The sequence below is a fragment of the Suncus etruscus genome, chromosome 8 (assembly GCF_024139225.1).
Source record: "Suncus etruscus isolate mSunEtr1 chromosome 8, mSunEtr1.pri.cur, whole genome shotgun sequence".
NCBI classification, from domain to species: domain Eukaryota; kingdom Metazoa; phylum Chordata; class Mammalia; order Eulipotyphla; family Soricidae; genus Suncus; species Suncus etruscus.
The window spans coordinates 87,387,415-87,459,503 of record NC_064855.1 but is presented as its reverse complement, the minus strand read 5'-3'; the positions used below and the strand labels follow the sequence as shown (position 1 = coordinate 87,459,503).

Below are 72,089 nucleotides of genomic sequence, written 5' to 3'. Positions count from 1 at the left end.
ACTTATGTACATAAATAACTATAACCTGGTATTATTAACAATTATATTTTTCACGATCAGTGAGATAGAAACATGTTTAAGACACTTGCATGAGATCAACAACAATTTAGTCAAATGCTACATATGTTCCTCCAAGCATAGCCAGAGATGATCCCTGTTTTTAGACTAAGGAATAAGCCCTGAATACCATTGGCATGTCACAAAAGTAAAATATATATTCTTTAATTATTTCTATTTTAATATTATTTACCTAAATATTAAGCATTTGGAAATGCAAAAATAAATATTAAAGAATATGTGATATTCATTAAATAAAATATATAATTTTGTCAAGTACTTGCATGTGTATTTACTTTTTGTTACTTTAACTTTTTACTTATTCAAAAAATATTAAAAAAATCTTATTATTTGTCAGAAATTCAAACAGCCTAGAGAATAGTGGAAAAAAGTGTATTAATTTCATAGGGAACTTTGCATTTTTAGTATGTAAGTAATTAAAAATGCATAATTAAAAAACTACACATACATTTACATTATCTATTTAGAAAATAATAATTGGTTAGGTATGCTATTTTCAATAGAGTACTCAGATATCTACCACAACTGTGATTTTATAGAGAAAAGAGAAACAAAGAGTATTATAGTTGAATTAAGAATGGTATCTATGGGCCCGGAGAGATAGCACAGCGGCATTTGCCTTGCAAACAGCAGATCCAGGACCAAAGGTGGTTGGTTCGAATCCCGGTGTCCCATATGGTCCCCTGTGCCTGCCAGGAGCTATTTCTGAGCAGACAGCCAGGAGTAACCCTTGAGCAGCGCCGGGTGTGACCCAAAAAAAAAAAAAAAAAAAAAAAGAATGGGGCCGGAGAGGTGGCGCTAGAGGTAAGGTGTCTGCCTTTCAAGCGCTAGCATAGGACGGACCGAGGTTCGATCCCCTGGCGTCCCATATGGTCCCCCAAGCCAGGAGAGATTTTTGAGCACATTGCCAGGAGTAACGCCTCAGTGCTAAATGGGTGTGGCCCAAAAACCAAAAAAAAAAAAAAATTAAAAGGAAAAACAAAAAATGGTATCTATGTGGACTGTTGCTTGCTACTGGATTCAGCTCCAGAAGGACCCCAGTGCAACAACTCTACCCGAGCCCTTTCTGCCGCAAATCATTTCTCAAACTCAACAAGACCCGGGTGTATGATGAAAATGTGCCCTGGATTCCACCCACACCACACACACACACACACACACACACACACACACACACACACACACACACACACACACACACACAAGAATACCTCAAAAGACAATGGAGAAGCCTATATTTATATGTTTAGTACTGGAGCAGTGACACAGCGGTAGCCTTGCGTATGCTAACCTAGGACAGACCGCAGTTTGATCCCCTCATGTCCCAAATGGTTCCCCAAGCCAGGAGCGATTTCTGAGCATATAGCCAGAAATAACCCCTGAGAATCACCGGGTATGGCCCAAAAAACAAAAACAAAACAAACAAAAAATTATTGTGATTTACCAAGTTTTTCACAGTTTTCAGACAAAAAATGTATCAGGGTTATTCTCACCACTAGTCTAAAGTTTTGTCTTCCATTGGAAGATGATTAGTGCATCCTAAGCTACTAACACTGCCATCACAACAGGCCTATTTTAAGTTTTTTGATTTTTTTTATTTGTTTTTTGGGTTACACCCGACAGCGCTCAGGGGTTACTCCTGGCTCTGCACTCAGATATCACCCCTGGCAAGCACTGGGGACCATATGGCATGCCAGGGTTCGAACCACTGTCCTTCTGCATGCAAGGCAAATGCCCTTCCTTCATGCCTTCTCTCCAGACCTTATTTTCAGTTTTGATTGTTAAGTATTGGATCTCATAATTTCATTGTTGTTGACTTTGGCTTGGCTATTTAGGTTTTTAATCTTATCAAAATGAACAACAACCAATGTTGCTGTGGATGTGGGTGATAAAGGATCTTCATTCCCTGATGGTTGGAATGTGTACTGGTTCAAATTTTTTTGAAAACAATATGGACTTATCTACTGAAACTAGGAATTGAGCTTCAATATCATCCAGCAATTCTACTTTTTGGAACATTCCACATGGCACCAATGCACAATGCATCAAAAAAATAGCTACACTCGTGTTCATTTCAGCACTATGGCCAATAGCACAAAGCTGGAAACTTTCAAGTACTTAAGAACAGATAACTAGATAAAGAAAAGTACACATGCCCATGTTTATGGTATGTAAACACAATAAAATACTACTCAACTATAAGAAAAAATGAAGTCATGCAAATCACTGATGTATAATATGATGTTGAGTAAAGTTATTAAGAGGGAGAGAGACACCAAATAATTTCTCTCATCCATAGCATATAAAGAAACATTACAGAATAACAAATGCTCAAATACTATAGAATCAAAAGCATAAAACTAGCCTTCGGTAGCAAGTAAGAAGCTTAATACTTGGGTGGAGATGGGAAGGATAGGTCAGGGACAAAAGACAGAGTCCACAGACAGTGAACAAAGTGAACATTGCATGTCTAGGAGGCTGGTTGGAGATCAGGGAGAAAATTGGGGACACTGGTAAGGGAAGAGGAAAACTGGTCAAGAGATTGGTGTTGGAACATTGGAAGCTTGATTCTTTTTTTTTTTTTTTTGGTTTTTGGGCCACACCCGGTAATGCACAGGGGTTACTCCTGGCTATGTGCTCAGAAGTTGCTCCTGGCTTGGGGGACCATATGGGATGCCGGGGGATCGAACCGCGGTCCGTCCAAGGCTAGCGCAGGCAAGGCAGGCACCTTACCTTTAGCGCCACCGCCCGGACCCGGAAGCTTGATTCTTAAACATGACTACCTTTGTAACATTGTTCTTCATGATGATTCAATGATGATTATAAACAAACGAATGAATGAATGAATGAATGAAAGGGTTAGTGGTTGGTCCAGCAAGATGTTGCTGGTTAATTCTAGAAGATTTGAGAATCACCAGGGAAACACCTGGCAGACCTTGTGGTTAGTTTGAAAATACTAAAATATGTATATTTCAGATGTAAAGTGTGCATGCACTTCAACACTCCAAATATCTTTCCATAAATTATTCATGCATATTGTAATGAATATAAAAGTTATTAATTCAAATCCATTAATAATTGAGACTATATCTTTTCTAATAAAGGAAAAGAAACTTCAAATATGTGATAAATATTTTGTGAATCAATATGTTTAAGTATCAAAGTTGAACAGACATGGAATATAGGTGAACCATTTAGATAGAAAATATGTAAAATTAGAAGAAAAGACTGGAAGAGGAAGATGAGAGAGAAGGAAATAACGTGAATCATTTATTGGGTAATCCAATGTTTCAATATAATTTTATTCAATACAGATAATAATCTCCTTTCTTTATAGGATATTTATGGGAGTTTAAAATTTAAACAGAAATAAAATAGAGAGGTAACTTTAAAAATAGCTGTATAATTAGTTTAAAACTCTTAACTTTCTTTATTATAAAAATTCAATATTTTAAGTGGAAATAGAAACTAGTGTTATGATTAAATGAATTAAAATTAATTAAACATTCTTATTAAAATGTAAAAATTATTTTCTTCTCAACATTATACATATGTGTCTGTATAAACTACATTACAATGTTTGTTTTATTATGCCCTTGGATTTTTATCTACTATTAATTAAAAGCTAAATATGTTTTATGTAATTTGGGCTAGATTAATTTATATAATGTTTGCTTATATAGATGACACTTATTCTTTAAATAGCATGTTCAAGCTCATAGAAATAACCAGATTAAAAATTAAATCTAATATATAAAACAGGAAAGCTACAATATATTTTGTGTCCTTATTCTTTGATATTTAGCTCTTCAAAATAATGTATTTCTGTATTCTTATTTCCTATGCTTCTTCCTATATTTATCATAAAACTATGTAACTATCTTTTATGGATATGAGTTTATCTTACTAGAATGAAAACTTTTGTTTCAGTCTTTCCCTTCAAAAATGTTTCTTTGTGCAGGACAATAAAGTCCATTTTCTAATAATGCTGATAGGAGCTCAGCCTGTAAGGTTTTTATTTTTTTTTGTCTTTGGATGTGTCAATTCAGACAATTAAGATGAAAAGCACATTTACATGAAAGTAGAAAATTGAGATTACAGAAAGCTGTGTTAGCTTTTGTTATCTTAGTAATATTCTAAATTTTATTTGCTCTGGTTGTCAAGAATAGACTGAATGTAAAGGATTTTTTTCACAAAAGTAGTTCATCTAAAAGTGAGGTCAATTTATTTAAGAGAGAGGAAGAGTGTAATTGATGGAGCCTATGGGTCTGCTATCTATTTTGTGTATGTGCATGACTTTGCAAGGATATACCATACATGTGGCTGTTATTTAGTGTGTTTAAAATGGTTAGGGTCATGGAAACTTCAAAAGAGAAAGGAGAAAAGGAAGAAATCATTGAAAAATTGCATAATTTCCACAGTTATTAACCCTGAATTATTGTTAAACATCTTCTCTCTTTTATTTGTTGAACAAACTCTGTTTTATCATTGTGAAGTGACTCTAGACATATTGAACATGTAGGCATATATATGCATTTACCTAACTTCTTTCTGTCTGTCTATCTCTCACTTAGCTTACAAGCCATATGCATATATCAATTCAGGTACATTTGTATCTGGAACTTTTCCAAAGTTTGCATAAAAGTATTTCAATTTTATGAAAGATTTGCTAATGTATAAGTTTTCTCCATTTGGTTAAGGTAATATATTCTCTTTTATTACAATTTTGGTAGTGTGTGTGTGATTGAAAGCACAAATTGTCATCAATTTATAAGGGACTTTAAAAACTATTTACAGACCTTCAAACTATGCTAAATATAGTATAAGTGTAAAAAACCTATGTTTGGATACAGGGGAAAGCCTAAATCTGTTTTTTTTTTTTTTTTACTGAAAGTGAAAGCCAAAGGATGGAATACCCTTTACTGTGACTGAGACATTACATTTTGTAATTGGTGATCTCTTTCATAAAGATGGTCTGAATAAGCTCACAGTCCTTGAGGAGAAAAGGAGTTTGCATAAAATTGTGTCCTAAAACGATCAATGACTTTAAAGTTTAATACCAAGAGTGATAGTTGCAGAGACTGGTTGGGAAGTTGAAAATGCTGAAGAAATTTTGGCATTCACTGAACAGGAACTGACAGAAGAGATAATATAACTCCAAGGGAAAGGGTACATATTTGAACTGACTAAAGGTATGAATGACAACTGACATGAAGGTAAAGTTGTTCAGGAACTGAACATGAAATATCTGGGTGATTTTGTTATTGAATTAATTCCTATGGTTCAAACACCAGAATACTGGAAAGATGTGGGTCTGGAAGCAAACAGTAAAAAGGTACAGAACAGGTGCAGAAAATCCAGCACTCAAGCAAGGAATCCAACTGCACAAGATTTACAGTATGCTCCTAATAAGGAATGCAGTTTAGTGGAGGGAGACCAAAGAATGAGGGCCTGCCTACATCAGGCCCTTGCTTTTATTGACAGGATACACCTTAGGGTGGGAGAGGAATACCAAGCAGGGAATAATCCAATAATCCCAACACCAGAGCACACCCTAGGGTGGAGTATAAATATTGATTAGGGTAGGACAAGTAATCCAAAAATTTTGTCTTGATTGATAGTGGTACTAGGACTACAGAAAAGTAAAACTTTAATCTCGAACACATACATTGAGAGCAGGTTTACAAAGTGTCTTCAAGAACTATGAAGAGTTAGTTGGGAGAAAAATGCAAGATGCTAAAAAGAAACTGACTTGCATTTCAACATGCATATAAGCCAACGTTTAATGACTCAGTCTAGTATACTCTTAGTCTTTTTAGTTTATCTTATATTCTTATCTTATATTCATAGTTTATATTTAATTAATAATTTTATTTAATAATTAATTGTTAATGTTAATATTAATTATATGTATCAATAATATGATACTGTCCATGCTTTATTGTACCTTTATATTATTTGAATTATATAATATATATTTGTGTATTTATTTAGTATGATTTAATTGATTATTTGAAGGATATGGGAATGCTTAAATCTTTATATAAAGTAATGTCACTTGCTTTTCATATATGGAAACTTTCATATAAGGATATATGTACATGCATTATGCAAAATTTGTATGTTTATTCAAATATGTGCATATGTACATAAATCTGTCCATGAAAACAAATACACTATTAAATTTTTTAAGATAAATTTAAACAATATAACTTGATTTTTGTTGTTTTAAAATTGATTTATCAAAGACTTAGGATGCCAAACTAGTTTAAAATCTTATTTTACTCTAAATCATTGTTGGTAGTTCTCTAAAACATTAAATTTAAAATGTTTAAGGATTCATTTGCTTGAATAATGTAGAATAAAACTGTGAATAGTGCTAAATATTTGAGACATGTATAAACCTGAACTATATGCTTTTCATCTCTCTAGAAATTCATTTTTTCCTGATAATATCCATTTATTTGTATTTTTTTTTGTTATTGTTGTTTTTGGGTCAAACCCAGCAATGCCCAGGGGTTACTCCTGACTCTATGCTCAGAAATTGCTCCTAGAAGGCTCAGGGTACCATATGGGATGCCGAGATTCGAACCACCGACCTTCTGCATGCAAGGGAAAGGCATTACCTCCATGCTATCTCTCTGGCCCCATTATTTGTATTTTTGTTTGTTTGTTTGTTTATGGGCCACACCCGGCTGTGCTCAGGGGTTACTCCTGGCTGTCTTCTCAGAAATAGCTCCTGGCAGGCTCAGGGGACCATACGGGGCACCGGAATTCGAACCAACCACCTTTGGTCCTGGATCGGCTGCTTGCAAGGCAAATGCCGCTGTGCTATCTCTCTGGGCCCCATTATTTGTATTTTTAAGAAGTAATTTTTATTGACACAGCATGTAAACTAATTTTCTATGGTCATCCATCTATTTACAGACTACTAATATTAATGGCCTTCAAATATGGGATCATTATCACTTCTTAGTAGTTTTATTCTATTTTTTTTCCAGAATGGAAAACTGTGTAGTAACAATGCAATTCATGAACCAGGTTCATCATATTTGACTTCCCAATTTGTGTTTTTTTCCCCTTCATATTGAGATATCAACCTCTAAATCTAGGTTCAAAGAACAATTTACATCTCTTAAAAACTTGGCTTACTAGTCAAGCACCAATTTTGACCAATGTATGTCAGTATCTCCTTGACTTAAATTTGTCAGTTTCTTCTATATATTTATTAACAATAGCTCTCCACATATATTTATGCTCCTAGTTTCTTATTTTAAAACATTTATGCCAGGATTGTGGTAACATATTGTTTTTGAGATCTGAACTCCACTCTCACTGTCCTTTTACATAATCTTCCACTTACTAGCTAGACTATATCAAGAAAAGTACGAAATGGCATGTCATCCTGATAGGCTTCTCCCCATTGCCTAAAACAAATTTCTTTGATATACTCACAATAATACTATGTAGTTATTCCTTTGTTTTCTCATATAAATCTTTGGTTTTGCATTTATTGTCACCTTAGGTACTCTGTTAGTTGTCTAACTCTGATATTTGTTTGTCTATTTTTCTATAAATTGTGATTTACTCAATAAATTATATATATTAAAGATATGTCCTGTTTTAGGTATAAAATGAAATAATAGAATGTTACGAGTTAATTTTTTCTCAGAAATGCTTATTTTGTTACCATTATTTAACTGAGAAGGCTTTTTATAATTTTTTCTAATTTAATTTAATATGAATATTTCATTTGTGATTTTGGTATAATAAAATATTTTTGTTTGAGTACTTGGTATTTTATATCACATGATTCTGGGCATGTTATGAATAGAATATATTAAAATATACAGTATATTTTAAGTTTTATGAAATTGTAATTTCTAATATATATACATCAATTATTAGTTTAAATATTGTCAATTATTAAAAAAATAATATTCTGATAATTGAATATAAATCTGTCTTTACTTATCACCTTAAAATATTGAGCAACTCAAAGACAACCCATTTCTAAGACCCCATTAGATCATGGTGTGAAATGAAAATGGGCCCTCTCTTATCCCCTACCCTCAGACTATCTCAAAAGTCTTAATGGGGATATCAGTATTTTCTTTGTATGTTTATTTCCTTATTAGTTATAACTCTTAGTGTGTTTATTTTCATAAGTAGAGTTAGCCTCCTCCATCCCCCCCCACCTTTTTTCCCTTTTTTTGCTTGTTTTGATTCTGCTTAGTAAGAAATTCTAGTAGAAATGTCTTGCTTGAAATAAGAGCTCAGGACAACATAAGGGCGCAGAGTTTTTATAGCTTGTCATTTTTACCCCCAAAAGCACTAATAATATAACATGATATTGTTTTTTATTTGCATGGGCACACTAAAATGAAGAAATCTTATGTATGTATAGAACGAATTCCTTACCGAACAGGGATAAGAACCCATATATTTTATAAGACAGGGATGCCTTCGAACCTTAACATTTGTTATGAGGACTTGACTTAGACCTCAAGTGGTTGGACATAGACTATCCAATCCCAAATCCTGTATCCCAACCTTAGAACTGGCACAGTTCCTGCAATAGCACCAGGAATCAAACTCCCTCCTAGGGAGCCTTAATACTGCTCTGGCACCAATTTGAGCCAGAGTAAGTTCATATGACACCTGATGGCAAGGAAATAGCAACAATCTTTATCTAAGGGCAGGTTGCCCTACCTCATCACCTAATAGTCAGAGGAAATCAGAAGACCCTCCATTCTAGGATCTGTGCAAAAACCAAGATCAGTAATTACAGAAGACTAACTACCACAACCGCAATTGAGCAGAACTTTTCCTGGGACCATAAAAAGAGTCTATCCTAGGCTTCATCCTAGGAACTGTGCAAAAACCAAGATCTCTAATTATAGAGGACTGACACAGCTGACAACCACGACTGAGCAGAATGTTTCCTGGCAAATAAAGAAAGACCTTTGGTGGGCCAGAAAGATAGCACAGGGTTAGGGCATTTGCTTTGCACGCGACCAACCCAGTACAGAAATGGCTACAATTCCCGGAATTCCATTTACCCTGAGCCTGCCAGAAGTGATTTCTGAGTGGAAATCCAGGAATAATGCTTGAGCACCACCAGATGTGGCCCCTCCAAAAAGACCCAACCCCTCCAAAAAAAAAAAAAAAAAAAAAAGAAAGACCTGGGGGTTTGACAACCAATATGTCAGGAGCCGTAGTGGGTCTCATTACAGCCTGCTTAAAGGGTAGGTAGAGACACCTTGAATCTCTTAGGCCAAGAAGATTTCCTTTCTAATTTTCCCAATATTTACTACACTCATGCAAAAAAATGATAAGAAAAAATTACCATATCTACACCCCATTATTTTTAGTTTTTATTTACTTTTTAATTTATTTTTTATTTTATTTTTCTTCTTTCTTTTTCTGTCTTTTTTATCTTTATATTTATAGCTTCTAGACAGTGAAGGGGTTCTATTTTATAATAGAACCATAGAACATGAATCATCTTGTTCTTCCTCACATTTCTATGTCTTCCTACAAAATGGGGGGGGGGGGGAGTAGATGGGGCCCAAAGTCAAAGCAGTCTCAGGATCATTGAGTAGAAATAAAAATTGGTGAAACCTAAATACCCAAACCAATGTCAACGACAATAGAATCAAGAGACCCAAACAAAAACAAGCTATAAACAAAATGGACCTGTTAACACTAACAGTCCAGGGGTTGAAGGGAAGGAATATGGGAAGCATACTGGGAACTATGGTACAGGGAGGTCATCACTGGTGGTGGTAATGGCCTCAATTCAGTGTCACTATGTACCTTAAATACAACTGTGAAAAACTTGTAATTCACATTGGTTTGAATAAAAGTGATAAAGAATATTGAGCAATGTATTTGAAGTTAAACTATTTTAATCCTAAAAGTCAATGAACGATATCACTGTGCCAAACACTATAGCCATAAACAATTGTTACAGATGTTTGAGTGTTATTTCAAATTTAATGGTATCTAAACTTTAAGTGTATCATAATCATATGTCAACTAGGTGACTGTACTTATAGCAAACATAGTATCTAATAACATAATGAACATAAAATATATTTCCAATTATAAATCATTGCAGGAAAATGTCATATGTTTTAATAGTGCAGCAGTAAACATAGTTTTGTTGCTGGTGTTCTACTCATGTGCTCAGTTGACAGTGTACCAAAACCCTGCAGTTTAGTATTTGCTGTTAATGCCATCTTTCCCCCATCCCCTCAACACTGCCCTGCAGCTTAACAAGAATGGCTCCTCCTGAGAGTTAAACCAGTGCAATAACTGTTGGACAGGGGGCACAGATAACAGGTTCTCCTTGCCTCCAAATAAAAATATCAAGAGAGTTTCTAACTTTTCTTTTTTCATCTGTTATATTCTGATTTTCCTTTTTTTAATCCGATATTCTGAAAATATAACGGATACTTAATACTTCAGGGTCCATCTCTGGGGATCCTATGTTATTGAAATGGTTCATTTAAATTAAAATACCTCATCTATTATCTTCTTAACAACTTAGTCTAATTGTATACAGAAAAGTTGTATTTTCTATTTAGAAATAATAAATTCATTTTAGTTTTGTAACTTTGAAGAATTGTATTGCTAAAACTTTATAGGGTTTAAAACTGAATGAAAGCTTTATTTTTCTTATACCTCTGTTATATTGATAATTCTTTGAATTCAAATAATTTTGTGACATCTCAAAAGAAAAAAAAACTCAAAGTCTTCTAGAATCAATTTCTCAATATACTTGTATTAATTTCTATTTTTTAAGGAAATCCTTATGTAAGAATTAATGCAGATAACATCAACTTACTATAAAATGTTTTAATTTTATACTTCCCAGAACATCTAAAGAACAATAATAATAAAAGTTATGAGAGATAAAATTTAAAAATATGAAAGTATTTTTATAAGTTAATTCAAATTATTTAAATGATTTTCAGCATTAGCAAACTACTAATCCCATTATCATAATTTATTAACCAGCTCTTTTGTTCTATGTGGTAATACATTGTGTTTCCATGCTGTGTGTTTTTTTATCCAGTGACCTAATTTGCTTAAAAGGAAACTCTTAAAACTCCCTTGTTGTAATGAATAAAATGTTAATGAAGAACTACAGTGAAATCCCCTTTGTATTAGTTCCATATTCCCAGGAACATCATCATAAATTTGTTTGCCTGGTTCTGACAATGGTAGTGATGTTCAAGCTGTACAGAGCATAGTAATGCTAAATGGTTCTGATGGAAAAGTTAAAGATGTTCAAGGCACTGTCATCTGGGATGGACTATGGGAAGTTTTTTATTTAGAAGGAGTATTTGATGGATTTGGCTCTTATTCAATTTTTAACATTTATTATTTGCATTGAAAACAACATTACTTGAAGGCTTTTCAGAAAATTTCAAGTAGAAACCATTCAATTAGGTACATTTTTAACAGAAAAGTTGAAATTTTGTGTTAGTTCCTCAAATAATAACACTAACTTCCTAATCATGTGGCTATAAAAACATAATTTAATGAATCAATGCCTTTAGTATACTTTATCACATTTTAGATAATGCAGTTTTATACAAGAATAACAAAGCCTATGGAGCTGGAGCAATGGTGCAGTGGTAGGGTGTTTGCCTTGCAGGCAACTGACTCAAGACAGACCTTGGTTCGACTCCCAACTTCTCTTATGGTTCCCCAAGTCAGGAGAGATTTCTAAGCGAATAGCCAGGAGTAACCCCTGAGCATCACCAAATGTGGCCGAAAATAAAAATAAATTAAAAAGAATAACAAAGCCTAAATGTCATGTATTTGCCGTATCTCATCTTATCACAATGTTAATGAAATGAGGATGCATCAGCATATTTCAAATTTTGTGTTTTATAAACATTATCAAACATTTTAATCAGTCACCTATGTTTTCTGGCTATGTGACAGTGGTAAGTTACAATATCTTTGTTCAAAAATCTTTGAATATTTCAAAAATTGTAAAGTCAAATTATTTCATTCTTTTCAGGTTTTAAACTATGAAAAATCCAATATAGAATATATGTCAGCTCTTTCTATTTATAGGTAAAAACATAATAATGATACAAAAAAGTACATATGTGTGTATTTTCTTGATTTCTTCATATATAATAAAATATCTATGACTATTGAAGCTCTCCTAAAATTTGTGCATCTTTATATACTTAACTTTTGGAATCATGCATATGTATTTATATGTCATATACATTTATTTAATTAGGTATATAGACACATATGTTTACATGCACTGAGCTGGTGGGGAGTCTGTAAGGTATTATGACACAATGATATCTGCCTTTCTGTAGGTTTGAGAGTTAAGTTTGTAACTGGATTAAATAGTACTAGCTTAATGGAGCTTTGGAAACAAATGAGGATCTAGTATCAAAGTAGAGGGTTTCACAAATAGCAGGCATATACTCCACCACTTAGCCATATCTCTGATCACTACTTTAATTTTTTAAAAGCTAATAGTTGCATACGAATAAAAATAAGCAAAGTTGAGAAAATAATAAAGCTCTTATTTCTCAATTGTTCAATTAAATTTTAAATGTGTATTATTTATTCTCTCTTATTTAGATTTTATTAATTATTATTATTTTTGGGTTTGGGGCCACACTGGTGACACTCAGGGGTTTATTCTGGTTATTAGTTCAAAAATCGGTCCTGGCTAGGGGGAAACCATATGGGATGCAGGGGTTCAAATTAGGTCCATCCTGGGTTGGCCAGGTACAAGGAAAATGCCTACCTCTGTGCTATCATAGCTCTGGCCCCTAGATCTGATTATTTTTATTGCCATTGTTTCTGCTTAATATGTATGAATGCATAAAGGAGAGTGAGTTACAATCTAACCTCTAAAGAAATATGTGTACTATTTGATGTGTTTGAAGAATGTGGTTGTCTTCTTTTGTGTATTTGAATTTGTTTATGGAATGGAACCAAGTGGTGAGAATGAGAAAATAGCTTCATTTATAGTATTATTATTTGTTTTCTTGTTGTTGTTTATTTTTGGGCCACACCTGGCGGTGCTCAGGGTTTACTTCTGTGTCCAGAAATCGCTCCTGGAAAATTCAAGGGACCATATGGGATGCCTGGAATCAAAGCCAGTTCTGTCCTGGGTTGACCACGTACAAGGCAAATTCCCAATGGCTGACAATCTCTCTGACCCCTGAATAGGTATTTTTGACCCAAAGAATTTGGCTAAATCTTACTAAAACAGGCCATATAAATAAAGAAAACAAAACATTCAAGAAAAATATTCATGAGGCACGCTTCCTTTCCTTTCTCAACATCTCATATCCTCTTTCATAGCTGAAGAAGATCATGCTTGGTGACCTCAATGATTAAAATGGTATTTTTAGATTTTGTTCCATAATTAGCTTGTTTGTTGTTTGGTTTGTTTGTATATTGAATAGTTTCTAAATTGTAAATTAGGTACCTCAACTAGTGCTTAATTAAGAAAACTACCTATCAAACACTTATACTAAGGAATAAATTAGGCTTTAAAGCAAAAGCATTAGAATACGATGACTTTTAAATATTAGAGTGCTATTTTATAAAATAATATAAAATACTTGACAAGGAATTCTCTAGACATGGAAAACGTGTATAGCATTTATGAATTTAAAATATCTAATGAACATCAAAAAAATTTAGACATGCAGAACAAATGTGTGATAACATCAAATAATTTTTAGAAATTTTAGAAATAGAATTACAAAAGAAAATAAAAATGACTTTTGATAGAAAAATCTAGTGCAATAATGCAGTATGCTGAAAGTACCTAAATGTATAATAAATGCATAATAATAAAATAAATGTGTAATAAATGTACATGGTGAATGAACATTGTGTACATACAAATCATGTGGATAAAACACTTTAATTAGAGAATACTAAAATTGCCATTATATAGGGAATGCTATTATTAAAGCACAAAAATTCTTAGATTTCTTTAGAAAGTTGAAAAACTTATGGATAAAATACTTTGGATTCAATTGAGTTAATTAAGTTAATAATTAACTTAAGTTAAATGTCTTTAAATTTTAAAGATGAAAATACTTGGTTTTATAAAGAATAAATGTTCAACCATGACTGGGCAGACCTTATCCTGGGACCAATAAGAAAGACCCTATTCTAGGCTTTGGTCTATGATCTGTACAACAACCAAGATCTCTAATCCCAGAGGTCTGACTGAGACAACTGCAACTGAGGAGAACTATTTTATTATGGAAACATAAAAAAAGACTCTGTCCTAAGCTTCGTCCTAGGATCTGTGCAAAAACCAAGATCACCAACTACAAAAGACTGATTAAAACAACAGTGATGGAACAGAACTTTTTGAACCATAAAGACTCTATCCTATGACCTGTGCAAATACCAAGATCTCTAGTTACAGAGGCCTGATTTTATCAACCATGACTGAGCTGAAAGTTTCCAGACACCAACAATAGGACCTAGAGGAGAGTGAAAGAGCCTGTATGGAGCCTGTAGTTATTCCCATGACAGTATGCTTCAAGGGCGGAGAAACCCTTTATCTCTGAGGCCAAGGAAATTCCCTTTCTAATCTCCCCAAGATTTACTGTTCTATGCAAAAAAAAAAAAAAAAAGCACCACTGAAACATGGAGAGGAGTGCCTCTGACTTTCCAAAAACAAGTGGAAAAATAAAGGTAACTTAAATACTGTCAGTGCATATATGTTTAGGAGAGTGGTTTCTTCCTGCTGTATGTATCCCTTGATTAATACAAAATGTCCATATTTGTCCCTTAAAACTTTCCTAAGTATAAAGTTTGCATCATCTGATATTAGTATGGCCACTCCAGCTTTTTTATGCGTGTTCTTTGCTTGAATGATTTTCTTCCAGCCTTTTATTTTGAGTCTATGTTTGTTCTGTCTATTCAGGTGCGTTTCTTGTAGGCAGCAGAAGATTGGATTGAGTTTTTTGATCCATTTAGCCACTCTGTGTCTCTTAACTGGTGCATTTAGTCCATTGACATTGAGAGAAAGAATAGTCCTGGGAATTAGTGCCATCTTTATATCGAGTTTGGTGTGTCTGGTGGTCAGTCTTGTCTTAAAGTAGGCCATTCAGTTTTTCTTTTAAGAATGGTTTTGAGTCTGTAAATTTTCTGAGCTGTTGTTTGCCTGTGAAACCATGTATTGTTCCTTCAAACCTGAAAGTGAGTTTTGCTGGGTGCAGTATTCTAGGCAAAGCATTTATTTCATTGAGTTTTGTCACTATGTCCCACCACTGCCTTCTGGCCTTGAGTGTTTCTGGTGACAGGTCTGCAGTAAATCTCAAGGATGATCTCTTGAATGTAATTTCTCTTTTCGATCTTGCTGCTTTCAGAATTCTGTCTCTATCTGTGGGATTCATCATTGTAACTATGTTGTGTCTGGGGGTGTTTTTTCTGGGGTCTCTTTTAGTTGTTACTCTTTGGGCATGCAGGATTTGATCACATGTATTCATTAGCTCTGGTAGTTTCTCTTTAATGATGTTCTTGACTGTTGATTCTTCCTGGAGATTTTCTTCCTGGGTCTCTGGGACTCCAATTAATCTTAAATTGTTTTTGTTGAGCTTATCATAGACTTCTATTTTCATCTGTTCAAAATTTTTGAGTAATTTTTCCATTGTTTGATCATTTGCTTTAAGGCTTTTTTCCAATTTCTTCTGCTGTATGGAATTGCTATTCATCTCATCTTCTAGTGTCCTAATTCTATCCTCAGCTGCTGTTAACCCATGGGAAAGCTCAACCATGTTTTTCTTTAATTCATCTACTGAGTTTTTCAGACCTAATATTTGACCTGAAATTTCAGTTTTGAGTTTTCTGATTTCTATGTTCATCTTCTCTTGATTCTTATTAGTGTTCTCTTTTATACTTTCTTTGAGTTCTTTTAACATCTTCCATATTTAGACTCTAAACTCCTTATCTGAGAGACTGACTAGTTGGTTGGTCATGTTCAAGTCATCAGAGTTGCCATCATTATTCTCTAAACATATATGCACTGAATGAGGGTCCAGCAAAATATTTAACAAAATTTTTGACAAATCTGAAAAATAATATCAGTAACAGCACAATAATTGTGGGAGACCTCAACACAGCATTGTCAACACTTGACAGGTTAACCAGACTGAAACCTAACAAAAATATACTAGACCTGAACAGAGAAATGGAAGAAAGAGACCTAGTAGATATATACTGGACACTCCACCCCCAGAAGCCTGGATACACATTCTTCTCTAATGTACATGGAACATTCTCCAGGACAGACTACATGCTACCACATAAAACATACCTCCATAATATCAAGTGGATAGAGATTTTGCAGGCTAACTTCGCTGACCACAAGGCCCTGAATTTATATGTGAACTACAAAGGGACACAGAAGAAAAACTTTAATACCTGGAAGTTAAATAGCCTAACACTGAATAACCAGTGGGTCTGAGATGAAATCAAAGAGGAAATCAAAACCTTCCTAAAAACAAATAATCAGAACCTATGGGACACAGCAAAAGTGGTACTGAGAGGAAAATTTATAGCTTTGCAAGCACACATCAGGAAAGAAGAAGGGGCATACCTGAATAAATTAATAACACAGCTCATAGAATTAGAAAGTACTCAACAAAAGAACTCCAAAATAGGGATACAGAAGGAAATAACAAAGCTAAGAGCAGAAATCAATGAAGTGGAAACCCAAAAAACAATCCAAAAGATCAATGAAAGCAGAAGTTGGTTCTTTGAAAAAAAAACAAGATTGATAGACCACTGGCAAAACTAACAAAGAGAGAGAAACTTAATAACTCGTATTAGGAATGAAAAAAGAGAGATCACTACTGATATGGTGGAGATTCAAAGGGTAATCAGAAACTACTTTGAGAAACTTTATGCCACTAAAAATGAAAACCTGGAAGAAATGGATAAATTTTTGGACTCTTATAATTTTCCACGATTGAATGAAGAGGATGTAGCATATCTAAACACAAACATCACTATTGAGGAAATCAAGACACTAATCAAATGTCAGCCCAAAAACAAAAGTCCAGGATCAGATGGATTTACTAATGAATTCTTTCAAACCTTTCAAGAGAAACTACTACCAATCCTGGCAAGACTCTTTCATGAAATTGAAAAAAACAGGAACACTTCCAAATAGCTTTTATGAAGGCAAAATCACCTTGAAAGAGATGCTACGAAAAAAGAAAATTATAAACCAATATTGCTGATGAATACAGATGCAAAGATCCTCAACAAAATCTTGGCAAATAGGATTCAATGCCTCATTAAGAAGATCATCCACTACGATCAAGTAGATTTCATCCCAGGAATGCAAGGCTGATTTAACATTCATAAATCTATCAACATAATACACATCATCAACAAGAAAAATAAAAATCACATGATCATATCAATAGACACAGAGAAAGCAATTGATAAGGTCCAACACCCATTCTTGATCAAAACTCTTAGCAAGATGGGAATGGAAGGAACCTTTCTCAATATAGTTAAGGCCATCTACCACAAGCCAGAGGCAAATATTGTCCTCAATGGAGAAAAACTGAAAGCCTTTTCTCTAAATTCTGGTAAAAGACAAGGCTGTCATCTCTCACCACTCCTATTCAACATAGCACTGGAAGTACTCTCTAACGAGATTAGGCAAGAAAAAGATATCAAGGGAATTCAGATAGGATAGGATGAAGTCAAGCTCTCACTGTTTGCAGATGACATGATACTCTACTTAGAAAACCCTAAAGTCTCTAAGAAAAAGCTTCTAGAAACAATAGACTCATATAGCAAGGTTGCAGGCTACAAATTTAACACACAAATATCAATGGCCTTTCTAAACACCAATAGCAATAAGGAAGAAATGGACATTAAGAAAACAACCCCATTCACAATAGTGCCACACAAACTCAAATAACTTGGGATCAACTTGACTAAAAATGTGAAGGACCTATGCAAAGAAAACACACAAAAATGGAAGCACATACCCTGCTCATGGGTTGGCAGGATTAACATCATTAAAATGGCAATAGTCCCCAAAGCATTGTATAGATTTAATGTGATCCCTCTAAAAATACCCGTGACATTCTTCAAAGAAATGGATCAGGCACTTTTGAAATTTATTTGGAACAATAAACACCCTAGAATATCTAAAGCAATCATTGAATAAAAGAATATGGGAGGAATTACTTTCCCCAACTTTAAACTGTACTACAAAGCAATAATTATCAAAAACAACATGTTATTAAAATAAATACAGGCCCTCAGATCAGTGGAATAGGCTTGAATACTCAGAGAATATTACCCAGACATACAATCACCTAATTTTTGATAAAGGAGCAAGAAGTCCAAAATGGAGCAAAGAAAGCCTCTTCAACAAGTGGTGTTGGCACAACTGGCTAGCCACTTGCAAAAAATTGAACTTAGACCCCCCCAGCTAACATCATGTACAAAGTTTAAATCCAAATGGATGAAAGACCTCGATATCAGACCCGAAACCATAAGATATATAAAACAACACGTAGGTAAAACACTCCAGGACATTGAGACTAAAGGCATCTTCAAGGAGGAAACTGCACTCTCCAAGCAAGTGAAAGCAGAGATTAACAAATGGGAATATATTAAGCTGAGAAGCTTCTGCACCTCAAAGGAAATAGTGCCCAGGATACAAGAGCCATCCACTGAGTGGGAGAAACTATTCACCCAATACCCATCAGATAAGGGGCTAATCTCCAAAATATACAAGGCACTGACAGAACTTCACAAGAAAAAAACATCTAATCCCATCAAAAAATGGGGAGAAGAAATGAACAGACACTTTGACAAAGAAGAAATACAAATGGTCAAAAGACACATGAGAAAATGCTCCACATCACTAATCATCAAGGAGATGCAAATCAAAACAACTATGAGGTACCACCTCGCACCACAGAGATTGGCACACATCACAAAGAATGAGAACAAGCAGTGTTGCTGGGGATGTGGAGAGAAAGGAACTCTTAGGTGGGAATGCCGTCTAGTTCAACCTTTATGGAAAGCAATATGGAGATTCCTCCACAAAGTGGAAATCGAGCTCCAATACGACCCAGCTATACCACTCCTAGGAATATACCCTAGGAACACAAAAATACAACACAAAAATCCCTTCCTTACACCTATATTCACTGCAGCACTATTTACTAGAGCAAGACTCTGGAAACAGCTAAGATGCCCTTCAACAGAGGAATGGCTAAAGAAACTGTGGTACATATACACAATGGAATATTATGCAGCTCTCAGGAGAGATGGTCATGAAATTTTCCTATACATGGATGTACATGGAATCTATTATGCTGAGTGAAATAAGTCAGAGAGAGAGAGAGAGAAAGATACAGAATGGTCTCACTAATCTATGGTTTTTAAGAATAATAACTTTCAGACACAAAAGACAAAGGAGATGGAAGTTACAGCTCACCTCAAGAAGCTCACCACAAACAGGGATGAGTTTAGAGAAATAACTACGTTTTGAACTTTCCTAATAAAGAGAATGTACGAGGGAAATAGAAAGCCTATCTAGAGTACAGGCGGGGGTCGGGTGGGGAGGAGGGAGATTTGGGACATTGGTGATGTGAATGTTGCACTGGTGATGGGTGGTGTTCTTTACATGACTGAATCCCAAACACAATCATGTATGTAATAAATTTGTTTAAATAAAAAATATTGAAGATAGATGCAAATAAAAAAGAAGTAATTTTAATAAAAAAAATTAAATACTGTCCATATTTATTTTCTTTCTTTTTTTGGGGGGGGGTGAGGGGTCACATCCAGCAGCATCTGGGGTGACTCCTAGTTCTACGCTCAGTAATCGCTCCTGGCAGGCTTAGGGGACCATATGGGATGTGGCGATTCGAACCATATCCTGCATGCAAGGCAAACACCCTATGGCTATGCTATCTCTGTTTCCCATATAAATTTTCTAAAAGTAAATCTATATACTTAGTACTGAAGATAGTTTTCAACAACTATTTAAATTAAGCATGCATATAGTTCAATTAGAGAAGAGGAGTATATTTTTATTGAGGAGTTAATGGAAATGGTTTAACTATTGGTATTGGTACCACCAAAAATATCCCCCCAAATATTTGCATTTTGTATATATATTATGTACCAGATCTCATTGTAGTTTTTTCTTATATATGTAAATACTTTGCTATTTTCCAATATTTTACATATATTTCTGAATGTGAATCTATATGAGACATTACATGTATAAGTGTGGTTTCTACAACAATGTCCTTATATTTGTGGTAATGAAAGTTTTCTCATAAAAGAAGCAGGACTATGAGAATATATACTAAGAACATCAAAGTCTTGTTTTTAAATAAGCCTTTGACAATTTTACAGAAGCTGGACATTTTTGTCAGGACATAATTTTCAGCATGAAGAAAATAATGAAGTATATCTACTAAATAGGACAGTAAATCTGCTATATTTAGAAACTCAATAAAATATTATTACCTACTATAAATAATACATTATAATTTCAGGTATGTTTTCATGAAAATACAACTATTCAAGATATTAAAATGTAGCTTCTGGTTTTAATAGTTTTGAAATCTAGTGGAATAGAAATATATAAATATGCTGATGAGGATGATGAGCAAGAGAGGTGTGTCATGAAGGCATGTCATGAAAAAGATTTCAGTGGTAAAAATATTGTTGACACATACAAATTTATGAAGTCTTTTAGCATACCTCTAAATATTTATAATAAATACTGATATGAACTCTTATATTAGCCTAAAGATGTGTTTAAATAATTTTTTCTACTGAAGCAATATGACTTTCTAAAAAGCATGAATAAAATATTTTTATTATTGTTTTTGTAATTTAAGGTTTAATATTAATTGATTATGTTCATATGACATACAGGTCATACAGGTTAATCCTTTTATTTGTAAACTCGGGTTTTTAGACTTAAACACTATTGTTTTAGAATGTAGTATTATGTTTAAATGAAACAGGCAAATATAAAAGATTATCTTCAGTACCAAACTTCACAGAAATTATTTGTTAGCTGATAAATGTTATTATAAATATGAAATGGCTTTAAACCATTTATTCTAAATTATGTCAAATTTAGAAATATTTTTAATCACCAATTTGTTCCTATTTGTAAAGTGAAGAACTTGAAAACTAATATGTGCCTATTTATTTACTTATTTATTTATTTAATTATTTATTTATTTTTGGCTAACCCAGGAATGGTCAGGAATAGCACATGGCTCTGTATTAAGGAATTATTTCTGAAGGTGTGGCTAGCACTATATGAGATACCAAAGTTTGTATCCAGGTCAGCCATGTGCAAGGCAAGATTACAACGGACAGTACAATTGCTCTCGCCCCCAATTTGTCCACTTCCTTCCTAAAAAATGTAATTCTTTACATAATAAATATTTGTCACTGTGTTCCTATATCTAAAACATTATTGTTTTGATCAATAGTGGGTAAGTTAAATTTGGTTTGTTTTCTCTTACTTAAAGTTGTTTAGTTCAATGTGAAATTAAAAAGTGATGCTTTCTAACTGAAAATAGTTGTGGACTTTTTTTCTTAAAAGTAAATTAAAATATCTATATAACCTTGATTCTAAGTTGCAGTCACAGGCTAGCAAAAGAAGAAAATCAGTGAGTAACTCTTAATAATCTATTCTTACAGTGGATGAATAATATGTTACAACCTCTCTGACATATGGTGAGGTTTGCAGCAAGTTTGGCATAATCGTTTCACTTAATAAACACCTGATTAGCATTGTTTAACAGGTTTGGAGGCTTAAAAACAGTCAAATAGTAACGTTCTGTCTAGTTAATTCCTCATTAGCAGACTCATAGTCACTGCATTTGACAGATTGTGTACCAGTCTTGACACAAGGTGACCTCTTACTTGGACCTGTTCATCACCTTCAGTCTATCATAAATGAAGTAGGTATAAATGTCAGAGAGAATGCAACATCACCTGATACCTTGAAGGTTATTATTTCCCCAACATTACTATTATAGTAGACAGAGTGAAATTCTATGTAGCAATAAACAAACTAATGATTAACCAGCATATATATATATGAATGACTTAGATTAATATACTATTGTCATCATAATATGTCACCCATAAGCAAGGACCATTCATGTCATTATATCAATTCCTTTCCATCAAATAATTTTTTTGTTTGGTCTGAAGGCCATATCCATGTCTGATCAGGAACTACTCCCTGCTCAGTGCTCTGTTGTTGCTGGGGGAGGTGATCAAAGGGCCAAAGGGTGGCAGGGATCAAACTCAGAATCCAAGTACACAAAACATGTTCCAACACATTGAGTTATAGCTTAACAAATATTAGAGAAAATATTATTTTTCTAAGTAATGTTTGAACTATAAACAAAATACTTTATATAGGATTCAGAATATCAATAAGTATATTTATTAATATAATGATAAATATATTTCTATTTAATATATTCATACCAATGCCATTTCTTGCATGATTCATTTTTTTTTTTTGGTTTTTGGGCCACACACATTTGACGCTCAGGGGTACTCCTGGCTATGTGCTCAGAAATCGCCCCTGGCTTGGGGGGACCATATGGGACGCCGGGGGATCGAACCGTGGTCCTTCCTTGGCTAGCGCTTGCAAGGCAGACACCTTACCTCCAGCGCCACCTACCCGGTCCCACATGATTCATTTTTGATCAAATAAATGAAGAACAAAAGCCTGATATATAAGTGGATGAATTGAATTAAAATACATTTTTTGAATATGAAAAATTACTTAATATATTTGTTTGGGGGAACAAGTCTCTGACAATCATACTAGGAACAATTCAAAATTATTCACATAAGTGACTGAAAAACTGCAAATTCAAGGGAAGACCTATTTGTCACTTTATACAACCTTGATAAATTATTTTTACTTAGAGGTTTTGTTTGAAACATAAAATCAAAGAACAAAGTTTATAATATTCTCTTTGACAAAAGAAAATTGAGGAATTTTTGATTCATTTAAGTGAAGTATAACTTAATAAATATTATAAACAAAAACAAATAGATATGCATTTACTGATTTTTCCATCTTTATATTTTTTGCAATGAATTAAAATATAAATTCCTAAAACTTAAAAACCTAAACCAAATCACAAGTTACATAATAAAGAGGGGAAAAGTCTTTTGATAAAGATCAATTTTAGTTCCTGGAAGTGATTGAGTTAAGTCTGTAATACCATAGAAACAGTATAGGGTTAATGTACTTTCCTTACATCTGGCCAAGTTGATCTCAAATACCATATTTTGTCCCTTAAGCATGACCAGAAATGATTCTTGAGCACAGAAGTAAGCCATGAGCACTACTGTGTCAAAATAATAATAATAATAGTCAATAAAAGTCAAAATAATAAGTAATTACAATAATAAATGTAAAATAAAAACTGGTATTATCAATTGAAATGGATTATTTTAATGTCTAGAAAAATATAAATTATTATTATAATATTAATAAATACATTTTAAGGAAATGGAGCAATAGTACAGCAGGTAGGACATTTACCTGGCATGCTGCTGAGCTGGGTTTCATCCCTGATATCCCATGTGATTCCAGGACCTTCTAGGGAGTGATTTTTTAGTGCAGAGCCAGGAGTGACCTATGAGTGCTTCCTGGTGTGGCCCAAGAAAAAAAATAGTTCAAGATAAAGGTATCTATAATATTTTAAAGAAATTATTTTATATTATCTATAAAATATCCTCATATTTTTACCTTCCATCATTAGTTTCCATTTAAATTAATTATAATATAATAGCTATAGTTATTTTACTAATATATCAAAAATTACTGAGTTGTATACAACCTTTTATTATGAATTCATTATTTAATCGAAGATGCTTTATTTTAAAAAACACTACTTTTGAAGAAATAAAAATTGCTAGTCATAACTAGAATAGATAATTCTAAGAATGCAGAATCTATTTCACATAGATTCTACTTCATATCGTTTATCACTTATTCTATGTTGATACTTCCTTAAGTTAGGATATTTTTAGAATTTACTGTTTCAACTCTGATGCCAAACTTAATGTGATGAATAAGAGAATGAAAGAAAAACTCAGAGTAGTTAAGCAGTGTGACCAAAGTCCTAAGAGCTAGTAATTAACAAGTAGATTCTCAATTCAACTTTTTTATTCAAAAGATGATACTACCTAACTTGTTACAATTCTACTGATTACTGCACTTAAAGCATATTCATATCTAATTTTATGCAGTATATCTTTTTCTCTTTGTGATTTGTATTTCTCTTTCTCTTTCCTTAATTACCTCCTGTTACAGAGCACTTGTTTATATGCCTCATAAATGGACTTGTTTTTGTATTTTATATATTTATCTCATTTATAATGTATAAATATCTTCCATGGAATAAACATCTTTCATTGTCATCATTAATTAGGTATGGTCCATTTTCCTTTTGCCCCCAAACTAATTGCAACTGATTCAATATACTTGGGTACAATTTTCTTAATAAACTATGATATATCACATCAGGGGCAGCTGATCTATAAATGCCCATTTTTTCAAGTACAATATTCCCTTATCTGCCTTTGTCAAATGTCATTCTTGAATGCTTTTCATTATTTTCTAATTGTCCAAATGTATTTTATTCATTTTTATTGTCAAAGGTTTACCTGAAGAAAGGAGTTAAAGATATGAAGCAATTCAGATTCATTAATTTTATGCACCAGCTTCATTAATTTTATTGTCATCATGCAGCTATTTTATATAACAAAAAAGAAATTGATCAATACAATGTAATTTCAAGTATTTCTCTAACTCTTTGCAATATTTAATAAAATTAAGCATAAGCTTCATATAAAATTAGCTCACTTTCCCAATAGTATTTAGGAATATAACAGAAAATGTATCAAATAAACTGTCTTATTTCTATTGAATGTATTTTTCTAAAATTAATTTTTAGTATTTGTTTCTTACAATCTATATATTTATTGTCATTTAATTTCATTTAGATATAAATTTTTATAAAATAAGGGTAACATTTTAATGCAAAAATTACTCCTTATTTTTTCTTAGATATAGGGAAAATGAGTCTTACTTTCTGACCTAGAGAAAATGGCCAATCCAATCCTCTACCAGTAAGCAAATCATAAGATTTTTATTTATTATGTACTTTTCAAGTTCTGAATGCTTCCAGAATAACGTTTTTTAAAAAACCCTAAATTACACTTTAATTTACATATTTACCTTTATGTTTAATCCCACTGATCAATAATTCTTGTATACTGAACAAACAGATGCGATTTTTCAGATATCTTAGTATATTCACAGATTCCCTTCCCACTCTCTTTTTCATCTTTCCCTTTATTTTCTTCCTTTTTTTTTTTTTTTTTCAGTTTTTGGGTCATACCCAGCAGCACTCAGGGGTTACTTTATGCTCAGAAATTGCTCCTGGCAGGCTCAGGGGACCATATGGGATGCCCGGGTTCGAAACACCGTCCTTATGCATGCAAGGCAAATGCTTTACCTCCATGCTTTCTATTTGTGTCTTTATTTTCTTTCTTCTCTCCTTATGTATCTTTTCCCCTTTCTAGAAAATTATAAATCTTTGTATAATTAATTTGAGTTTGTTCTTGATTCCATTTTTGGTATTGAGTATAAACTAAAACTAAAATAATATATTGTTGACTTATTCACTAAGTGAGTTCTTTAAGACTGCTTACTTTTATATATTAGCTCAATTGTCTTATATCTAATACCTTGGTTAAAGTAGCGATGGCCATGCTTAGCAGAGCAGGTAGCAAGTTTGCCTTGCACAGAACAACCTAGGACTGATCCTAGGATCAGATTCCAGTATCCCATGTGGTCACATGAGCCTGCTAGGAGGGATTCCTGAGCATAGAGCCAGGAGTAACCCTTGAGCACTGCCAGGTATGACCCCAAAACCAAAAAATAAAACAATATAAAGTAGACATAGAATAGTATTTCTTCAGTTTATGGACTGACTACATTTGCATTTCTAGACTTGCTTGCTAGAATATTAATGTAGGACTTTATAAGTTGCTTCAGTAACTTCTTCAAAACATTTGTGAAATTTTGATGACTACTATGCTTTAAAAATACTAAATTGTTCACTAATATTGGCAGATTATGTAGAGAGGTTATTGTAAAGAGTTGAACCATTTGTGAATCTTAAGATTATCAGTACAGTCTGAGTCTTTCATGACAGGATGTGTATAATACATTTTGTGTATTATGAAATATTACTCATTTCTAATTCATTACAAAAATACTTTCCTAAACTTGCATTGTGATGGATGGCAAGAAACCAAGTATTCACATCTAATTATAAGGGTTTTTCTTTGTGCTAAAATGGACTCTATTTATCTATCAGTGCAATCAATCCATGCATTTTTCTTTCTGTCTGTCACCGTACTACCTAAGCACTTAGCAAAGATATTAAATTAGCTAAAAAGTGTGGAGTGGGATGTTTTCCTTGTCTTTACTACATTTATCTAAGCCAACCTAAAGCTAAGCAGACTGTGACTAATATTGGAAGCCTTATTCTTATCGCAGACAGAGTTGTTTTCATTCTTGTTATTATTAATTGGTTGAATGCCAACAATATATTCAGCACAGGACATAATTGCACAATATGTTCTTTTCCTATAACCTGGAAAGGGATCTAGTTGCTTTCATCTATGAACATTGATGCCAGAGTGATGAATGTCACTTCATAACTGCCCATTTCCTCTCCTGCCTCCTTTCCTTTATCTACTTCCCTCACTATTCTTTTTCAGAAAAAAAATCTATTAAATTAATGGATATTTTTTAATTTCAGAAAATGACTTGAAAAAAAATCACAGTGATTGCCTTCTATTTGTCAACTGTTTAGGTATGAAAATAACAAATGGTTTTTATTCTGTGAATCGTTTAGAAGCTATTTTGAGGGTTACTATCAACATGTCTTAAATATTTATGTCTTAAAATATATTTTTTTCTTGATACAAATTAAATTATAAAATGCTTATAGTATACAATGTAAATATTTACATGACTATATATTAGTTGTTATAGACATAAATTGCATTTGTGATAATCCTAACATACAAGCTTCAGAGACAGATATTCAGACATAATTTCTTGTCCTAAAATAATTCATTTTCTTTTGCTATTCCACACTATTTAACTCTGAAAGCACCACTTGGGGAGGAGAGGCTATACTCAGAGTTATGGTAAGGCTACTCACAGGTTTATGCTCAGAGGTTACCCCCAAGAGGTGCCCTTGGAAGCAGGTGATCTACATTGGGCAATCTATTGAGCTATTTCTTTGGTCCCTGAACCCAAGCTTAAGAAAGGCTATATATCTTCCTCTGTATTCTTTTCTAGAGTGTTCATTTATTTTGTAATACTATGTAACTCCTTATTATTATATAAGTGTAAATTAGGAAAATGTATTAATCATTTACATGTGACTTATTTTAAACAACTTTATCTGGATTGCCATTCTCCTTAGTAAACTGAAGCATACTCCATTCTACATAACACATGTGGAAAAGTGGACATTCAGTCAGAACAGATCCACAGGGAGTCAGTGGCTGCCAAACTTAGGAAATGACAAGTGTGAGTAACAACAAAAATGCAAACTTTACATTAGATGAGACAGCAGGAGGTGAGCCATGCTGATAACCTTTGTGTAACCACTGTTCTACAGAAATCTGTGATTCGTACTCTCACAATATTCTTAAAGATTTAACTTCTGTCATATTCTGGTATATGCCAAAGTGAAAAAAAGAAATAAATATAAATAATATATAATAATATATAACATTTAATAAATAGATATAAATAATTAAATACATACATTCTTATAAATAAATATATATTTATTATTTCATGGGCCAAAATTATTCCTAATTTTACTATGTTGTAGAGTCTTTGAGATATAAAATCAAGTATAAACTAAGTTTAAAAAATAATCAAGTAGTTGATGAGATTAATAAAGAGATCTATAAAAGTATTTGATTATATGGCTGAGCTATAAAATGGTATAAAATAGCAACTTGCCACAGCCATGCAGGAGAATGTAAATCATTTTGCTGGTGTGATCATAGAACTTATCTAAGCTGATATAATAATAAGAAAGACATTTTAGTGAGTAGTAATATTTATAATTTACGAATATGTTAATAATACTGATGTTACTAATATACTAATATTTCTAATATTCTAATATTTGTAATAGTAGGTATTAGTGAAGTTTCACAAAAGTGTTAAGGTGCTATATTGTAACTTAAATTAAGTATAGGAAAATAATAAAATATTTTAGATAAGTATGAAATATCTTCTGTGTGCTTTACAGATAAACATGTAATATGTGTAAAGATATTTTAAAGAAACTGAAATGTCAATATGTTCATAATATATCTTATAACATTTTAATACAAATCTATATAACAACATTCATACAATTTCTTAATTGGAAGTGTATTGAAATATGGTTATATTCTTATGATAATACAACACTTCTAGCATTTATTTGTAAGTTCTATTTCAAGTTATGTACTCAGCAGAGAGAATTTAGGAGGACTTGACTCACTGTCTACAGGAATATGGAGGTACTCTTGATGATACTCAGACTGGCTGGCTTGCCTAATGGTTAGTTACTTCAGCACAGTTCTACAAGAATCATCATAATAATATTCATCAGTGTCAGGACAGTATGACTGGGGAGAAAATTTGGGGCCCCTTAATTTTGAAGCATGAGCTGTATCTCTTTGAGCTACCTTCAGATACCTAGAGATAATTTTTATAAGTTTAAAAGTTATATTATCCCATATATGTAGATACTTACATTACATTATATACATAATGTAGGTGGCCAGCAAACAATAATGGAGAGGCTCAGGGGCCTTACTGACAGTTCTCAGGAGATCATGTGAGAAATCTATGTAAGATCCCCAAGAAGGACAAGATGCTGCTGCGGACGTGTAATTTTGGGGTTTACCTGTTCTGTTTTATGGTGCTTGAACCTATAGGGCTGCACTAACAAGCCTCACTGAACCACGTGATGGCAAAAATCAAACTACTGTCTATGTCCTCATCACAACTAATGCTTTGGGGCTGGAGTGGAGCACAGCTGTAGGACATTTGCCTTTCATGCAGCTGACCCCGTATGGACCTAGGTTAGATCCCAGGCATTGCATATGATCCCCCAAGCCAGGAGCAATTTTTGAGTGCATAGCCAGGAGTAACCCCTGAGCATCACTGGCTGTGACTCAAAAACTAAACCAAAACCAAAACTAAACAAAACCAAAACAAAAACAAAAAAAAAAAACAAAAAACTAATGTTTTATTTTACCATATATTTAAAAATAGTTAATGTATATATTAGCATTAAATTCTCAAAATGTTGATTCAGAATCTCTAATGCTTAAAAACTAAAAGTTCATCTTGTTCCTAAAACATCTTGGCAGTTGTAGACGTGCAAAAAATATTTTCTTGACAAAATAATAGAGAATATTGGAGGAACAAATTTGGAACAAAATTTTCTCTGCTATTTCTTCTTGTTTGTTTTTGAGCCACACCTGGTAGTGCTCAGGGGTTACATCTGACTCTGTTATCAGAAATCGCTACTGTAGGCATAGGGGACCATATGGGATGCTGGGATTCGAACCACAGTCTGTCCTGGATTGGCTCCATGCACAGCAAACGCTCTACTGCTGTGCTATCTCTCCAGCCCTTTCTCTGTTATTTCTATGACTCCAAGTCACAGAAGTCATTATGCTAGAAGGTTTTGCTTTGGTTTAGGGCCACAATTGACAGTGCTCAAGACTGGCTCCTGACTGTACTGGAATCTGTCCTGACATTGCTCAAGAGACCATTTGATATGCTGAAGATCAAAACCCAGGTCAAATTCCTATAAAACAAGCACCTTAGCCACTGTACTGATTCTTTAGAGACCTTTTATGGCTGTGCTTAACTTAGGATTTTAAAGTCACGGTATTCATTATAGTATTCATATGTTTTATTAGGCTACATATTATTTAAGGTACAAGTGAATCACATGCCCATACCTATATTTCAAGATACATTGATAAGCATGCTTAGTTGATTGTTCAAGATAAAAAAAAAATATTTTTATAATATTAGTTTCTGTTACAAGTTATCTTTAGGTTTATTCAATGAACATTACACTAATTTCCCAGAATGATAATTAAATACATACATCGTAGTAATCAATTCAAATTTAGTTAATTGCTTAGAGTTCAATGTCTATTGTCTCCAAAATCTCCCACTGTTTTAAATCTGTATAAGCTAGAAGATTGCTTACCTGCCTCCACTTTTCTCTTAATATGTAAAACTCAGACATAGATATATAAAATCACTCAGAGGCCAGAGAGATTGATAATGGGACAGATTCTTGCCTTGTATAAGGTAGGACTAGTATGCTTCCCTTTGTCCCATCTGGAACTCTGAGCCCTTTTCAGAGTGATCCATAATTGCAAAGAAAGAGAAAAGAGAAAGAAAGAAAGAAAGAAAGAAAAAGAAAGAAGAAGAAAGGAAGGAAGGAAGGGAAGGAAGGAAGGAAGGAAGGAAGGAAGGAAGGAAGGAAGGAAGGAAGGAAGGAAAGGAAGGAAGGAAGGAAGGAAGGAAGGAAGGAAGGAAGGAAGGAAGGAAGGAAGGAAGGAAAGGAAGGAAGGAAGGAAGGAAGATGAAGGAAAGAAAGAAAGAAGGAAAGAAAGAAAGAAGAAAGAAAGAAGAAGAAAGAGAAAGAAAGAAAGAAAGAATGAAGAAATATAAGAAAGTGAAAGAAAGAAGAAAGGAGGAAAGAAGAAAGAAAGAAAAGAAAGAAAGAAAGAAAGAGAAGAAGAAAAGGAAGAAAGAAAGAAAAAGAAGAAAGAAGAAGAAAGAAGAAAGAAAGAAGAAGAAAGAAGAAAGAAAGAAGAAGAAAGAAAGAAAGAAAGAAAGAAAGAAAGAAAGAAAGAAAGAAAGAAAGAAAGAAAAAGAAAGAAAGAAAGAAAAGAAGAAAGAAAGAAAGAAAGAAAGAAAAAGAAAGAAAGGAAGGAAGGAAGGATGGAAGGATGGAAGGAAGAGAGAGAAAGAGAAATAGATAGAGAGAAAAAAAGAAAGAAAGAAAGAGAGAGAAAGAAAGATAGAGAAAGATAGGGAGAAGAAAGAGAGAAAGAAAGGAGGAAAGAAATAAAGAAAGAAAAGAAGAAAGAAAGAAAGAGAAAAGAAAGAAAAAGAAAGTAAGAAAGAAAAAGGAAGGAAGGGAGGAATATAGAAAGAGAGAAAGAAAGAAGAGAGAAAGAAAGAAAAAAGAAAGAAAAAGAAAAAGAAAGAAAGAAGAAAGGAAAGAAAAATAAAACAAGAAAGAAGAAAGAAAACAAAAGAAAAGTGAAGGGAAGGAAGAAGGAAGGAAGGAAGGAAGGAAGGAAGGAAGGAAGGAAGGAAGGAAGGAAGGAAGGAAGGAAGGAAGGAAGGAAGGAAGGAAGGAAGGAAGGAAGGAAGGAAGGAAACACACTAAACTATAAAACCATTTTGGGTCATATCTGTAATACATATCTTAGAGAAAGAAATGTAAAGATCTTTGTAAAATCACCCCAATTGCTGTATCTTCAAGCCCAGGTAAATGAGAATAAAGCAGTGTCATGCATGAAATAATCCAGACCAAGCTGAGAATGAAACATGTAGTGTCTTGAAGTATTCTACCTCGCATCTACACCTGCTTCATTTTTTTTGTTTGGTTTTTTTTTTTGGGGGGGGGGGCACACCAGGCAGTGCTCAGGGGTTACTCCTGGCTGTCTTCTCAGAAATAGCTCCTGGCAGGCACGGGGGACCATATGGGACACCGGGATTCGAACCAACCACCTTTGGTCCTGGATCGGCTGCTTGCCTGCTTCTTACAGAACAGTTTTTTATTAGTACAGGGGCCACCTCCAGGTGAGGCAGCAATCCTTAGCCTGTCCCACCCAGGTTTACATATAAGACAATCTTTGTTTTGGGTGAAACCAAATTTTAAACAAACAGATTCAAAGAAACCAGGGATGATCTTTGTTTTGGGTAAAACAAGGTGTAACCTAACACTTTTTCCTTTTGTTTGCTTGTTTGGGGTAAAGTGAGGTGCATTCCTTGTAGTGCTCAGAACTTTTTTTGGCTCTACACTGTGGAATCATTCTGGAGATATGAGGGATCACTTGAATTCAAGAAATCTAACCTGGGTCTGGTGCCTTCAGTGTTGCCTTCCTTAACTATCCCTCCAGAATCAGAATACGGTCATTTTATGAAAGCAATTTTACTATTTTTACAGATTTACTTTCACAGTTACCATTGTTCCTGATATTCTGGTTCCTCCTACTTGGAGGTCAAGCTCACCCATTCTAGATAACAATCACATATAAACACTAGGACTGTGTTTTTTGGGTTTTTGTTGTTGTTGTTGTTGTTGTTTTGTTTTGTTTTTTATCTCTATGCAATATAGTGTAGGCTTTTTTTTTAATTTTTTTATTTTTAATTATGAGAACAAGGATGCAAAGAAAGAGGACAAGGTAAAGTTACAATGGAAGGACAATACATAACATAATTCTCAGAAGTCCCCTTGCTGATATCCCAACTTTGAAATTTCATCCAAAGAACATTAAGATTGTAACACACTATAATATTTCTTAACAGCACACAAGTGTAGGCTTTTTTTAAATAAAATTTTTCAAGCCCTAGATTTGATTTGCTCTCACTAGTGTTTTTTGGACAGCATCAGTAACATAAAATTCCAGTTCAGTATTTAAAGTTTTTTTGTTTGTTTTGTCTATAATTCAAGACAACTTTATAACAATTGTTGAGACCCCTAAACTTTTATTTGGTCTAGTTCTGGTTCTTAGGTATGCATGATGTGCTTTCATCATCTTGAAGCATGGGTAACTACAGGATGTTACTAGCATCAGTACTTTATTTTTGAAAAAAAAAAAAAAAAAGTCTGGAATTTAATTGCTCTTTAAGCAATGGTACCTTTTTGAAATTTATTATTATGATTTTTAAAATATTTATGTTATAGGAGCCTGGAATAATAGCACAGCAAATAATATGTTTTTCATGCATGCAATGAACCAGGGTTCTATCAGCTGCATCCCATTTGGTCTGTCCCCAGTGCCTGCCAGGAGTAATTTCTAAATGCTGAACCAGGTGTGGCCTAAAAACCAATAAAAAAGAAAAAAAAAAAAAAAGCTTCCTGGAACAGGATTTTTAGCTGGCACGGGCGGGCAGCTGGCAGGCCTCCGCATGTGCCAGCGGCCTCTTGGCCCAGCCTAGGGTAGGGGGGCCCGGACATGGGTCACCCGACCCCCCTCTCCCCCTTTCCTCCGGATCTCCAGGTGGGTTCCTGGAAGGAGCTGATGGGGCACCCTGGGTTTTCCCCACTCCCAGGCCGGCTCCAGAGGTTGGCTTAGGGGGTGGAGTTTGATCTGGGGGGTGGCAGATAGCTGCTCAGCTATACTCAGGCTGTCACTGGCAATTTCATACCAGTCTATCTTTTGCAAACCTCGCTAGCGCCCCCGCGGGAACATATGCTCCTCCCAACCATTAGTACCCTAGATTTACCCTTCTTAACTTCAGTAACACACAGTTTTATTCTCTGACCAAAGACATACAGTAGATCTAACAAATCCCAGAACTATTTAGAAGGACAGAAATTGAACACATATTGAAACATATATCTTTTGAATATTTTATGGGTATTTTCTTTAACTGATGTAACTCTCTATATATTCTTCTAACATGATGTTTCTATCCACTTTTCATCTTGTCTTTTCTTTGTAAGCTGTTCAGTAAGGATTGTTGGTGGAACTGTCCCTCAGTTTGATGCCTATGATTGAACTATGGCATGGAAATTGCTGGTCTTGTTCCTATTGCCTCCAGATGCACCAATAACGCTTCATGGCATTGATCCTTGTTTGCATAGACACATTAAAATGGGAAAACACCATACATACAGATAAGTTCTTATCTAATAAATCTCAGTACAATGTACCTTACACCCTGAACATTGATATAATGATCTGGCACAGGCCTCAGAAGAACGGGCATCCTCCATTCACGCCGGAACCAGGCAAGCTATCTACGAAACATCCAAGGTCTTTTATAGCAACAGCTGGAAGCAGTCCTTTACCAGGAAAGACTCTACCAAGGGTCTGACATCGACCTCCTAAAAAGAGACTTCCGTTTACACTGAGAAGACGTGACAACAACAATGACCTACTCTACAGGACATGGTTCTCTCTATTGCCCCTTAAGTGTGAGGTGAAACGAGAGGATGCTCTGCACCATCCTGACTGCAATATGGGATATGCAGACTCCAGGATCTTTAATACAGAAGCATGATACCAACAACAGAGACTATGTGAGGAATGGAGGTGTATTGCCACTGTAGACGATGACTTGAATTGGACAAACTAGTTTGCCTGGAGCCTAGAGTCAGTCCTGTGCCAGGAAATTTCAGGGGTAGGGTCTCCTTGTATTTAGACCATAATTTGCCTTTCCATGTCCCTTATGTTTTGGTGGGCCTATGCAAACAAATGCCACTTTAATGCCGTTTTTTACTATGTTCCCTTGACTCCAATCCTTAAGAAAAACAACCCACTAAAACTTTTGAGGCTAACTTAAACTAGTAAGCATGTGCATGGAACTAGAGAAATGTACTTTGCCCTCAATGTTTAAGGAGTTACATAAGTCTAATGTCTTTAGATTATATTGTGTGCTGCTAAGAAATAGTATGTACTACAACTGGGGATTTGAGGGACAAAGTAATTGTATTGTACATGGGTTCAGTTTTGTTTTTCTTAATGTTCTTTGGCTGAAAGTTCAAGGCTGGGATATCATCGATGGGACTACCGAGAATTCTGTTTATGGGTGATTGGGCTCCCACTGTAACTTTACCCTGTCCTCTTTCTTTGCATCTTTGTTGTCATAATTAAAATAATAATTAAAAAATGCAAAAAAAAAGAAAATAAATCTGTCCTAATATATAGTATCCAGAAACTTCTAGCTGTTCTAACTCTGATAATTCTGAATTTATAACTTTTTTCTATTCCTACTTTTTTATTTTTTATTGACATACAATCAATACTTTTAGTATATTTTCTTTTTCATGAAGAACTGAATAATGCAACAAATAGTAACAACACAAGGTGTAGTTTGATTCCAGAATTCTTAGAAGAGCAGTGGGCTTAATGTACAAGTTACTTTTTTTACAGTTATGCTTGTAATAATTTTAAAAAGAAGTAGGCAATATCATAATTAAATCCACAGATTTTCCTATCTCTTGTTGACCTTTCAAAGTACAACAGGACTCATCCATAATTAAAGTTTTATTTTTATTGTTGCATTGCATACGGGTGTAAAATATTTTATTATTTGTGATAATGGTAACTTTCTAGCAAACATAAAAGTAGATCAAGTGTTGTAAATATATTTCTTTCTAATAACTATAGGTGAGCAACCTAAGATAGAAGGAATAGAAAGTTCCTCAAGATATCATTTAAAGATTCAGTAATATAGACTGTATTCCATCTTTCTTATGAATGGTTCTCTTTTATTTGTCATTACTTTCACAATTGGCTGAAATGGGATTATTTCAAGTGTAAATACCCAGTGAAAGTTTGTGTTAGAAATGATATATAATATGTTTTTCATCATACTTACTAGACTGTAGCTATTTATACTTAACTACCAATGAGTCTGAAAATAAAGTTTAACTGAGTCCTGGCAAAATTAAAATCAGAGACACATATATCTTATAAATTAAGTGAAATTTGAATTTTGAACCATATATAATTATTTAAATAAAGGTAGGATTTATAAAATATAAATATATCAAAGAGGGCTGGAGATATAGCTCAGCAAGATTTTGTCTTGAATCTGTGAAGCCCTGAATTCTATCCCTAGCATGCCTTCTTCCTCACAAAAGTTACAAACTAGAATACATAGAATGGTGTCTACCTTCTATTAGACAATGTAAAGATATAGAATATAAATAGAATTGTATAAAAAGTATTAATTTTTAAAAGGCAATGTTATAAAGTTAGCAATATTTTTCACTTTGATCAGCACATTCTATAATGTCAATGACTAAAGATACAAAGATTATAATGACCTCTCTTAAACCTATACTATTTTTATTTTTTTAAAAATAATTGCAATTCACTAAAATAATGTGTATTGCTTTTCTGCTCAAGGATGATCATCAACTTTTGAGTACATCGATATTTCTTATGAAAAATGTTTTTCTTCTCATTCTTGGTTAGGATATATGAAAGGATTATTCCTTAATATGAAATCTTTTATGGGAGAACATTATCTATAATTTTAACTCAGTGAAATAGATTGCAATTTTAATTTATATATAAGAAGAAAACCTCCATTATAGCAACGAACTCTCATATTGTTGGTAGAAAGGATGTTCCTGACAAATTATACTTTTTGTTCCATTAAAAATGATCCTGAAAACTTTGAGACTGGTAGAAAATACCATTCAGTTGTAGTTGATATAAAGTGGGCTTTTTAAAGTAACATTTTTTCTGCTTAACAAAATCAATAGTCTTTATTATATTCAATAAGCATAACCTGCTGCCATTTCCCAGATCAATAAAATCTCTTCTTCCTTTTTGATATTCAAGTACCTTGGAGACAATATAGCTATTTGAATATTAATTCTGTTAGTGAATCTTTTGTCTTTATTAAATTTTAAGTCAGCAATATATGTCTTAATTTTATGCAATTTTCCTTTCAATAAAATTTATTTAGAAATGGGTTATCTTTTCAAAATTAAACATTTACCATATTTACTCTATTAAAATAAAGATTTTTCTCTGAGATCATTACAGAGATTTCACTTCTTGGTAATCAGAAATAGTATAACCATTGTTTATTTTTGACATGATAACCAACTGCTCCTTCATTTAAATTGACTAAAAATAGCATTCTAAATTCATGGCTATTTTCTCTTGTCTATAATTTCTTAATCTCAATGTATATCACTGTCACCAAGGAGAATGCTCTGTGGACAGTGTAGCATTAGTTAAAAAACATCAGAGAGATATTTCATATACTTTCTCACTTATGTATTCAACTAATCATTCACCTATCTAAATATTAGAAAAAAGATGCACTAAATATTAATATATTTTTCAAAAATATTAAATAAGTCTTCCAACTTTATTGTGATTTTAGTCATAGATAAAATGTGATCATTGCAGCATTTATATATTCATCAACCTTGCACCCTCATGTAGTTCTCTATTAGTTTTATAGTGAAAATCTATATTATTTTACAATCACTTGGGTGGTTACATATAATTTAAACTTGATTATGCTGATATCTATGAAGATTAAATTAAAATATCCTGGTTAATAAATTCAAAGTATAAAAGAATAAAGTGAAGTAGAAAGAGAAGGTGACTTATTTAAGTTCACAGTTATTTATGAAAGACAATATAAAACAGTCCTTTAGCATTTCTAGCTTATACAATATATGTGCTATCAGGTCTATTTTTAATGAAAATATAATAAACTTATGGAATATAACCTTACTCTAGACAATGGCTTTTCTGCCTAATTTCAGAAATCCTTGACAGTTGCTCACAGAATTAGATTGATGAATATAAAATTATTAGCATTATCTTTAGCAACTCTAAGTTGGAAGACATATTCTTAACTAGATTTTAAAAAGACTTCTTAATAATTGATTATGTATAAGCATTTTATTTTTAAAGGTTGCACATTTTACTTAAAGCCTAGTTCAGTTACTTATTTTAACACATTTTAGTTATATTTATTTTGTACCTTCTACAGAATCAAAACACAGTATCAAGATATCACTGAGGCACCATAAGGAATATGACGAATGGACATTTGACGTCACATACACTCAAGGATGCTAATGCTGATTAATGCCTAAAATCTAGTAAATATAAAATTGTGTGAACATGTTACTCACATATGAAGGCAACATCAGTTGAAGAAAAGATTCTGTGAATAAAATAAGGTGTATTTTTTAAGTATACAGTAGTTATGTCCACACAAAAGAACCCTAAATGGGCTTCTTCACCATGGCTGCTATCCTGTTCCCTGGCATGTAATATATTATATAGCACACACACACACACACACACACACACATACACACATATATATTTATATTTTAAAATATTTTTATTTAAACACAGTGATTATAAACATAATTGTGGTTTGGTTTCAGTCATAATAATAACATCCCTCCTTCAATGTGCAACCAATATATATTTATATACTAATGGTTTGAATCTTTGTTTTTGGGCTATATGCAGTGGCACTCAGGTGTTTTTATTAGCTCTGGATTCAGAAATAACTCCTGGTAGGCTCTGTGGACCATATGGGATGCCTGGGATCAAATCTGGGTTGGTGGGGCCGGAGAGGTGGCACTAGAGGTAAGGTGTCTGCCTTGCAAGCGCTAGCCAAGGAAAGACTGCGGTTTGATCCCCCAGTGTCCCAACTGGTCTCCCCAAGCCAGGGGCAATTTCTGAGCGCTTAGCCAGGAGTAACCCCTGAGCATCAATCAAATGGGTGTAGCCCAAAAACAAACAAATAAACAAAAAATCTGGAATGGCCAATGCAAGGCAAACATCCTACCCACTGTGCTATTATTGCTCCTTGAATGATTATTTTGTTAACAAATGTTAAAATTATTATGAATAAATGTAAGAATTAACAGTGTATATATATACTAATAATTTGCATGTTGAATGTTGTACACACCTATGTATAAATGAGTTCACAAATATGAGCACTTTGTACATGCACTTGTGTGTATTATACATATATAAATATATATCCAATATATTTGGAAAGATCAGGGAAAAAGAATAATGCTGTTTTTAAAAGAGGACTTATTGACAATATTTTCTTACTTATTTCCTATGGTTTGCTTCCAAAACCCTCTGACTGTATTTGTGAATTGACCACAATAAGTATCTTTAGCATATATTTTTTGCTAAATGTATTGCTTCCAAAAGTACTTATCATTATTATCAGAAGATAAATTTTCAGTACCTCCTACTCTTTGCAAATTATTTACAAAAATTCATTATTGTCAAGTCAAGAAACAGAGCTGAACAAGCCATAGCTATTTCACAGAGGTTATACTTGTTTATTCATTAAAATAATGTTCTGTTATTCTAGATAAACAGAAACTATCAGTTTTTATCATCTCATTGAATGTGCTTTTATTGTTTTTGAAGCAGTTCTTTCTGCTTCACGAATGTGAGGAATGGTCCTAATTGTATGTCATAGAGTCTAACGCCTCACTAGCATTTTGCTGTGTTTTATTGATAATCATTCCATTGGTGCTGATTGTATATTTTAATAAAGAAACTTAGATTTAATCAACTTCAGTTTTATTTGCAGATTAGTAGGTGAATTGACATGATGATGGAGTAAAGCTTGAGTTTTTTATTTTGTTCTTTTTCATTTTTATTGAAAACTTTTAAAAACAAGTAAATCTGAAAGCTAATAGACATACAATCAATAGATATTTTTCTCTATCAAATAAAATAAATGTATTAGGGCTATAAAATATATGTTTTAAACATTTATGTAGTGAATAAATATAATCAACTGAGAAATTTTGAAATAATGCAATTACTTTCATAAAATTATCATTAAATATTTTTTAGATTATTTGGAGCAATTAATTTTCTCTTAATCGTTTGTTCTTGTTTATATATAATATTTATGTATATATTCTTTCTAAACCACCTACAAGGTAAATTATTTAAATACCTAATTTCCTTTAAATATGGCGAATATAGTATAATGTAATATTTTACTCTAAATACTGAAACTAGTGGCTGGGGTGGAATATAAAATGTTCAGTGAAAGTTGGAAGATGTTGGGGCCCGGAGAGATAGGCACAGAGGTTTTTTGCCTTGCAAGCAGCTATTACAGGACCAAAGGTGGTTGGTTCAAATCCCGGTGTCCCATATGGTCCCCCGTCGCCTGCCAGGAGCTATTTCTGAGCAGACAGCCAGGAGTAACCCCTGAACACCGCCGGGTGTGGGCCCAAAAACAAAAACAAAAAAACAAAACAAAACAAAAAAAAAGAAAGTTGGAAGTGCCATTGTTTTCACTACTAAATGACCCTCATATGTTCCTTACATCATTCTTTCTCAAAATCTCTCTGGACATAGTGAACTCTCTTTAATTCATATATGAACAATTCATTGAGGTAAAAAGTTTCTTATCTTAATTATATATACTTAGAATTCATTTTTTATATGTCCTTAACTGTAATTACTGTCAATCTTTGTTTCTTACACTTGACTTTAAAGTAACCTCCACTGAGTCCTGTCTATTCTTTTTGTTTGTTTGTTTTTGTTGTAGGGTCCACACACACACACACACACACACACACACACACACACACACACACACACACACACACACACACACGGATGCTCCATGTTACTCCTGGATCTACACTCAAGATTTATTCCTGGCAGTGCTCAAGGGACCTATCTGGAAGGATGCTAAGAACAAACTAAGGTTAGCTTCTTGCAAGACAAGTTCCCTATCTTGCTGTACTATTTTCTAGCTCCTATTCTTCCACACCTTAGCCTATCAATCTTTTATCAAGTATGTTTTATATTTAGCGTATTGGAAAAATGTGAATGATGTTGAACTCATTTACTATAAAAAAGTCTTATTTTATTACTTTTAACTATAAAAAACAATTAAATATGAAAGTATACATAGTTTATTTTAGGGAAAGCTATTTAATAACAATCTATCAAAATTTTTTCTTCTTGAGTACACTGGTGTTTTACAATCATTTTATTAAGGTTTTGCTCATTTGGAGCTAGACAGATAGCACAGGCGGATAAGGCATTATTATTTGCCTTGCATGCAACCAGCTCGGGTTAAATGTCCCAGCATCCCAAATGATTCCCTGAGCCTGCCGAGTAGCAATTTCTGAGTGCAGAGACGAAATAACCCCTGAGAGCACCATGTTTGACCCCAAAAACCAAACCAAACATAAAAATTGTGCTTTTTAGAGAATGAGATTTGGATTTTGCTAATGATTTCACCTTAAAATTTGAAAGCAGGGGCTGGAACAGTGGGCGCTTGTGGGTAGGGGTGTTTGGTTTGCACACGGCTGACCTAGTACAGACCGTATTCGATCCCCTGGTATCCATATAAGTCCCCAAGCCAGGAGCAATTTCTGAGCTCATAGCCAGGAGTAAGCCCTGAGGTTACAGGGTGTGGCCCAAAAACAAACCAAACAAAAAGTAAAAAATAAAATTGAAAGCATTCTTTAAATTTATCAACATTATAAATCTTAATGTGTATCAAAATGCATGCCAATGAATCTTATTTTATATTTATAAAGCATATTCTAGTAATAGTTTAAAATTTACATATGTATCTTTCTATTCATTCTTTTGCTATCCTCTTTGATAAAGATATATTTATTATTATTAAAGTATATTTTTGACATTTATATAGTGAATAATATAATCAACTGAGAAAAGTTTTCATAATAATGCAATTACTTTCATAAAATTATCATTAAATATTTGTAGATTATTTGAGGCAATTAATTTTCTACTTAGTCATTTTTTCTTTTTTGATATATTTTATGTATATGTTCTTTCTAAACCACTTACAGAGGGTAAATTATTTAAATATCCTTAATTGGAATTTTCATACCATTTGATATAATGTTTTATAAAAGATTTTTGGTGCTATCAAATTGAATAGTTACACATGGTAATGAGTGAAGCTATGACTACTTAGATGGTAATAAATAGTAGTTTTCTTTTTTTTTTTTCTTTTTTTTTTTTTTTTTTTTGGTTTTTAGGCCACACCCGTTTGACGCTCAGGGGTCACTCCTGGCTATGCGCTCAGAAATCGCCCCTGGCTTGGGGGGACCATATGGGACACCAGGGGATCAAACTGGGGTTCGTCCTACACTAGCCGTGTTTGAAAGGCAGGGACACCTTAACCTCTAGTGCCACCTTCCCGGCCCCGTAGTTTTCATATTATAAAATATTTAGTCACCATTTTATTACCAAAAAGGAAAATATTTTTCTATTATGCTAATTTATACTTTCTTTTTAAAATACTATTAGCCCTGAATAGTATGTTTTGAAGGGATCTTGCAAAGGTACATATTCTTTTAGGAAGGTTCCCAAAGCTCTGCTGTAGGATCCTGAGGGGCATTCCTGGGGATATACTAAATAACTGTTTTCTGTGCTCAATTTTTAGATAATGGGGCCAGCTCTTCTCAAGAATATGTTCTTGGGCCCTCAAGTGCCAGGGACCATCAGGGCCACATTAGTCGTGTCTAAAATTCTCCACAATCAAATCCAACAATGCTTGGGAGACCTTTAGGTCTAGGCTATGTGGTTCCAGGAATGAAATACAGGTAAGGCTCATGCAAGACATCCATCATAACACTGTACTTTATTCCAGAACCCAAAAGACATGATTATTTTTTTAAGGAAACTAATATATCTGTTGCAAAAGCTTGTTAAGGTACAAATATTCTAAAGCAGAACTATAGACTTTAAATATAATTAAAGAATTTAAATATTCTAATAAATAGTCCAATTCCAGGGCCTAGTCCTATGAATACAAGGCTTTAGAATATAGCTTCTTAATAAATTGATATTAATAAATGTATATAGAGCTTTTAAAAGCAGTAATTAACAGATAGTGGAATTGACTGAGGAATCATTCTGTATATGAATCTTAAAGCAAATGTCTAATAAGATCATACTTTCCATGGGTTTAATAATCTCTAAATTTATATTATAGTATATATTCAGCATAATTATTTATTATGTTGGATAACTTATATAAGTGATTATATTTATGTAATTTCATATAATTTTGGTTTATAAAAGTATCTAAACAATTAAATAAATGTTTTCAACATATTATATATGTTGTGGATTACCTATATAATTATTTTTACATTAAATTTTAACTTGAGAGTGAGAAATCTTTTTTTAAATTGAAATTAATTAATATTATTTTAGTAATCACTATTTTAATTGTCTCAATACAAATTATTTTGCTAACATATTATAACATTAAATTTAAGTTTTTAAGCTAGAACTTTTTTCAGAACTCCCTGGTCATCCATCTTGAACTCCAAGCATGTAGAAAGACATAGGTAGAAGTATATTAAATCTGACAAATGACCTCCCATGTGCAAAGGAGGAAATAAAGATTCATTCTCCGTGTTTGTGAGATCATTTTGATGAAGGAAAGGCTAATTGAGGATGACATACATTCTAAATCTAATTCAAATCAGCATTTTTACATGAAGACTCATCACATTTCCAATGGTACACGCTTCCATAAAACAGCTTAGTAAAGACATTTTGAATTTGATTCTTGGAATTTTTTTAAATGCTTCATCAGAACTGACATTTGAGGGGGGGGTAATGAGTTTCCAATCTTAGTATTAGTTCAAACTGGATACCTGTGGTATTTAACACCTTTTATTTAAAAAGAAGCATTTTTTCCTTTAGCATAATTAAGGCTTATGTTGCAGAGAAAATTGCAACTAATATGCAATTATGCCTAGAAAACATGTGGGGAAAGTGCCAACACAGGATTTCTCACAGTAAAAGCAAATCACCTTGAAATGATTAAAATGTTAAATTATGAAGAACTCATCCCCTGGCATTCAAAAAATAATCATATTCCAAGACCAAGTAGCACTACTGTTGTTTTAAAAGTGAAAAGGTGATTGCTAACTCCTTTCTTTTGAAATGTTCCAAAATAAGCGTTAAGATTATCTTATTACACACCACCCGTTAACAGCTTAGCTCTAAAACAGACCAATAGGTAATTGTGATAATCCAGCAAATTTCTTATTACAGATGTCATTTGTTAAAAGTCAGGGTCATTTATATTTTATACTTAGATAAAATTGTATCCTAACTATATTTACACAATGACAATTCAAAATGGGCAACCTCTTCCTGAGAGGTTAGCAGAAACAATATTCAGGAGCCTCTACCTTTAAGACTATATACTATATGTCAGTCATTCTAATTAAATTTGGAAATAAACATTAGTATGCAAGTAAGTAGTTGTAAACATGTCATATACAAAGATCGCCAGTTTAGTCTGCTTATGGTACTATATTTTGCCTTACATAAAGGCCATTTGTCTTTCTTCCAAAAATGAAGCAAAAAGGGATGCATATATATATATATATATCTTTGTGGATTCAAGAAACTGTTATTTTTCATAGTTGATTTTATTTGTAAGAAATACATTTGCTTGCTAAGGTTTTAAAAATTGAAACTTATTAAAAATTGATTCCTCAACAAACTTCTTTCTGTGAACTTCTTTCTGTTTGTATATTTGCAAAACATCTTAAGTATGCAGAAGCAAGGATAAGTATTCAAGTTTTAAATAATTGCTTTTTTGTTGGAATAACAGTATGAATTCATCCTCAATTTATGAAGGAAATCCCTTACCAATTTTTCTCTTTGTTTCTGAAGAGTAGTAGGGAAATATGATCATTATTTAGATAATTTATATTGATAAAACAATATATAATAAATTACTTACAGTTTCAGAAATTCAAAAATTATGATCACAAACCCATATTTTTTCTGTAAATTTACTGTCCCAAATATGTATATGTAATAGTAATCTTCCTATCTATTCTGGAAGTATATAGAACACTTACATTTAATAGTAAATTTAATTTTTATTAAATTCATTCAAACCATATTCATTATTTTTAAAATATTATCAATTAAAATATGCAAGATTTATGATTACATTATCTTTTTATGAAAAATACTTATTTTTTCAAATCTTAAATATTTAAATTATTTTATATATTGTAGAATTATGAATTTTATTACAAAAATGAAGACAGTAACTCTAGGAAGTATCAATTTTGCTTTATATTTCAATACTTCTAAAATATCTACAAGCATGTGTTTTGAAGTAGATAAAAGGTAGGAGACCACAGTGCTTTTATGTCAGCAGATAAGGTGGTCGCCTTGCAAGAGGCCTACCTGGGCTTCTAGCACAGGAAATCAAATTGATCTCACTAGCTTTCCAAGAATGATTCCCAAGTGCAGAGCCAGGAGAAAACATGGAGTCTCATGGGTATGATCCAGAAATAAAACGAACATAAAATCCAGAAAGCAATGCTTGTTACACCTTGTAAAAATATTATAATATAGTAATAATAATAATGATGTTTCATATCATTTATTTACTATTCTGTATTGTGCAATGAAAATATAAAAATTTATAAAAAGCACATAAACTTATAGTTTGTAGTCTACATATAAAGAGATAAAGGATTAATAATGTGGCAGAAGTAAAGCATGTAATCTATGGCAGGTATATTGTTTACCTTTTTTATATTTTATTGTTTTTTTTGGGGGGGGGGCACAGCCAGCAGCACTCAGGGTTTACTCGTAAATTTGCACTCAAAAGTTACTCCTGGCAGGCATGGGGGACCATAGGGATTTCAGGGTAATCAAACCCCATCTGGCCATATGCAAGATGTCTTGCATAACTGCTGTACTATTGCTCCAATCCCATGTTTGCCATTTTTGCAAATTTTCTAGTTGAAGGCTTATACCTTAGTACAAAAAGGAAGAAAACTAATAGCATGAGAAAATTTTGTCATAGAAAACAATGTATTCTCAAGGGTTTCCAAATAGACTTAGAACGTCTGAGGGAAAATCCTATTGATACTTGGAGTTTTAACCACTAGTGCTCAGGTGTCTATAAGATGCCTGGAGTTGAACTGAGGGCCTTGAAAATGGAAGATATTCAGTCCACACTTTTTCTTATATATTTATGGTCCCTCTCACTCATTTTAAAAAGAAAAATAATCAATATTTATTCATGAACTTACTGAAAACAGAGTATGAAATTTTGATATTTTCCAATAAATAGTTATTCAGAGTTGACAAATAAAAAAATTAGTAAGGGTGGATGTGGGGCCTTTGCAAGTAAGAACTTGGCATGACAAATAATAAAATTGATTCTGATGATATATTTAGTTGTATCTTATCTGAGATGGGGATGCATAAGTTAGGTTAAGTTGACTTATTGGAGATATAACAATGTAGGAGTAATTTAAAAAGAAGTCTATATTGTTGTCAAAAAATCAGAAACATATATGTTTACATAGTTACAGAAGCTTTATTCATGCCACTGAGACTGAAAGTAAGATTAACATTGAAATAGAAGGTGTACAGTTATTCAAGAACTAGAACATAGAATATTAATCAAGGATAACCACAAAGTAATGTATAGGATATTTAATGTTTCAGGCATATTATTTTAATTACATTAAGAAAGGTAGATGGTAAAAGAATATTTGTGAAAGAAACAAATCTGCCAGGAAATTCTTGACAAATTGCCTAAGATGTGTTTTGAAAACGAAGGTATCAAGACAAAGTGTATGGATAGGAATAACATGGGAGCACTGACTTTATAGAACAAGATGGAGACTTAGACTTGGATCGTAAGTAAATAAATTTGAGGTAACTTTCAACTTTCCAGTTTGAGCACATGAAGAGAATTGTTTGGGAAAAGGATGCAGTTAGGTAAGACAACAAAGAAAGAAAAATAAGTGAAAAAAACTTGCGAGTGAGAATTTACCTCTTTATCAGATGAAAATATCAAAAATGCAACTGAGCATACACTTTGGATTGTTTGAGGATTCTTGGTTTATCACTGCTTATGTAATAAATAGTATATAATAAATGTAGTATACTATACTATATAATATATGTACATTGTTTGTTGTGTGTTGTGCTCATGGCAGTGCTCATGGGTCATACCTGGCTCTCTGCTCAAGAATCACTCTTGGCAGCTTAATGACCATATGGGATGCCCAATATTGCACCTGCGTTGGCCATGTGCAAGGCATACGTCCTACCCACTGTACTATCACTTCAGCTACAATATTTTTGATGAGAATATTGATAGTCAGAGACATGTTGGTAAACAACTACTTGTTTTTTATTATTCAGGATGAATGAAAGCTAAAGATGGGCACTGTAAATATTACAAGGCAATTACAGTAGCTAGTGTTAGTGAAAAAAAAAGAAACTAGTCAGAATCAGCCTGTAAGAGATCTTCAGCTCAGATTCTTATGAACATGAAGTAAAGATGGGGATTTTTCTTAGATATTGGGATGAGAAAACTAAGAAAGTCAACTCCAAGGCATATACTATTATGGTTATTACATTTCTTAATGTTGAATTGATCTAGATTACAACTGCTAATTATTAAATTTTCAACCATATGCTCAAGGTCATTATTTGAACTTTACATTTATTTGTTTAAATTTTGGTTGTATACCCAGCATTCTCAGAGATTTCTCTTAACTCTATGGTTAGCGTTTACTCCAATCACAGGAATAGGGATAGTTTACTAGGCTGTGTGAGGAGGAATCAAACCCAAGTTGGTCCCATGCAAGCATACTACTCAAGCACACAACTATTACCCAATTTCTCTGACCAGAGCCTTTCCTTTCAAGGGCTATTTATCTTCTGATTCCAAAGAAAGGAATTAATCTTTATATGGCATAAGATGACAACTTTTGAAGTCTTCCATTCTAAGTTGAATTTTTTATTTAACCACACCTGGTGACACTCAAGGGTTACTCCTGGCTATGTGCTCAGAAATAGCTCCTGGCTTGGGGACCCATATGAGACACCATGGGATCGAACCACGGTCTATCCTAAATTAGTGTGCACACCAACTGTCCCACCGCAGTTGAAATTTTTTATCCATGTATATATTTTTTAAAATATAGTTTATATATCAAACAATTCAAATTATATTCCTTCTCAAAAATTCTTCTCTGAGGGTCAGACTATATCTATCCAAATTTTGTTATTGTTTGTTATTGTGGTCTTTTCGATGCTCATGTCTGGCATTTTTTCATAATTTAACCCTACCTTTGAGTTCATGGAATGCTCCTAGAGAAAGTTTGGGGGGCCATTTGTGGTCTTTTTCCCTTCTTTCAAAATTATATATATAAAATATAAGTAACATATATTATTGTATATATATATATATGTATACAGTTTTATTTTTGTTTGTTTGTTTTTGTTTTGTTTTGTTTTTCCAAGCAGTACTCAGAGGTTACTCCTGGCTCTGTGCTTAGAAATTGCTCCCGGTAGGCTTGTGGGACTACATGGAACGCCAGGATTCGAACCACTGTCCTTCTTGCCTTCTGCAAGGCAAACGCCCTACCTCCATGCAATCTCTCCAGCCCCTATATGTAGTCTTGACTTCATTGCATCTGAATAAATCATCATGCTCCTTACTCAAACCTGATAAAGCTCTGTGTCTAAGCTAGATTGTTAGTGGCACAAATCACTATCTCAGAATTGATCTTTTGTTCATATTTCTATTAGATATTTTTTGTGTCTAATCTATTAACAGGTCTTAATTTTCTTTACAATCACTCTATATTGTGTTGTCCAAGATCATGTTATCTTTACCCTTAATGATGACAATAACCCTTAGCTACTATTATGTAATCTATTATTAGTAATCTCTCATGTAATCTACTGTTTATTATACTCACTTTTACACATGATCACTCACTTCACAATTGCATTTCAAAATTAAATTGTTGTTTTCATTTGTAAAATATATAGTTTTATCTTCTTTCAAAAAAGGAGAAACTATATAAAAAAGCTGTAAGCTATATGTTTTGTCAAAATATATTTGCATTATCTCTCCTACAAAACCTTTTCTATTTTTTCCTTATTTTCTTTACATCTTTTCTCTATACTCATTATTCCTCCTGCTTTCTGGGTCAATGAATGACTTCTTGCTACTCATTAAAATGAGATCCTCTCTCCATTTTGCCTAAATTAACTCCTGATTGTCCTTCCATGTCAATTCAAAGACATTTTTCTAGAAAAGTATTGATAACTTCTAAGAAACAGTTTAGGATTCCATTGTTGTGCTTATATTCATGGTTATTTTGTTTGTTATTTGTTCTATAACACATAGCTAAATTTACCTTACTTATTTCAATGTTTATTTTCTATCACATACAGAAATATCATGTGTTCAAAATTTCTACTGAATTTTTCTTTTTAATGTGTTCATGATTTGATCAAAATAAATCCAGGGACCTAAGCAATAATGCAGTGGCTAAGGTGTTTGCCCTCCATGCAGCTGACTAGTGTATGTTCAACAGATCTATATATGTTCCAAAAACTCTTAACACAAAGTTAAGAGTAAGTTTCAGGCAGAGCTGGGTGTGGCCCAAAAGAAAATACAAAACAAAACAAAAAAATGAAGATAAAATGTTTTATAAATTATGTATTGAGTGGGGAGGGAGGGCACACCCAGTCACGCTCTGGGGTTACTCCTGGCTATGAGCTCAGAAATCTCTCCTGGCTTGGGGGACCATATGAGATGCGGGGGGATTGAACCACAGTCATTCCTAGGATAGCTCATGCAAGTCAGACACCTTACCGCTTAAATTATCTCTCTGGACCAAAATTACGTAATTTTTATTCAATGTAAATTACATTTTATATTTTATTCTCTACTGTTCAGATGTAACAATACATTAAATAAAATATATATTTATATATTTAATATATTTATATATTTAATTTATGGCATATAAATACCTTGCACTGGAAATCTAAAATCTTTGGTCTCTTTCTTGTTTTTTTTTTTTTTTTTTTTAACTGAAAGTCAGGATTTTTTCATGTGTCTTTTGGCCATTTGTATTTCTTTTTTAATAAATTGTTCATTTTTTCTTCCCATTTTTTGGTAGGGTTAGATTTTTATTTTCTTGTTCAGTGTCTGTCAGTACCTTGTATATCTTAGATATTAACCCCTTATCTAATTAATCTCTTTTTTGTTTTAATCTTGTTCATAAGAGGGTCAAATATATAGTTTCTAAGGCTAAGTACTATTTTTGAATCCCTGGCACCACATGGTCCCCACTAACACTACTGAGAATGAAGATAGGATTAGCAAACATGCACTGCCAGGAGTGGCTCCAATTTTTGAAAAATAAAAAATCTAAAATTGAATGAAAAGAATTAAGAAAATTTCAGGCTGGTTTGATCACTGGCATTCCATATAGTCCTCTAAGCTCGCTAGAAGTGATTCTGAGTTCAGAGCCAAGAGTAATCCTGAGCACCACCAGGTGTGGCCCCAAAACTAAAAACAAACAAAAAATTTCATAAATCCTGGTGAATTGTTCATTATTTATGAATTTATATTACTAGCAGTAAAGTATCAAGCACCCCTGGGTTATACAGTTGCAATAAATATCTATTATATGTGTGTATATAAATAACTGTGGCCTTTCCCATTCAGTATGCTTAAATGTGAGGGAATGATGATAAACATATTTTGTAAATTAGAAATTCTAAAGTTAAAAGCAAAATATTAAAAAGGTATCACTTATTTTTATCAATATCAAATACACATTAAAGGTAATAAAGTATGAAAAATATAAGTGCTGATTCTACATTTTATTCAATACTTCTCTCATGTACATACTTTTTCATGAATTGAACAATTTATTTGCAAAAACTGCTTTCACTATGCTTTCATTGAGCAGGGAGAGTAATTTTAAAAAATGCTCATGAATTTCTCAGGAGTTTAGATATTTGTTTTTGATGCCTGATATCCTTTTTTTTTAAGAATCTTAGTTTTTTATATCAACTCAGAAAATAGTAACAGTAAAAGGCCCAGCAAAATATATATGTATGTATACATATGCATGTATGTATAAATATATATTAAGATACTCTACTTGTAAAGATTGCATTGTTCTTTTAAGGATTCATTTATTCTTGACAGAAACAATTATGTGAGGTAATTATATCTAAAGTCAGGCCGTATGCAATGTTCAATTTGGAAGGTAAAGAGCATTCTTTGACTGCTGTTACCAGGCACATTCCTGATAGAGAACAAATGCTTACATCAATAGGAAACATGCACTTCGTAATTTATTCTTTTATTCACATATGCTGTTATCATAGTAAGTGCCAGATTAACCATCTTAAGCACAGGGACAAAATTACCCGAATAACATCAATGAAGGAAAGCAATATAGAAGCTGTTCATCAGAATTTCACTTGCATGTCTTATTGTTTTATAGGGTTCTTTTTCCTTGCATGACCTAATATGTCATAAAAGATTGGACAAAATTATTTCATCTCAGCAAGATTGAAAGACTAATATTTGGTGAATAAACCAGAAAATATGTAAAAATTAAAATAATTGACCAGATCCTGCAAGTTAAATATTTTTCTTAGATATGTTTATGTATTTCTCAGAAACAACTATTCTCACTTTTAAATATATGATTAAACTTAGATAATCTTGTACATTGATACATAATTGATACATAATTCTAATACATAGTTGGAAAACTTCAGAAATTTATCAAAGTTACCTTAATGGTAACCTGCCAGACTGACATATTTTTCTTTGTTTATATATAAACAAACAACTACAGATGATGATAACGATTTACTAATTTATAGTAATGGGAAAATAAAATACGATATTTATACCTAAATATGCTTTATTTTCAATATGTTTTTCTTGATTTACTTGTTATATATTTATGTAATAAGTAACTCATCTTTATTTCAAGAAGACATAAAGGAAAACTTTTTTATTTTTAAAGATATGTGTATGTTTCAAGATATTCTATATTTATTTAAACATTATTCCATTATAGCAATTAACATCTCTATGTAATGTCAAAATGCCAATATCTAGCCTACAGGCTATCACTATTAGGGAAAGGTGGTTTGAGGTTTGGTCTGCCTGGCAATACTTGTAGCTTATTACTAGGTCTGTGCTCAGATGTTTTTGCCAGACTGTACTAGGAGGAATACATTTGGAAAGAGAAATCTAACAGGAGTTGGCCACAGGTATCTCAAGTATTGCATTAAAATTATATTTTATTTCCTAAAAATATAGTTACTTATTTCTATATTAACTTGATGAATTTACTGAATTAATTTACCTCTATATAAATATACTGTGTCTTTGAAGTATGTGATTAATTTCACTCCATAAAAACATTAGATGTAATGATGTCACATGATAACCAAAGGAATTGATTAAATAGCTTTGAATATATGTTTCATTTTGCCCACTGAAAGATATATTTCTATTTCTTTGAAAATCCTCATACATATGTGACTAAATTTGACTTTTTTTTATTAACTGGTTTGATCTTAAATTGATTACTTTAAAAACTACAGAACCAGAGAAATATATTAAAAGTATTTTCTTCTCCCTGATACTATGTTCAATTCAATGTTAGCAATTTTGTATAGATTCTCAGAGATGTATTGAGTATATATTCATTTTTTTTGTTTTAATTTTAGCCTCAAAAACCATCAATTCAATTTTAATATTTTTATAGAATTATAAATTCCGATACCACTTGGAAATGATTGAAATATTACCAGAGAAATTTTAGGGAGAAAGCACCAAACAATATGTTTATAGACATAAAACTCTTTCTCTTGGTGAGATATTATTCCATGCATGTGAGGAATTTGACAGTACAGACAGTTGATCTTGAGCAACATAGATTTGAGCTACTCAGGTTCACCTATAAGCAGCTTTTTCTAATTCTGAGATCTTTATCCATTCTGCATTCATGGATTCAACCAGTCACTGATATTAGTAACTTAGGGACTACATAGTTTGAACAAGTAACCAGGAAGTGTGGTTTTTCTTACCTCTAGAGGGCAAATCAAGTGAGACTCCCTTAGAGACATTTGTTGGCGCCTAACTGGCAGGTTGGAAGATGACAGACCCCTGTCCTCAAAGCACCAATCTATGCCATATAGGCACTAGAAAAGTTTTGTGTAAGAAACAATGAAGAAAAGTGTTACAGATTATCAGGGACCAGAACCAAAAGTAAAATCTATTTCTGGTCTGGTTCACCAAATCACATATTATCTTATCTCCTGATGTAAAGAAAGTAAGTTAGGCTTTGAGGTATAGGGTAAACTAAGGTCAACACTTATATTTGAAGATGTATAATAGTTATTCTTGTCTAACATTTTTGTGACCTGGTTTAATACTTTCACCCTAAGAAATGACTTTTAAGAACTCAAAAGATTCCTATTCTTGAATAAAATCTATGTTAAAAAATAGTATTCTTGTACTCAAAAACACAATACAATAAAGCCCTCTGTACTCACATGTTGATAGAAGCACTATTTACAGTAGCCAGAATCTGGAAACAACCCAGATACCCACCAACAGGTGAGTGGCTGAAAAACTGTGATACATCTATACAATAGAATACTATGCAGCTATTAGAAAAAAATGAAGTCATGGTATTTTCTTATACATGGATGAACTTGGGAGTCTATTATGTTGAGTGAAATAAGTCAGAGGGAGATAAGCACAGAATAGTCTCACTCATATGTGGAATTTTATAAAAATAAAAGACAGTATAATAATAATACTCAGAAACAATAGAGATGAGGTCTGAATGATATAAAGCTTATCACTCAGAATGGTAAATACAGTTAAAGAAATAACTATACTAACAGCTACCATGACAACAATAGAGAGATAAATACAATGCCTGTCTCTAAGATAAGCAGAGGATGGATGGACTTGGAAATGGGGAGGGGTATGGTAGCAGGAGTGTTGCACTGTAAAGGGGTGTGTACATTTTATGACTGAAACATGAACATGAACATGTTGTAACCATTATGTATATATAAAGGAATTGTTAAAAAATAAAAATGAGTGCAACTTATGGGCAACTGGGGCCAGTTTTTGTTTATGTGAAGAGTTGGAAAAACAAAATAGTTTAAAGTAGGGCTAGAAGGAAGTACAGAGGCATAAAAAATTAGTTTCCTGGTATATTTTGTTTTTATAGAGAAAGATGGTAATGCCTAATCCAATCTAATTGAATATTTCCTTTACCATAAAGGTTTCATTATATTCAGTTTTAAGAAAGTATTGTGTGGGGCCATAGTTGTAGGGCATTTGCCTTGAATGCAGCTGACCCAGGATGGACCCCGGTTTGGTCCCCTAGAGTCACATAAGGTCCCCCAAACAAGGATTAATTTCTGAGAACAGAGCCAGGAGTAACCCCTGAGCATCACTGGGTGTGGCCAAAAAATTAAAAAAAAAATTAAAGTATTGTGTTAAATAAAGAAGCACAATAGAAAAGTTTTGGGGAGATAAGATTAAATATATTAGAAATATGGAGGATCAAAAGAGGGTAAATAATATTTTTTCCAAATTCATATTTGAATGTTACAGAATAATATTAAATTCAAAATTATTGAACACAAAATGGACCTGTTACACTAACAGTTTAGAGGGCTAAGGGTGAAGGTTTGGTATGCATGCTGGGAATTATGGTAGAGGGAGGTCAATACTAGTGGTGGGAATGACCCTAACTCACTGTCACTATATATTTGATATACAATAGTGAAAGACTTGTAATTCCCATTGGTTTCAATTAAAAAATATATAGAACACGTGTCTATTAAATAAAAATTAAAAACAACTTGAAATTCTGTTAAAAATATACCTTTTACTATAACATCATTGCTGAAGTCTGATCTCTCATACACAGCTTTGAAAATTGAGTGTGTTTCAAATAAAGGAAACCTCCAAGTGTCCAGAAATAAAATAAAATAAAATAAAAGTAACATATAATGTGGAGTATGTAAGATACAAGATAATATAGGATTAGTATATTCATATAACAAAATATATAACATCATATGATATAATATAATAAATATAATATATTATACATGTAAAATAATAAGTATAATATATAATAAATTGCATTGAAATATTTTATGAGTTTTGTTTTTGTGGGGAGCCACACCCACTGACACTCAGGGGTTACTCCTGACTATGCACTCAGAAATCATTCCTGGCTTGGGAGACCACATGGGATGCCTGGGGATTGAACTATGCTCAGTTCTAGGCTAGCGTGGGCGAGACAGACGCCTTACTGCTTGTGCCACTACTCTGGTCCCTTTCTTTTCAGTTCTGACATTAACTTTTTGAAGTTATAAGATTCCTTGAGTAAAAGGTTTAGTACATCAGCAATTTATTGAGGTTGGGTCATTTTCTACAAATTCTCTCTTAAATCAAAAAAACACTTTAATTATTGTTCTCAATTTATTTTAAAAGGCATCAAAAAAAAAAACAAAACAAGAGATTTGTAAATTATGGGTTACAAAGGACCTGAGCACAGAACATTTTGTGGCATTTTAGAGACACATTTAGCTATGTTCAGGAGTTACTCCTGGCTCTGTGCTAGAAATCACTCTTGGCAGGGTTTAAGGCACTATATGGAGTGTCAAGGATTGACCCCAAGTGGGATGCATGCAAGACCACTATACATTCTCTATGGCTCCTAATGCGCAGAGCTTTTTGCTCTTTGAAATTTGTGGTTGCTAACTCTAGCTCTCTGGGTGTGCTCTTATCTGTCATAAAGAGTCAAATCTCAAAAAAATATTCCCAGTGAATGTCCAATCTCAATAAAAATGATTGTAGGTAGTAGAGCTTTAATTTAATTTATAACTCAAGCCAATCACTTATAATCACAATATAATTTTATTGAGAGTTCACATAAAATATAAGCATATAATTAAATTGGTAGTAAAGGAAATTTAGACCATAATCCTTTTGGCAAAACTCTAGAGATTGGCACATGAACAGGCCAATCCTGAATCTGAAGGGTTCCCTTTAACAGGAAGTGAAGGACCACTTTCCTTCCTTTGGCAATTTCTGCTAAAACCTAAGGAAAAATTTTGGACCACATGCATAGAAATGTAAGTACTGTATTTTTCTCTCTATAAGACACTCCTGATCATAAGACGCACAATAGTTTTTAGATACTCTCCCCTGAACTTAGGCTTCAACTCCAGGCAGCATTCACTCCTTATGACGCACTTTTGGGTAGAAAAAGTGTGTCTTATGGTACTAAAAATATAGTATGTCAATTTTGTTTACTTTGTCTCCTACATTTATACTAAATCTAGAAGTATATTATCAAACCATGTGTTAATTTTAATTTAGTTGGGACTTGGAACGTAATCTTGTTTTTAATCTGTTTTTCCTGTTCATTGTCTTTTTAAATAAGTGATAATTTTTTTTTTTTTTTTTTTTTGGTTTTTGGGCCACACCCAGTGACGCTCAGGGGTTACTCCTGGCTATGCGCTCAGAAGTCGCTCCTGGCTTGGGGGACCATATGGGACGCCGGGGGATCGAACCGCGGTCCGTCTCCTAGGCTAGCACAGGTAAGGCAGGCACCTTACCTCCAGCGCCACCGCCCGGCCCCAATAAGTGATAAAATTTTTAAATAACTACTCAAGTAACTTAATTTACTCTGTTCAGGAAGTCATTGCAGGTATATGCCTGAAATATCTCAGTCAATTTTTCTGTTTTGCTTTTCAGTATCAATGATCAATAACAAGAAGTAGAGCAATTACCAATCAGGATGTTTTACAATGCTATTCCATTATAGGAATTATTTTTAATGGAGGTGCAATTCTTTAGAAATACTTGAAGAAATAATTGGTCCTTGGAAGTTAATTGAATCAGAGACATCTCTTGCCTCTTCAGAGGTCATGGGGGTCACATTGAAAGGTCCAACCCTGTAAACAATCCTATTGCTGCTGGATTTTTACCCTTGACAAAAAGTTGCTATACTGTGGTTATCTTAGGGCTGCAAAAGCCACCTTATTAACATATAAACTCTTGTGTGATCGTAATGAATCTTGCTATGAATAAAATAACACTCCCCTCACCTTTACAACTCTAGAGCTATTTCAGAAACAAAATTTGATCTTGCAGATCAGAGATCAAACATTTTTACAAAAGAAACTCCTACAGAGATTATCATTTAGACAATTACAAGAGTTTAAAAACTCTGTGACAGAAATAGGATAAAGACAGAATATTTTCTTATCATGAATAACACCATCACACAGGAAACCTGACAATGATCTGACAGAAATAGAAATCCCTAGAAATGTAAAATACTTCCGTGAAAAGTTTATATTTGTGGAGTCATTAATTACAAGGTGCAAGAAACCACTACAAAAATCATATACTATGTGTGTCCTTGGAATTTGGTCAAAGAACCTTGAACAAGAAATTGAACTTGGAACTGAACCAAAGTAATTGTTTAATGAACCCATCAAACAAACAATATCTTAAAAATTTATTTTAGTCATGAGAAGTGATTATTATATTCTTCGCCAGAGAATAAAATCAATCAATTCCACTAAATATAATAAATAATAATAAATGAATGAATAAATAATAAACATTTATTTAGTTTATAACAAATTAGTTATAACCAAGAAACATTTCAGCTTTTTAACACTAAACATCAACTTTTACTAACCATATCATCTTCTTTTTCTCTTCATAACAAAAGAACCTAAATTGGGGCCTGAGCAATGTTGTAGTTGTAGGGCATTTGCCTTGCACATGGCTGACCCAGGATGGATCAAAGTTCAATCCGCACGCGACCCATATGGTCCCCCAAGACAAGAGCGATTTCTGAGCACATAGTCAGGAGAAACCCCTGAGTGTCACTGGGTGTGGCTCCCCCCCCCAAAAAAAAAACAAATTTTACCACTTCTTTGGACACATCCTAGGTTTATTTTGTTTTGTTTCGTTTTGGGGTCACTCACGGTGAGACTCAGGGGTTACCTCAGTATGCACTCAGAAATATGTTCCTCAAAGGGAAACTCTTCAATGCCCAATTCAACACACTTTGCCTTTTAATTTACTGCTAATGATACCAGAATGGTAATGGTAGGTTTCTGTCATAGTCTATGATTCCTAGGTACTCAGACTTAGGTAAGAAAGAAAAATTTATAGGGAGGTAGAGAAAAAATGAGAAGAAATCTCCATGCAGGGAAGAATTTATCATAAGAATAAGTTATGTACTGCATGTGTGTGTGTTTGTGTGTGTGTGTGTGTGTGTTGTTTATAGTAGAATTGAGTCTTTGTGTAGGATTTTTAAAGGCTCTTTGCAATCTTTGTCAACTGATAAGAATGCATGGATCTTATAGAGTCCTCTGATGGTTCTGAGTCTTTTGCCTTTAGCCATTTGCCTTAGGCATTGCCTATTAACTTAGTCTCCTAATGATCTTTAACTGTTGCTAAATACTATGGTTTTGAATGATGACAGGACTGTTTAATGATGTCTGATAGGGTCAGTCAAAAACGTGAGTGTACACTGAAACTGACAAGAGCAAACTGAGGATTCCTCTTTCACTAATATTTTAGTATTATATTTTCTTGTAAAAATATTAGGAATAGGGCCCGGAGAGATAGCACAGCGGCGTTTGCCTTGCAAGCAGCCGATCCAGGACCAAAGGTGGTTGGTTCGAATCCCGGTGTCCCATATGGTCCTCCGTGCCTGCCAGGAGCTATTTCTGAGCAGAAAGCCAGGAGTAACCCCTGAGCACCGCCAGTGTGGCCCAAAAACCAAAAAAAAAAAATATTAGGAATAAAGTTTAGGAAAAATATAAACAAAAAATAAATATATATAATAATAAATTATAATAAATAAATTAATATATAAAATAAAATTTAAAAAGTTTAGTAAAAAATAAATATAAAATTTAGTAAAAATAAAAGCAAGAACTTTAAATAAGTTAATAAATGAATCACTGCCAAAAATGTGTTTTCCCATAAATGAAGAAAAACACACATAGGGGCCGGGCAGTGGCGCTAAAGGTAAGGTGCCTACCTTGCCTGCGCTAGCCTTGGATGGACCGCAGTTCGATCCCCCGGTGTCCCATATGGTCCCCTAATCCAGGAGCAACTTCTGAGCACATAGCCAGGAGTAACCCCTGAGCGTTACCGGGTGTGGCCCAAAAACCAAAAAAAAAGAAAAAGAAAAAAGAAAAACACTATATTTAACAATTATCAAAATATGTATGTAAAATTAGAAATATTTATAGAGAAATGAATCCAAGTGTAATTTTAGCTATATAAATCCACACAAACTATAAAAGATATATACAAAACATGTATATTCTAAATAGTACAGCATGTTAAAATTAAATGCATTTCATAACTTAGATGTATAATTGGTTTTATTAAAAATCATACAAATCTTTCAAGATCCCATCTAGTATAAATTTGTTTGTTCCAATGAAGAGGAGGAAGAAATGAAGGAAGGGGAAGAGAAGAAGATCAAAGAGAAGAACATTGACCATGAGGAACTGAACAAGACAAAGCCTATTTGGACCAGAAATCAGATGATATAACTAATGAGGAATATTGAGAATTCTTCAAGATCTTGAACAATGACTGGGAGGACCACTGGCAGTGAAGCAGTTCTTGATTGAAAGACAGCTGGAATTCTGAGCTCTTTTCTTTATCCCAAGATCTGCATCCTTTGACCTTTTGGAAAACAGAAAGAGGAGGGAGATGGGGTACATTGGTTGTGGGAAAGTCTAATTGGAGATGGGGATGTTCTGTAATGTCTGGAACCCAACTACAATCATGCTTGTAATCATGGTGCTTAAATAAGGATATTATTTTTTAAAAATAACATAAAGTTATATGTCCACAGTGCCTTCATTATGGATAACTGTGAGGAGATGATCCCAGAATATCTGAATTTCATTAGAGGTGTTGTGGATTCTGAGGATCTCCCTTTAAATATTTCCAGTGAGATGCTGCAACAAAGCAATATTTTGAAAGTTATTAGAAAATAACTGTTCAAAAATGCATAGAAAACTTCACTGAACTGGCAGAGGATAAGGAGAACTACAAGAAGTTGTATAAACAGTTCTCTAAAATTATTAAGCTTGGGATCCATGAAGATTCTCAAAATTGGAAGAAATGTTTTGAGCTGCTGCGGTACTACATGTTTGCCTCTGGAGAAGAGATGGTTTCTTTCAAGGACTATTGTACTTTGGTGAAGGAAAAGCAGTAACGCACCTACTACATCACAAGGACCAAGTGGCCAACTCAGCTTTCATGGAGTGCCTGAGGAAGCATGACCTGCAGGTGATCGAGCCCAACAACGAATACTGCATACAACAGCTGAAAGAGTTTGAGGGCAAGACGCTGCTGACCCTCACCAAAAAGGGCTTGGAGCTGCCACAACATAACGCGGAGAAAAAGAAACAGGAGGAGAAAAAGACAAAGTTTGAAAATTTCTGCAAAATAAGGAAAGCCATTTTGGAGAAGAAAATGGAAAAGGTGACTATCTCCAACTGGCTGGTGATGACCCCCTGATGCATCATCATGAGCATATAAGGCTGGACAGCCAACAAAGAGAGAATCATGAAGGTGTAAGCACTGAGGGACAACTGGACTATGGGCTACATTGGTGGCCAAGAAGCCCCTGGAAATGAACTGGACCACTCGATCATCAAGACCCTGCGGCAGAAGGTCGAGGCTGAGCAGAATGACAAGGCTGTAAGAACCTTGTGATTCTGCTCTAGGAGACGTTGCTATCATTGGGCTTCAGCCTGGAGGAGCCCCATACCGATGCCAACAGGATACAGGATGATCAAGCTGTGACTCGGTATTTACAAGGACAACCCCGCGGCTGATGACAGCACTACTGCCACTGTCACTGAGGAGATGTCCCCAGTCGAGGAAGACAACGACACCTCCAGCATGGAGGAGGTGGGCTTAGGGGACTGAGCCCCACAACTGGGATAGCCCCTATACACAAACAGTCCCAGCTCAGTCTCCACACCCTCCCCAACTCCTGACAACTTTATTTTTATTAAAATTAAAAAAGCTATATGGCATGACCTAAGTACTGCTTAGGGAGGAGATAAGATTCTTTTTGACTTCTAAGTGTGTTACTGTGATCTCTTAGCAGCTAGAGCAGACCTAGTGAGTTTTGAGTTGGCTTCTTTTCCCAGAATGTTGTCAGATGTGCATGACCTAGTGTTTCTTTGTGGTCTAAAGAAATGAGCCACCGAACAGATTCCTTAGCTGACCAAACACTTTGCGACTGAAGTGTGGAAATTTGCACCTTGATGTTAAGGATATTCTTCTCTGACCAACCTTAGATCTTTGGCACCTGTCACTATTGTGACTATTGTGCATGTCCCAGGCCTCGAGAAATGAGTGTTAATGTGCTGGCACAGCCATAAAGCTTGTTTCCCAAGCACAAAGCCACCTCCCCTGGCATATGCTAAGTCTGTTCAAAAGCAGCTCCACTGTCCTGCTTCAAGAGGCAACAGCACAAAGGAATTAATTGGAAAAATAAGTTTCTGAGAAAGTCCCCATGAAATAAAAGATTTCTATAGTGAGAAAAGGATACATACAGTATGATGTTTTTGTTTTTTAGGATTTTTTCTTTTTGGATTATTTTTTTAGCAAAGACAAAATTTATTTCAGTTTATACTTCTTTAAGGGAAGAAACACAAATTAATTGCTAGCATTGACCAGAAGTGGTCAGTATAAGATTATAGGAGTGATTGACTGAAACTTCAGTTCAAATTATTAGGGTATGGAGTAGAAGGATAAGACCACACAATTGGAGTAAAACAAAACAAAACTTTATTCCATAAACTACAAGCCCCAAATTGATAGGCCAGGGCCTTCTCCCAGAAGAGACAACTCCTACCATGGTCACAAGCCAGTTTATATAGGGAGGGGATGAGGAGATTCTAGCTTGTGATGATCTTTAAGACAATTGGCTATTGTCTAGGGTACATTTCCAGATAAAATAACTGGTATGGCCAGGTAGCTCAGAGCAAGCAGTGTTATTGAAAACTTAGACTTGTAAGAGAGAAGCCTAACATGTGTTCCTTAAAAAAATGGTGCCCCTCCTTGTTTATAATCTAGAGGCCCATACATTTGGAAATTAGATAACTAGCCTTAGTTTGGAATTTTGAATTTGACTCGTGAATCCCTTTTGGACTCTTATTTTATTTAACAATTATTATGGATTTATTTTATATAATTTTCTAGCTTTGAATAAACTAGTGAGTATATAATGAGTATTTTTTCAGTTAGCACAAATGTGTTAAGATGTATTCATGTATTATATCACAGCATGTTTTTTCCACTTACTTGACAAGAAAACCACTTATCAATGAACAAATGGCTTGGTTCCATATATTTTCTTTAGCTATTAATATAGGTTTTGACACAGTCAATAACTTTTTTTAGATTTATATTGACTCACCAAGAGATAGAAAGTTTTTATGACTGAGTTTAAATATACATTTCCTACACCAATGCCTTCACCATTGCGCATTATCTACCATCACATTCCCTACTTTGCTTACTCACCGCCACCTTGGTTGCCACTTTGCCTATCACTTTAGCATAAATTTCATTCTCTCTCTCTTCTCTTTTTCATTATCCATTTTTCAGTCTCATTCTCTATATAATTTTTATTTCTCTCATTCTTCTCTTTTCCCTTTATAAATACTAATTTTGAATATGATTAATGAAGGGGTATAATTTTTACTTTTATTTTATCATTTGCCTATTTGTATTTATTTATTTCATTTTTTGGTCACATATGGCAGCTCTCAGTGGTTACTACTGGCTCCATACTCAGAAATCACTCCTGGCAGGCTCCGGGGATCATATGGGAAGCCGGGATTCGAACCATCATCCTTCAGTGTCTAAGGCAAATGCCCTACCACTGTGCTATCTCTCCAGCCCCTCATTTGCCTATATTTTTTATCTCCTTTAAGAAATCAGTTCTTCTCCAGAGTGGTCACAATAAACTATTTTTGTCATAATAACTACAATTTCACACTATATGTGACAAACTGTCTACCTTGAACCAGTCTTACTGATCTTCATCTTTATTATTTCTGTGTATTATTACCACTCTATAGGATTACTATACTATATTTACATCTAACTAAATAGTGTGATCATTACATCTATTACATCTACTGTCTCATTATGCTCAGCATAATACTTTTCATATCCAACCACATATAAGCAAAACTCATGGTTTCATTTTTTTCTAACAGCTGTATAATATTCTATGTTTTATATGTACCACTATTTCTTCATTCATGTTATCTGATACTTGGGTTGCAAAGTTTGGGTGACTTGTGGAGCAGGTCAACAGCCTAGCCTAGTTTAAGCACTAGGGAGAGGCTGCTTGTTTGCTCTGATATCTTGTCAGAAGAAGTATAACTGGACAATTGGGAATTCAGTTTTTAGGGTTTCTTATTAATTTATTTAAAAACTGGTTTAAAGTTTGCTTATGTTGCCTTTCTTCGAAGTCCTTCCTTCATCTTCCTTCACCTCTTCTTCCTCCTTTCCTCTTCCTCCTCATCTTCCTCTTCTACTTCCTTTTCCTTCTTACTCTTCCTGCTTCTCTTCCTCCTCCTCTTCCTCATCCTCCTCCTTTTCTTTTTTTTTTTTTGTTTTTGGGCCACACCCGGTAACGCTCAGGGGTTACTCCTGGCTATGCGCTCAGAAGTTGCTCCTGGATTGGGGGACCATATGGGACACCGGGGGATCGAACCGCGGTCTGTCCAAGGCTAGCGCAGGCAAGGCAGACACCTTACCTTTAGCTCCACCGCCCGGCCCCATCCTCCTCCTTTTCTTCTTCCACCTTCTTCTCCTCTTTTCTCTCCTCCTCCTTCTCCTTCACTCTTCTTCTTCTTTCTCTTCTTTGTAGTTGTCTTTGTCTTCATCTTTTTTGTCTTATTTCTTCTCTTTCTATCTTTAACATTTTTTTTTTTTTTTGCTTTTAGACACTGTATTTTAACTGGGCCAGAGTAGTGGCACAGCAGTAGGGTGTTTGCCTTGCACACGGCTGACCTATGATGGACCATGGTTATATCCCTTGGCATCCCATATGGTCCCCCAAACCAAGAGCAATTTCTGAGAGCAGAGCCAGGAATAACCCGTGATCATCACCAGGCATGTTCCAAAAACCAAAAAAAAAATAAATAAAATATATAAAAAGGTAAAAAATACCCTAAAAGGTATGATTCATATCAGATTATATCTTTATATATAATATATATTATATATGTTTTAGTGATCATTTTTGACTACCATTGTCATAGTGTTCCCTTCTCTATCTTTTTTTTTTTTTTTTTTGGTTTTTGGGCCACACCCGGCGGTGATCAGGGGTTACTCCTGGCTGTCTGCTCAGAAATAGCTCCTGGCAGGCACGGGGGACCATATGGGACACCGGGATTTGAACCAACCACCTTTGGTCCTGGATTTGCTGCTTGCAAAGCAAGCACTGCTGTGCTATCTCTCCGGGCCCCCCCTTCTCTATCTTAATTGTACTTCCATACTATTTGTGACAAGCTTACTATGGACTGGTTCTCATGACTCTTCTCTATTTTCACTGGATATTATTACTATACTATATATTTTTATATATTCCAAAATTGAGTGCAATCATTCTATGTCTAACTCTCTCCCTTTGAATCATATCATTCAAAAAATACTTTCCCAATCCATACATATAATAGCAAATTTTAAAAGTTTTGCTTAATTTTGCTTAACCACTATGTAGTATTCCATTAGGTAGATGTACTACTGTTTCTATATTCAATCATCAGATTTCAGGAACTTTGCTTGTTTCCAGATTCTAGCTATTTTGAACAGTTCTGTAATGAACATAAAAATCCAAAGTCCACCCTGAACATTTTTCATGGGGACTTGACTTAGGCCTCAATTGATTGGATATCGACCATCTAACTCCAAACCAAAGATCCCAACCTTAGAACTGGCATAGTTTTAATTACAGAAGACTGACTACAACAACTGTGAATGAGTAGAACTTTTCTTGAGATCATAAAGAAGGACCTTGGGGTTGGACAACCTTGGAATTGCTTGGAGTCTATAGTCATTCTTAAGATAATATGCTTCATTGGTAGAGACACCTTGTATTTAGACCAAGGGAATTTCTTAACTAATTTCCCCCAATGTTTACTGTGCCTATGCAAAACTACAAAAGTAAACAAATCAAAGTAACACTTGTCACATCTCCCCCCTTTATATTTTATTTATATCTTTTAGATAAGGGCCCCCACTTTTTTAATAGAACATAGAACCTGAATCATTTTGTTTTGCCTCATATTTCTATACCTTCAAACAAAGAAAAAAAAAGTGGATGGGACTAAGGGGCCAAGTAATCTCAGGTGAATTGCGTGGGGAAAAAAATGGTCAGACTAAATACCCAAAACAATGTATACTACAATAGAATTAAGAGACCCAAAGTAGAACAATGTAAACACAAAATGGTAGATCGGGGACTAAGGGAGGAGATATGGAATGCATGCTGGGGACTCTGGTGGAGGGAGATCAGCAATGGTGGTGGAAATGATTCTAATTCACTGTCACTGTATGCCTGATATACAACTGGGAAAAACTTGTAATCCACATGGTCTCAATAAAAAATTAAAAAAAATTCTAGACGGCTTTTCTACATTGTGTTTCTGGGCTCCTCAAATATATTTCTAAAAGTGGTATTGCTGTATCATATGGAAACTCAATTTCTAGTTTTTAGAGGAATATTCATATTGTTTTCAAAAAAGATTGGACCAGTCAACATTTCAGTAGTAGTGAATGAGAGTTGCTTTTTTCTATGTTTGTGCTGAGGTCTGTGTCACTATTGACTAATTCTTGTGGCCTTCATCTCTATTGTCAATGGACATGATTACCATAGTATCTTTTTTATATGTATACTATAAATTAGTAAAATAATTCTACCTCTCCTAAATCATTTTTCTCATCACAATGCTCTCCATATCAATCCATACACTAGCAAATTTCATGATTTCATTTTTTCCTAATAGCAGTGTTGCATGCCATTATGTAAATGTACCACACACTTTTTTAAATCTCTGATCTGTTCTGAGAAACTTGAGTTATCGACAAATTCTGGCTATTCTAAATATTTCTGCATTGGATATAGGATTACAAAGATCTTTTCTGCATTCTGTTTTTGGGCACCTAGGTTATATTCCTAGGAGTGGTATTTTTCATTCACACCAGCAATGAATGATAATTGCTTTCTCGTTGCATCTGCAACAGCACTGGTAGAAGTTGTTCTTTATCATGTGTGCAAGTCTCTGTGATATGAGATGATATCTCCTTTTGTTTTGATTTATATATACCTCACTATTAATGATGGGGAGGATTTTTGGCCATCTGTATTTCCTTTTTGAGAAAATTTGTTCAGCTGTTCTTCCCATGATGGAATTAGGTACTTTTTTATTGTTAAACTCTACTAGTGCCTTATGTACATTAGATGTTAACCCATTATCATTGGATATTGGTGAATAGTTTCTCTCATTCATTCTTATCCTAGTTTTATTCTCATTCTAGTCTTTATTAGAAGACTTCATTAGAATTCTCATTCTAGTCTTATCCTAGTAAACTTTGCCTTTGAGGTGCAATAGAATTTTAATTTATTCTTTATATTTTGCTTTCACTAGCTTGGCAAGTGAATTTTGACAATGTCTTTATCTTTAATGTCCTGGAGTGTTCTGCCTACATTTTACTCAATGTACCCTATGGATTTAGATCTAATATAGCATTATTTAATCAAAATTGATTTCAAGTTTGTGATTGGCAGTAAATAAATATCTGAGTTTACTTTTTCCTGACACCACTTGTTGAAGTGGTTTTGCTTGCTCACTTGGTATTTCTGTTAACTTTAAAAATATAAATTGATTACATAACTGAGGGTCATTCTCAGAATACTCAAGTCTGTTCCATTGATCTGAGGGAAAATATTTATTTCAATACCAAGCTTTTTTAATGACTACTGTTCTGTAGAACAATTTGAAGTTGGATAAAGTGATGCCTCTCATCTTCTTTTCCCCATGAATTGTTTAGATATTCATGGAGGTTTATTGTTCATATAAACTTTAGGAGTGTTTGATCTATTTCTTTGAAAAAATATTATGGGAATCCTAATAGAAATTGCTTTAAATCTGTACAGTGCTTTAGGAATTATTGCCAATTTAATTATGTTATTTCTCCTAACCCATGAAGAGGGTATTGTTTCCATTACTTTTTGTCTTCTTTTATTTCTTTTTTTGAGGGGAGGGGTGTTATTGAAACTATTGTGATTTAAAAAGTTTTTCAGAGTTGGGTTTCAGCATGCAATGTATCAGTGTCAATTTCACCACCAGTTTTGACCTCTTTCCACTAATGATCTCAGAATTATTCCCATAACACCACCCATTCCCCTATCCAACCAGGATAATAGGAACATTATAAGTTTGATTGTTAAAATTTGGGTCTCTTGATTTCTTTGTTGTAGACATTGGCTTGGATATTAATCTCTCAACTTTTTTAATATCACCAATGCATCTTAGATCTCTTGATCCCTAGCCCCTATCCTTTCATGTTTGTGTTTCTCCTCCTTCACTCAATGTTTTCCCTTTTCCTATCTATACCCTGGAGCCAAGTGTGTTTGAAACAACTCCCATTTATACTATTAAATTTCTTTATGCAGTTATTCTAAATACCACATATAAGTGATATTCTGTATCCTGTTTCAGGCTTATTTTATTTAACATAATACCTTCTAGATCCATTCCTTTTGCAGCAAATTGTATGATTTCATCATTTTTTGCAGTTTCATATTATTTCATTGTTTATATGTAGCACATTGTCACAATCCACTTATCTGTTGTTGGACATCTAGGTTGATTTCAATTCTTAGATAGTATACTGAGTGCTGTGATAAATATTGTGTGCATACATCCTTTTGTATGAATATTTTTCTGTCTTTTGGATAGAGGCCCAAAATTGGGATTGCTGGTTTTATGGTATTATTAGTTTTCTGAGAACTCCATCCTGTTTTCCATAAGTGTTGCACCAGGCAGCATTCTCACCAGCAATGGATAAGAGCTCCTTTCATCACAACTTCACCAACACAAATTGTTTCCCAAATTTTTGATTTCTACCGTCTAGTGTAAGATACCTCATTGTTGTAGTGTAAGATATTCGTGTAAGTACCTCATTGTTGTCTTGATTTATATTTAAATAATAATTAGTGATGATGAGCATGTTTTCATGTGCCTGTTAATCCTCCTTTGGCCTTCCTTAGATAAATGTCTGTTCATTTCCTCTCCCCATTTTTATGGGATTTTTAAGTTCTATAGAGTTAAGCTTTATATATCCTAGATATCAAATATTTATCTGATATGTTGAATGCAAAAATTTTCTCCCACTCAGCTGCCTTCATTTTTTTTTTTTTTGGTTTTTGTTTTTTGGGCCACACCTAATGGTGTTTAGGGATTATTTTTGGCTCTACACTCATAAATCACTCCCGGATGGGGTACCATATAGATGCCAGTGATTGAACTTAAGTTCATCCCAGATAGTTTTCAAATGCCATACTACTGTGCTATCACTCCAGCCCCTCAGCTACCTTATAATTTTAGCCAGGTTTGTTTGTTTGGTTGGTTTTTTGGCCATACAGAACCTTTTTTAGTTTGATGTAATCCCATTCATTCAACTTTGATTCTGTAGTCCTCAATATTGACATCCTATCATCGAAGACTTCTTTGAGGTCTAAGTCTTGTATACTTTCTATGTTTTCCTCAGTAAACTCTTTGGACTTGGGTCTAATTGCACAATCTTTGATTCACTTTGAATTGACTTTGTGTAAGGTGTGAGATAGAGATCAATCTTTTATCCAATTGTTTCAACACCATTTGTTGAATAGACTGCCTTTATTCCATTTCAAATTCTTGGCTCCTTCCTTTCAAAGATTGATTGATGATATACTTGAGTGTTTCCCTTATTTCTGGAAGCAGTGTTTTGTAGTTTTCTTTGCAAATCTTGTACCTCTCGTTGCATTTACTTCAAAGTACTTGATTTTCTTACACACAATTGTAATGAGATTGTTTTTAAATATCTGTTTTTTTGTTTTTTATTATTTTATATATGAATTGTTGGCACACTAATTTTTAGCCTGCCACTTTATTATACAAATTTACTATTTTTATAAGTTTTCTTCTGTAGTTACTTTAAGAATTTTTTTTGTTTTTTTTTTTTTGTTTTCTTTTTTTTTTTTTGGTTTTTGGGCCACACCCGGTTACGCTCAGGGGTTACTCCTGGCTATGCGCCGGGGGATCAAACCACGGTCCATCCTAGGCTAGCTCAGGCAAGGCAGGCACCTTACCTTTAGCGCTACTGCGCCGACCCCTACTTTAAGAATTTCTTAATAAAGTATGTTTTACCTCTTTCTTTCTTATGTGGATACATTTGATATTTTTTTACTTTCCTAAAATGTGATGACAAATTCTTCCAGTACTATACTGAAAAGAAGTAATCAGAATGGGCAAACTTTTTTGTGCCAGATCTTAGAGAAAACTATTTTAGTTTTAGTATTGACTACAATCTTGCTATTAATTTGTAATATATGACTTTGACTACACTGAAGAAAATTGCTTCAAATTCCATTTTGTTGAGAACTTTAATTATGACTAGTGCTGTATCGTCTTAAATGCTTTTCTGTGCATTTATTGATACGGCCATATGATTTAAATTTTATTTTTTTGGGGGGGGGTCATGCCCAGTGACACTAAGGGGTTACTCCTGGCCAGAAATCGCTCCTGGCTTGGGTGACCATATTGGAGATCAAACCATGATTTGTCCTAGACTAGCGCCAACAAGACAGACTCCTTACCACTTCATGCCACTGCTTCGACCCCTGATTTTAAATTTTTTAATTAACATATATTTGTTGCATTTGCTATACATGTGTTATATTTGACTTGTATATCTTAAACCATTAGATTGACTTGTATATATTAAACCATATTTGCATCTCTGGAATGAATCTTTCTTGGTCATGGTGTATGATCTGAATTGTTAGATTCTTTCTTTTTTTATTTCTTTGTTTAAACACCGTGATTACAACATAATTGTAGTTGGGTTTCAGTCATAACAAGAACACTCCCCATTCACCATGCAACCTTCCCATCACCAAAGCAGCCATCTCTTACTTCCTCACCCCTCTGCCTGTATTTGAGACAGGCTTTCTATATCCCTCACTCACAGATACCATTCTTTGTGAAGATCTTTATATCTTGAACCATTCCTTCAGGTCCTCATCTCTGGTAATTATTTCAATATCTTTAATTTTTCTTAAATCCCATAGATGAGTGAGACTATTCTGTGTGTTTCTCTCTCCCCCTCTAATTTCACTCAGCATAAAAGATTCCATGTACATCCATGTATAGGAAAATTTCATGATTTCATCTCTCCTGATGACTGCATAATATTCCATTGTGTATATGTACAACAGTTTCTTTAGCCTATCATCTATTGAAGGGCATCTTGGTTGTTTTCAGAGTCTGGCTATTGTAAAAAGTGGTGTGATGTATATAGGTGTGAGGAAGGGATTTTTGTATTGGATTGTTGTGTTCCTAAGATATATCCCTAGGAGAGGTATAACTGGATCAATTGGGAGCTCAATTTCCATTTTTGACAAATCTCCATATTGTTTTCCACAAAGGCTGGGCTAGACAGTATTCCCACTAGCAGTGAATGAGAGTTCCTTTCTCCCCACATCACTGCCAGCACTGATTTTTCTTGTTCTTTGTGATGTGTGCCAGTCTCTGTGGTGTGAGATGGTACTTCAATATTGTTTTGATTTGCATCTCCCTGATGATTAGTGATGTGGAGCATTTTTTCATGTGCCTTTTGGCCATTTGTATTGCTTCTTTGAGAAAGTGTCTGTTCATTTCTTCTCCCCATTTTTTATGGGGTTAGATGCTAAATCTGAGGCTGTATCTCTGATGATGATGGCTCTCCCCTGCTTCTCTCTCTAACTCTCCTTCTTACCCCTTTCTCTACCCCCTGTAGACTCCTCTACCCACCCATTCCAGGTGTGGGCAGTTCTGAATTCAGGTAGGATAGATGAGTTGGGGAGGGGACACCCACAAACAGACTCCCGCAAATACACGAAAGTCCTATAAAAATATGGCACAAAATTCCATAACTAAGATCTCTTTCAATGCCAATGGACTAAATATGCCAATTAATAGGCAGAGTGTAACAAAATGTATCAGAAAATAAAGTTTAATATTACATTGCCTGCAAGGAACATATTTGAATAGTCAGAGCAAACAGACTGAAAGTAAATGGGTAGAAGACTACTCTTGAAGCAAACAACTCCCTTATCAAGAGTGGAGTGGCTATACTAATAGTATAAGAAGACAATTTTCAGGCTCCAAAGTTATGAGAGACAGGATCATTTCTTAATAAGTAAGGGATATTTACATCAGGAAGAAATCATCTGAACATATTGCTACCAGTGAGGGGCCAGAAACATATTTAAAACTTTTAATAGACAGAAAAAAAAATAGCAATACAATAGTAGTTGGAGATTCTTTTTTATTTTTCACTTTTATTTTTATTTTTTTGCTTTTGGGGTCACATCTGATGGTGCTCAAGGTTTATTCCTGGCTCTGTGCTCAGAATTCAGTTCTGGTAGTGCCACGGGGACCATATGAATGTCAGGGATAAAACGTGGATCGGTTTCACGCAAGAAAAACACTTCCCCACTGTACTATCATTTCAGCACTGTCGTTGGAGATTTTAACAAGATTCTGTCACCTCTTGATAGATCAACCTGACTAACACTCAATAAGAATATACACAGTTTTTTTGTTTGTTTTGTTTTGTTGTTTTTGTTTTGGGGTCACACCCAGCGGTGCTCGGGGTTACTCCTGGCTCTATGCTCAGAAGTTGCTCCTGGCAGGCTCAGGGTACCATATGAGATTCCCAGATTTGATAAAGGGTCCGTCCTGTGTTGGCCACGTGCAAGGCAAACGCCTTACTGTTGTGCTATCATTCTGGCCCCATGGATATACAAGTTTTGAAGGAAGAAATGGAATAAATGAGGTTAATATATATTATATATGTTAAC

General features: G+C 33.7%; 1 pseudogene; it reads left to right on the top strand.

Moving 5' to 3' along the window:
• The first annotated feature begins 31,019 nt into the window (after positions 1–31,019).
• On the top strand, positions 31,020–60,880 carry LOC126015983 (heat shock protein HSP 90-alpha-like; annotated as a pseudogene).
• The last annotated feature ends 11,209 nt before the right edge of the window (positions 60,881–72,089 follow it).